Genomic DNA, 69,093 nt, shown 5'->3' on the forward strand with positions numbered 1-69,093 from the left:
TATTTATGAATATTTATTCAAATATAGTTATTTATGTTAATTGTAATAATGGATCAGAATGTTACTGTTTTTACTGTATTTTTGATCAAATAAGAGACTTGTTTGGAAACCATAAACCATGGTCATTTGGTTATTTTAGTTGTAAGTCACTAAAACAAAAAGTCAAAATCTAAAAATATGACATTTTCCCCCACATTGCATTAGACCAGAGCAGACATAGAAACGATGGACACTGATTGCACATTTGTGAGTCACAGTCTCCTTCTGAGAGGCCAGAAGAGGATGGGACAATCCCAAAGCACTGGTATTACACGCATGAACAGCTGATCTTGTTTCTTCAGAGTAATGTCTTAAGCAACTCTAGACACCATCTACACATTGATCAACAGGAATCGGGCAGAAGGCAAATGACAGTCTTGCTGACATCTTCGATAAGACAGGATATGGAGAATATGAGTCGTGTCCACAGGAAGAGAGTTTTGATCCGAAACGAGACGGTACATATGAGGAGGAGAGAGAGGAAGATGATGACGAGGAAGAACAAGTGGCAGCAGGTAATGTTTTCTTTTCTGTTTCATCATTTCCAATTTTTTGGGGAAAGTCTTCCAGTATGTTTTTTTTCTATTTTGTCCTTTATCTTTTAAACCTTTTTAACAAACATACTGTGATTGTTCAGATGAATTCCGCCGGCCTGCAGACCCCAAACGAGTGACGTCCAACAATGATAGGTCCAGCAGGTGAGTAATATATGATGCTTTCATTGGTCATAAATGTTCTTGTTGAGCTGCTTTGGAAAGACTTGTATTGTGAAAATCTCTATACAGATACATTTAAATCATTAAGATAATATTATAGCTTTTTTTTTTTCTTTGTTTGAATGATTTTTTTTATTTTGCATTTTTAGTAAGTTTTAGAAAACATTTTTTAATGAATTTTAACTATTAGTTATTTTGTAAATAAGTGTTTGTTTTTATTTAATATAACTAATAATTAATATAAATTTTAAATCATTAATTCAGGTTTTATTTGTTATACATCAAGTTAGACTAAATAAAAATTAGAAATTAGGGAACACGTTAGATAAAAAATGTTAGCCTAAATGCACTGTAAATTGCTTTTAATAAAAACGTTTGCTAAATGCATTAATTTAATTTAATTTAATATTATTTCAGGTAGCACATTTTTTTATGGGTTTAGTTTTATTAAAGTTTTAATTTGGTTTAAAGTATTTTTTTTTTTTAATTATATGCAAAGATCATCAGATTGCATAGCTTCAAATGCACATGGTGCTAAAAAATTGTCTTAAACTCCACAAAACAACTGAATAAAAATGCTTCAAATCAAAAAATAAATAAAAATGATTCATCAAAGATTTGCTTTCTGTTCCAGGGATAAGTCTTTTGCTTGTGTGGATGTTGTGCGTAAGAAAGACGAAAGGAGAAAACTGAAAGGCCACTATTGTAAAGAGTGTGAAAATGTGAGGCAGTTTATACACTATATGACCAAATATATCTCCTCCTTTTAAATAATATAATAACATTGAGCATTAACAATGTTGTAATTAAGAGCATTGTGTTGTTTCAGTACTATGCAGACCTTCCAGAGGAAGAAAGACAGAAAAAACTGTCTTCCTGTTCACGTCATCGCTACCGCTACATCCCACCCTCCACTCCAGAGAACTTCTGGGAAGTGGGTTTCCCATCAACACAGACCTGTGTGGAAAGAGGTACAGTGTTAGCTTTTTGACAAATTGCAGAAGTGTACTATATAACACTAATAATGCTACATTACATGTGTACAAAGGCATTGTTTCCCAGCACCCAGACTATCAGACTTTCAATCTATAGACTTCCTGTGAAAGGAAGAATGACATGTTTATTTTATCAATTTATCTTGGTCACTGAAGCATTAAGATATCATTCTTTGCTCTCAACAGGCTACATCAAAGAGGACGACCAGCCAGACGTGCGGATACGCAGGAGACGGCCGTACCTCGCCATGTTCTCACCGAAAGCCAAGTCACAAAAACATCAGCACTGAGTGCATCCGTTTTAATTCAGATATGATTTTAAAATCACACTGAAACTAAATGGATGAATATGTCATTCTGACTCCTCATGTCCTGGATTATAGCTGCTTATTTTATTTACTTGTCTCATTTTTGAGTATTTCAATGTATTTAGATTTTATGAAATTACCTTGAGTAATAAACAAACCTTGTTTTGTCTGTAAGAGATGAACTACGTAAATTGTTTGACATTTTATACACTTGATTTTGACTAATTTGTAAAAAAAAAATAAAAAGTAATTCTGTAATAAAATAATAATACAATTGTTTTTGAAGTGCATTTGTTTTCATTACATCCAAGCATATGATTGTTCTAAGTTATAGTAGCAAAATTATTTATCAAACAAAATAATTATTTTGTTGACAATAAAAATCAGCTTTTTGTCTTTTATACATATATATAAAAATACTAATATCTAGAAGCAGTCTAATATTATGCATTGTTTTTTTAACTGCGACGTTCTCAGTCTGAAAACAGAGATCCGTAAACTAGTCCAGGAGGATTGTGGGTATGAAGAACCAACGATTGCAATGGCTTCTGTCTATTTTGAAAAGCTCGCCCTGCACGGTAAACTGGACAAGCAGAATCATAAACTTTGTGCCGGAGCTTGTATCCTCCTCGCTGCCATAATAAGCAATGACCTCAAGAGGCCATAGGTCAAACACCTCAGATGTACGTAAAGATCAGTGATATCAATATCTGCTCTCTGATTCGAGAATTCGAGAAATGATTCATTTGTTTCTCACTGGATGTCCATTAGAGACCATTAGAGTGCTGGTGGCGCGAGTTTAAACTGCATCTGCCTCAGCGTGGATCTTACCACACTACAGACGCCTCTGTCAGACCACCTGAAAACAGACCAGACCAGATCCTCAGAACAGAGATTAAAAACACACTTTCATGTGACCAAATTTTAAATATGTCTCTGTGGTTTAAGATTGAAACTCTCAATTCTAAATCCCAGAACAAATAAACACACACACACCAACACAGAACAGATGGATGGATGCCCATGTGTAACCACTGAGACCAAGAGAGATCAGACATTAAGAACCGTAGAGAGATTATGAAATGGAGATTTTAACTGTTACAGGAAACTCAGAGAAAATCATGATATGAATTTACTTGTGGATTGTATATCATAAGGCTTGTGGCAGATCCCAGCAACATACACACACTAATAAGAATATAATTTAATTAAGATCATCTATACATCTGTCCTTTCTTTTTTGTTTTTAATACAATACAATTTCTGAAAAAAAAAATGTATAAAAAAGAAATGCATTTATTTCTTAAAACAAGGAAAATATCTACCAGTGGGGTATGAAAAATAATCTTATTTCTCACCCTTTTGGCAGATTTTTTTTTCTTGTTTTAAACGTAAAGTAATTGAATTTTTGAAAAAAATAAGTATTGTTATCTTGTGTAATTTTGCTTCTCAAGTACATGGATCTCTGGCTGTTTTCGGAAATCCCAGTCACTATTATAAAATAAATCACAAATACTTTTATTTGTTATTCGTTTAACTTTTATTTTGAAAATCCGAGTCGTGACGTCATAGGGGTTGTCCCACCAACCATTGTAGGTTTTATCTCACATCTATTTTTATCTGACATAGTGTCGGTATCGAACCAACTTGTCGTTTTAAACCACGTTTTAGCGGTCTTGTTTAAAAATAGTCATAAGTACTGTTACATAGAAAATCAAAGTCGATATTAACGAATCTTACACGGGTTTTACTCTAATAATCTACGCGATAAAGTGTTAGAAGCGTCTCGTTCTTAGTCTCTTTGAATCTAACGTAAACCTTCTGTCAGCTAACATGGACCAACTTGAAGTAACTACAAAAGAAACCAAGGTGAGATTTCTGAACAGTTTGATATCACATTCTCTGACTGTCGAATTATGTGGACGTAAATGAGTTGGTTTTGTACAAGGCCTATCTCTCAAGCATTATACAACAGAAGGGTGAGTAATACGGTAAGACTGGTCTAAACCTGCTTGACACGTGATGACTCAACTCTGACAGCTGAATAGAGTTAACACTGGTGAACTTTACCCAGTTAAAACGTGTTTGAATAGAATAGAATAGAATGATAAGGTAGTCGTATCATGTGCAAATGTTTATGGGTTAGGTTAACATAAGCATGTGGACTTTGAGACTTTTGATCTGGGCTTAAGTCATCATTTTATAGGGTTAAGTAGGCCAAACAAATATTGCAATACTTAAAAACAAGTTATTTTAGCATTACTTATCTCTATATATACCTATATATTATTAAAGTATTAATTAAGAGTTTGAGTTTTAACATTTTCAGTGTTAATATTTCTATTATTATTTTTAAACATTTATTTAAGTTTTAGTAATTTGAATGCTTAAATTTATCTATTTAACTTAGGCAACATTTCTACACATTTTCATTTAAGTTTGTTAATGTAGTATCTCTGTTTTAATTGATTACAGCTTTATTTCAGTTACTAAAATAATCTACAAAAAGATTTCGTTTTTACATATAGTTCATATTTCTGTTAATGTAAAATATTAACAAAATCTAGATTTCAAATCTTTCTATTTGACTGATTAAATGTGAGACAGTGCTTATTGATGAGGTTATTAAAGGGATAGTCCATCCAAAAATGCTAATTTAGAATATTTACCAATATTCTTCAAAATATCTTCTCTTACATTCAACAGAAGAAATAAAATCAAAGTTTGGAAAAGGGTTGCAAAGAGGTGGAAAATTTCCAAAAAGTGGCAACAAAAATAATAATAAAAATTAAGTTTTCTAATTTTACTGGAATTTTTCAAAATTTTTGCAACCCTAGTTTAGAATGACATGAGGGTTAGTAAATTTGGACACATGTGACAGAACTTTAATTTTGCTTGTCAACTGTAGATGGTGGTAATTGTTGAAATGTGAGCCCTCCCTCTGCCGAAAGTGTATTAGTCGTGTGTGTCTGTTTTGTGTTATTCTTCCAGAGCCCATGGGGTGCTCCTGTCCTGGCACCAGTGCCCTGCTCTCTGGCTGATGTGATGAGTGAGCAACTGGCCCGACAGCTGCATGAGGAGGGCAGCTCTTTCCCAGAAATCCCTGAGTCAGTCTCAAACAGTATCAAATTATTAGCACTGTTACAAGTCTAGAAGTGGAGTACTTCTATATATAGAAACAATAGTAATATATGATATAGTCACTTTGGAAATGGCATTTTTAGCACTTATTGTACATTGACGTTATTTATTTTTTATCGTTTAAAGCAAATATGTCATGAATTCTGAAGGCAAAAACATCTTTTGTATCCATTTACTTGTATTATTTTCAGTTCTGATCTGGACCTGACCTGCGGTCCTGAAGCAGACACGTCCAGCGACCTGATTCTGGCCCAGATGCTTCAGATGGAGTTCGATCGCGAGTTTGATACGCAGCTGCGCAGGGAGGAGAGGAAGTTTAACGGAGACAGCAAAGGTAAAACAAAAACATTCAAATAATGTGTGTTTTCATCTGTTGGACTTTCAATCTGTGTGTGTGTGTGTGTGTGTATAAGTTTGGTTTAACTTGACTACATTGTGACAAAAACCTTAGTTATGTTTGCAGAAAAATTAAAGGAATTGTCATATTTGTATTTTATTTTTTTAAGATTGATTGTTAATCTATTATTCATTAATATCTTTAGCAGCATTTTTGCTTATACATTTTTTTATCAATATTTAATTAAATTAAATTAAACATTTCATTTGGCTCTGTCATTATAATTTTTTTTATAAATTATTAAAATGTACATTTTATTATACATGCTATAAAAATAAAGCTGATTTTAATAGGACCATATAAGTTAAATTTTTATGTAATTTAATCATGAAAAAATGCAATCCGGAGGAATTAAGTGGGGTGGGGTGGGGGCTGAATCTAGAAAAATTCAAAAGCATACATACGTAATATAACATGCATACATAAACAAACAAACATGCATACATAAACATTTATTTTTTTATGCATGCATGCATGTACAAAAAAAACTTAACAACTGATTAAATTTCCAGTCTCCATATCGTTTGAGAACTACCGGATGGTTCATCCGTATGAGGACAGTGACAGCTCTGAAGATGAGGTTGATTGGCAGGACACTCGTCATGACCCCTACAGAGCTGGTGAGCTTGTTTGTGCTACACAGAAAATAATTTTTTTATGTGCACTTAGCAGTTAATATTTTGTTACCTGACTACATTTGATTTACTTACTCAGCCAAACCAACAACGACCCCTAAAAAGGGATTTGTTGGAAAGGGCAAGAACATCACCACCAAACATGATGAGGAAGTCTGTGGACGGAAGAACACGGCACGCATGGACAATGTTAGGCTTGTTCACACATTATCCTAAATGACATGTTAAACTGTTGTTTCAGTTGTAATCGTTTCACTCTCTGAATGATTCTATGCAGTTTGCTCCGGAGGTGCAGGTGGGAGATGGGATCGGCATGGACCTGAAGCTCTCCAACCAAGTGTACAACGCTCTGAAACGCCACTGTGACAGCGAGCAGCGCCGCAGCGCTCGACTTCATGAGAAGAAGGAGCACTCTACTGCTGTGAGTCCGTTTCCCTTTTAGGAGCCCAACCAATTCTCCATGAATCATTTTTTTTATTGTTATTTTATTTTATTCCATACAATTCTAAGGGTTTTTTAGACTTCTTAAACTGTAGAAGAAAGATAAAGTAAAGAGCCCATCCATATTTTATTTTATTGTTGAGCTTATTATTTTAGTTTAATGTAGGGATTTTCAGACTTATCCAACTGTATGTATCCAATATATGTATGTGTATTGTGTATAATTACTAGGTATATATAAATACATGCACACACAGTAGATATTCAGAAAAATGTGCATGTATATACATTTATATGTTTATATTCTTATAGCTTTTAAGTTTGATATGATTAATCATGATTAACAGTTTGACAGCACTAATTTAATTTAATTTTTGTTTTATTTTAGTTTATTTTCTTTTTTATTTTAGGGGGTTTTAGACAATGCAAAGAACCCAACTCAGTTGTTATTTATAGATTTATAAATACATTTATTTTATTTACATTTTATTTTAGTTTATTTTGATTAATTTTATTTGAGGGGTTTTCAGACTTCAGACAGAAATATAATGTCAAAAACCCATTCATTATTTTATCTTGTTTTATTTTATTTGTTTCATTTGATTTATATTTTAATGAATTTAATTATATTCAAACAGTAGAAGAAATGCAATGTAAAGAGCCCAACTCATAATTTCTTTTTAGTTTAGTTTTTTTTTTGTTTCTTGTATTTTATGGGTTTTCAGACTCAACCAACTGTAGAATAAATGTAATGTAAAGCATTTAAAAATAATAATAATAATAATAATAATTTTTGAGTTTGAGACTCAACAAACTGTCAAAGAAATGTAATGCATCCACTTGTATATGCTGACTGTACATTTCATGTCCTCTTTTGCTCAGGAACAAGCTGTGGACCCCAGGACCAGACTGCTCATGTACAAAATGGTGAATGCTGGGATACTGGAGAACATCAATGGCTGCATCAGCACAGGAAAAGAGTCGGTGGTTTTCCACGCTAATGGAGGGAGGTGTGTGCAACTCGCTTAAGTCTTGCAATTAATGCTAAAGTGTGCATTAATTATGCAGTGTTACTCTCAATGTGTCTCATGCAGCTTTGAAGAGAAGATTGTTCCAGAAGAGTGTGTCCTCAAAGTTTTCAAGACCACCCTGAATGAGTTTAAGAACCGGGACAAATATATCAAGGACGACTACCGCTTCAAAGACCGCTTCAGCAAGCTGAATCCTCGCAAAATTATCCACCTGTGGGCTGAGAAGGAGATGCACAACCTCACCAGGTGATAAACCGATCATTTAACTGTATAAGACAAGTATTTGACATTTAATATGACTGATTTAATAAATGCCATATGGAAATTAAGATGACACTACAACATATTCTGGTTTCATCTACTTTTTCATGCCATTCCACCCCTCTTGCACACACAAATGTATGTGTGTAGGATAAAGAAAGCAGGGATCCCGTGTCCCGAGGTGGTGATTCTGAAGAAGCATATCCTTGTGATGTCATTCATTGGAAAAGACCATGTTCCTGCACCTAAACTGAAGGACGCTATTCTGAGTTCTGAGGATATGAAGAAAGCATACTACCAAGTGCTAAACGTGAGTGTCCTGGAATACTCCCAACAATCTTTGCTATTGTTAAATGGAAATTGGATAAAAAATAAGAAATTATATTTTGTGTCCATACAGGATTTGTGTTACTTTATTACAGTGCTTACTTGTCATAAAATAATATAAGTAATAATAATAAGTCTTATTTCTGTTTTAATTTTAGGGTGTAATTTAACTTTGATATTTGCTCTTGATATTCTCACCTCTTGTTCTCTGACTCACAGATGATGCAGCGTCTGTATCAAGACTGTAATCTGGTGCATGCTGATTTGAGTGAATACAACATGCTCTGGCATGAGGGACAGGTTTGTATTAAGCCAGTTAAAACAATCTTTGTAGCACTTATTTTTCAATTCTGCAGAAAAAGCAAGGCTAGTCATGTGTTCATCAACTACACTACCGTTAAAAACTTAAAGCCTCTCCTGCTCACCAAGTCTGCATTTATTTGTTCAAACATGCCTTAAAAACAGAAATATTGTGATATATTATTACGATTTAAAACAACTATGTATTTTTTTTTTTAAATCTTTATATTCCAGTGACACCTTAAATTTATTTGTATAATTTTTTTTCCTTATGAAGGTGTGGTTCATTGACGTGAGTCAGTCCATAGAGCCCACTCACCCTCACGGTCTGGAGTTCTTGTTCAGAGACTGCAGGAATGTGGCCACAGTAAGTGTCCGAACTATCTTGTGGTGTAATAAAGAGCTCTGCAAGGTTGCGATCACTAATGAATGTTTTCTTCTCTCCAGTTTTTCCAGAAAGCTGGTGTGGCTGAAGCTCTCGATGTATTCGAGCTGTTCAACACCGTGTCTGGACTGCAGATCAACAGTGATAATGAGGCTGATTTCTTAGCCCGGGTCTGGATTTCAAACATTTTTTTAAGATCCAACTGATATTTAAAACTCGGATGTTAAAAATCAATCTTGTCGTATGTTTTTACAGATTGAAGCCCTGGAGAAAAGAAATGAAGATCATGTGCAGAAATCCAGCAAGAAAATCTTCATGGACACCAGTGAAGGCAGCCCACCCCAATTAAACACTGATGATGATGATGATGATGATGATGATTAACACAAGCACAATAGTTATTTGACAAATAAAGGAGAGAAAATCCCTCCATTCACAAATAAGTTGTGGAATGGGACGAACGCCATGTCCATGTGACAAACTCGCGCCGTCCTTCTGCTGTTGACGCGTTTGCTCGGTGTTGAAAGTGACACATGATCATTCAAGACATCGAGCATAACCTGTCATTTTTTAACAGACCATTTTGGAAGATGGTCAAAAACAGAAAAAAATATTACTATAACTATAAAGACACATGTAGAATTTAGTTAGAATTGTGTAGTTTTAAAAATGTGTCTCCTTCCACAATGAGAGCAAGCAGAGAATGAAGATCTGAGGATCTCTGAATGCTCTGAATTTGTGTGTGGATTTCATCTTTGATGATGAGCAGAACTCAGGACATTGATCCAATCTGTTCATCATTAAAAAAAACGAAAGCCTGGGTTTTAAACATGAAATCATTTTACTTCTAAGATGACTATTGTGGATTTGTGGTTTTGTAAAATCAGGTCAAGAATCAAATAAAACTCTTTAAATGGCATGCTTTGAGTGCTTTCTTTAGCTGGGGATTATTGGCAATAAATACAGTTTAAAGGAATAGTCCACTCGAAATGAGAAGTCATCCAAGATATACTGTAGATGGGTTTGTTTCTTCATCAGAACAGATTTGGAGAAATGTAGCATCATTTGCTCACCAGTGGATCCTCTGCGATGAATAGGTGCCGTCAGAAATTGCCGTCCAAACAGCTGATAAAAACTAATTCACAAAATATTCATTTTGGGTGAACTTTTCTTTGAATCGAGGATATGTGGTTTTGTATATTTTTGCTACTTTGAAGCCCCCTACAGTTAAGTGAGCGGAATTCGCCATCGTAACTACAGTGAATATCTGTGCACGTGCAAAGCAGTGTGCCCTTTTCGTGGAATTTCGTACACGCTCTCACTCACTGATCTTACATTGTCTCAGAAAAGAACGTTTCGCGTGAGCGCGGGAAACTGGACCTCTGTGTATCATCACAATGATTTTGAAACTTTGATATTTCAAATGACTTGCAGCTGTTTTAAAAGCCTGACTTGTGAGATGTCATACTATAAATACCTAGAAGAAACCAGAGCACATTTTAATTCTCGTAATATTTAGTAACATACGTACTCTTGCTGTATGTGTACAGAATATGTTTTATCTATATGAATTGAACAGATTATTTATTAGCGTATGACTTCTAATGGCGGGAATTTGGAGCAGCTGTATGCAGTGAAATGTTATTTGACTGTTGTATAAGTTATTTGGGCAATAAGTATCATAGTTGCTTGACATTTTATCCATAAAAAGGTCACTCAAACGAAAACCATAAAAAGTAACTTAAAATAATTCTTAAAATTGAACTAAAATAATAATAAAAAAAACCTTATACTTAATTAATCCTAGCTAGTTACCAAGGCTACATTTCTTTTATTTTCACATGATGTAGGCTACTAAAATAACTTGTACAAAAAACTGGAAAAAAAAACTAGACATAATTTTTTTTTTTTTTTTAAATAAAAATGACTAAAATATAACAGTATCCATGTGACGAAGAGGCTGAGGCGGTCGGATCCATCTGCAGTATTTTAATAACACAGGTAAGCCAGCAGAGATAGACAGTCATAGAACTCAAGAACACTATGCAAGGCCAGTATAAATAACTCAAAGCAGCACACAGGTAAGGGCAATCCAAGAATCGTAAGTCAAACAGGCCTGGGTAAGGGGCTGGCAGCTGAGGCTCAAAAACAAGATCAATGTCCAAGTCAAAATCACAAGAGCAAACACGAGTGATAAGCTAGAGACAGATTTTTTGGGTAAATCAAGACTTCACAAAAGAACAATGAGCAGAACAGTCCAGATAAAGGAGAGCTGAGGGTACACAGGTTATAATAATGCAATGATGAGATTAATCAGGAGATAATGAGCAGAGGCGGATAATGGGAAAAACAGTCCTGATACACAGGAGAGATGGATCTGGTGAAACCAGGAGGAGGCGTTGTCGAATGTTCAGTGACAATCCACATAACACTGGTCAGTTGTAATTCACATCTAAAATTATTTCTGTACTTCATTCTGAAATTATGATTTGCAATTTTATACTTATTCCAGTTTCTATAATTAATAATAATTTATATCATAATAAATTGTGGTTGTGATTTTGTTTTCTGTATCTCCTGAGAGAGAATCTGTCATTCCCAGCTCTGCAACTGGAGAGCATATAAACAAAAACAGAGCAGAATGTCAATAGATAATTTTTTTTTTTTTTTTTTTTTTTGCTGATTTGTCTGGTACTCTTACTTCTGTCGACATGAACTATAACATCCTTCATGTCAGAAGTTTTAGAAACAATAGATAGAAAAGTAGGTGTGATGCATCTGCATTTAACCTTTAACCTTGTTCTTTACTATTACTGTAGTTAGATCAACATAAAACTACAGCATAAAGTGTTTTCTTGAATTTATGAGATATTGTTGATGTATTTGCATATAAACTGTTATGCCCCAAAGACTATTTCCATAAAAAAAACTTCTAAAACATTGTTTTAGGGCTTGTAGGGACAAGTTGTGTGCGTAAGTGCAACTGCAATTTCTGCTTTCTCCCCATTCCTCTAAAATGCATGCATGCCTGAGAACGTGTACAGTCAATTTTGTAACTGCAGATGTGTGATATTTTCCCATGACAAAAATTACTAGTAGCAGGACAGTGTGTTTGTGTGTAATCAGATTACAACTAGTCTCATCTTCACACTATAAAACTGCATATTTCAGCTATTATCACCTTTAATTACTCTGTTTATGTTGTTATGTGCTTCTTAGAAATACTTAGAATTTTACATTGCCTCACTCAAATAACACAAATAATTTTTTGCTCCCATAGACAAACCAGATGTCCACATTCGTTTTACAGCTCTATATACTCTTACTGTATGGTTTCATATGTATTATCATACACCCAAAGACATTTTAGAATAAATATTTAATATAAATTGGTATTTAGATTAAACATAATAGACTCTAGAGTTATAATATCTGTGCAATAATTAAAAAGTTAATTTAACCTACAAAATATCCAGCTGTGAACTATATTGAACTTAAATTAATGACAAATTTTACAACTTCACACATTTTATACAACACAAAGATACTTAAAGACATTTACATTTTGAATAAAGCATTATATATGCATACGCTGCTTCTTCCTGATCAATGGTAATGAAATGCAAACTACATATACAATGTATAGATTAAATATGCTCAGAAAAAATATGAGGTTCAAATCAGGCTAAAGTAACCAAGAAAACCCCAAGCAGCTCGACAGGTTCATCCAGATTTGTAATGTCACATATATATGTCACACCCACAAGCCGAGAAAAGAGTTGTAGTTGTCAGTTGAAATGTTTCAGTCTACAGCATTTTCTCTCTGTGAGACCAATGCATTTATGCACATTTCAGGGAAACTGTGTTTACGATTTCTTTGTTGTTGTGGATTTTGACAGCGATTGAATGGAAGCCCCGCCCACTTCATCTATGCAAGATTAGCTCATACCTTTCCCCCCTCGAACCATTTAAATGATCGACCTGATAACTCTGTTGTTTCCTGTGGCATGAAGTAGAACGAGAATGCTGCCAAACTGAGCAGTGAGAGAAATAATGGACAGAGACATGCAAACCTGAAAGAGGTTGAGAAGAGGAAGAGACAAACAGTTTGGAACTTGTCACAGTATAATAATGGCCTTTATTGAAAAGGGTCAAAAGAAGACCTACATTTCAACATTCAGGTTTGACCTGAAGCCTTCAGCAGCGCTGAATGTGCCGAGGAGATCAGAGAATGGAACCAAGCCGGGGAACAGAGAGGAAAGCTGTCTGAAATCAGAGAAATCAGGTCAGATGTTTCTACCTTCACACATTACACTGTGATAATTCCCACAGATGAATCATCTTTAAACTTTTTAAAGAGCTTTTTAGGAAATTCTTCCTTGTCAAGATTTTTCTCAAGTCTCTCCTGGTCACCAAGGCTGATTTAGAAAAAATCTAAACTACAGTAAATATTGTGAAATATTATTAGAATTTAAAAGAAGTTGAATTTATGTCAAAATTTAACGTATTTCTGTGGTCAAAGCTGAATTTTCAGCATCATTCCTCCAGTCTTCAGTGTCACATGATCTTCAGAAATCATCGATATGCCGATTTGCTGCTCAAGTAACATTTCTGATTATTATCAGTGTGGAAATTTTAAAAGAACAGAATTTATTTTAAATGGGAACAATATAAATGTATTTACCATTTCTAATGATTAGTGTGATTGTGCATTCACAGAAAGTGAATCCATAACTATATTTTACCAGTTGTGTTGCAATATCTGTGCAATCAAAATAACACAATATTAAACATTTTTAAACAGAATTGGCTGACACAAGAAAAAAATCTCCTAGAAACATAAAAGAGGAAACAGAAAAGAGGAGACCAGGTATCTATCTTACAAACTACTGACACACATACACTAGCATTGATAGACTAATTATGAAACACTTTACTATGTATTGCTTAACAACTGTACTATTTTAAAGGCTGAGCTGTGTTTATATCACATTTAAATGTCTGTGAAGGGCAGAATGTGGGATTGGAAACAGATTTCTATAAATTCAATTCATACATCTCATTATGCCCGTAGCCAATCACACAAGCATACTTTGTCTACTAGCCAATTATATGCCACACTTAATTGAACATTGCAGAAACCTGACTCCTTCAGTCTGTGTGTCAGTAAGTAGACTCTCTCTGTTCTCCAGGTGCTGTAGCTGAGTTTTTGGATCCCCAGCAGCAGGTTGTGGTTGGTGTTGGAGGAACCGCTCGACTGCACTGTCGTTTCAGAAGCTCTGGGCCTGTGGCTTCCTGCTGGATTCATGATACGGAAAAGGTCTGAGCAGTCTGTGAAGCCTTAGTGGAACGTGTCTTTAGTTAGTTTGATAAGACATAAACCGGTGGATTCATTGTGCAAAAATTAAGTGAATTGGGGAGGGAAAACTAATTTTTAGTGTGTATATTTTGTCATTAGGTTGTGGAGGAAGGACCGCGAGTGTATGTGAGGAACACCAGCAGCAGCAGCACCCTGTTTCTCTCTGATGTTCTCCCTGTAGATGAAGGAAGTTATTCCCTGTTCGTTCAGAACCGAGGAGGCACAGCTCACCAGACCATAAGCCTCCGTGTCATTGGTAAGATCTGAAATTAATCTGTATCTTTGGTGATGGCATGACCAGTATTCAAATAGCCTTTTTTAATCTCACATGTTGGTTTAATGTTATTTATGTGCGGTTTAATATTTTGAATTGTTTTCATGTTTTTTTTTTTTAGGGAGAAATAACGTGTGTGTGTGTGTGTGTGTGTGTGTGTGTGTGTGTGTGTGTGTGTATTTTTTACATTTTCAGATTTATATATGTACTTAATTTTTTTTTTTAGCTTTTTTTTGTTCGCCTTGCAATTAGCATGCCATTTTGTATTGTTTCTATTTAGCTTTTCATTTTTAAGAAGCTTTTGTGCACTTTCAGTTTTTAAACTTCAAAAATTGTGCTTCTATTTTCTTTAAAAAATGGCTTTATATTTTTGTATTTTAAAAATAGAAATGTAAAGTTCTTGTAGCATTTTAGAAGTGTTACTTTTAGAAGTGTTTTTTTTTTTTAATTCGTTTTTGTAATTTAGTATTTAAACTTATTTTTTATCAATTTTGTGTGTGTGTGCGTGTGTGTGTGTGTGTGTGTGTGTGTCTATTTCTCTTCCCAATAACCTTGCTTCACACTCACTTTCTGCATCTCCCCAGATCGTCCAGACCCTCCATCCTCGAGTCCGTTCGTGTCTCAGCTGACCCGCTCATCTCTGGTTCTGTCCTGGTCTGGACCGTGTTTTGACGGAGGTTCAGCAATCACAGGCTACGTGGTGGAGTTTCAGAGGCTGGACCAAACCGAGCCCGGCGACTGGGCTGAACTCACTAACCAGTGTCTGAACACCTCGTATCGGGTCTGCTCCGGTCTCGACCCGCAGGGACAGTATCGCTTCAGAGTAAGAGCCTGTAACACAGCGGGAGTCAGTGATCCCAGTGAGGAGTCGGACTGCATCGAGATGAACACTGCAGGTAGACCGATGCCCAACTTCTAAAGAGAGAGTTCACCTCATTTACTCACACTTATGTCATTCCAAACCTCCAAAAAGTTGCTTATGTTGGACATAAAGATATTTTGGTAATCAAACAGTTGGTGGCTTCCATTAACTTCCATAGTAGGAATGGAATCCTATGGAAGTCAATGGGACCACCATCTGTTTGATTACCAGAAATCTTCAAAATGTCATCTTTTATGTTCAACATAAAGCAACTCATACAGGTTTGGAACGACATGAAGTTCAATTTTGGGTGAACTATCACTTTAAACCACTAATTTACCATGCTAGTTTCTGTAGTGTACTGTATGCAAATTATGTATGCATGCAATATGAGAGCAAATTTGTTAAACATGTAAATAGTTTAAATGTATAATGAACTCCTCAATCTTAAATTTTTACATAAAAAAAAAAAAGTAAATGTAGTAATTGGAAACCATTTAAATTAAAAATGCTAATCTTTTAAATGTATAAACATTTTGTACTAATTTAGAATTGAATGTAAACGTTATAATTTAAGTGTAAATGTATATTCAAATGAAAAAAAAAACATGCATTCTATAAGAAAATGATAAAATTTCACATTTTTTGAATGCATGTAGTAGATTTATATTGGTTTAAAATAAATAAATATTACTTTATTTTTTAGAATGTGTGAATTTTATGTGCTGGTGTTTCTTTTTGAAGTCCGTGATGATCAAGCAAGAGACTAAAGCAAGATTAACCTTTCAGGTGAGACCCAACAGGAAGTGACCTCGTATGTGGAGGTTGTGCCTGACACCACACACAAAGTCCGGGATCATTATCATGTCCATGAAAAACTGGGAGTGTGAGTATCAGCCATCTCAGAAATCAGGTCTTAAACTATGTATCTTGACGGTCATCTTAATCTCCACAGGGGGAAGTTTGGGGAGGTGTACAGGATGACCCATAAGCACACGGGTCAGGTGTATGCTGGGAAATTCTACCGGGCCCGTGTCTCCAGAGATAAAAAGGCAGCGCGTCAAGAAATCAAACTGATGAATGAACTACGACACCCGAAGCTGGTGCAGTGTCTCGCAGCCTACGACACTTCGTCTGAGATCGTCATGATTCTGGAATAGTGAGTAGAGATTTAATCCAATTCATCTTTAAAAGTGATGCATGAAATGGCTTTCTAATAGATGCACACAAACTACATTAACTATTTGAAGGCGTTCTATGGAGTTGTTGCACATGCATTTTTCTTATCCATTAACATTCATTTTAACTATCTTTTAAAGGTTATATCAGACTTGAATTTTTTTTTTTTTTCTTATTCAATATTTAAAAAGTGCCTTTAATGCTCAAATTCGTGCATTTTTAGTTTTGGAATTTAAAATTTGTTTTAAAAGGTGGTCTAACGAGAAGGTTTTTTTTTTTTTTTTTTGAAACTTTAAGATTTGAAATCGAACCTTTTGTATACAAATGAAACCGACATGCATTTCTAACCCGTAATTGTATCACTGTAGTATTGCAGGTGGTGAGTTGTTTGAACGGATAGTAGATGAGAATTTCGAGCACACAGAACCCAACGTTGTGAACTACATGCGTCAGATCCTGGAAGGAATCCAGTATATCCAAAGCAAAAACATCCTCCACCTCGACCTGAAGCCGGAGAACATCGTCTGTGTGAACAGCGCTGGATCGCTCATCAAGATCATCGACTTTGGATTAGCCTGCAAACTGGGTGAGTGATCCATTTTAAGGTTGTTGGGGTTGTTTTTTTTTTTTTTTTTTTTTTTCCTCTGTGGCAGTCAAACATTGAGTCAAAGCACACACAAAAAAAAAATCCTAAATTTTTGTAATTCCAAAGTAGAAGCTTTTATTTCTTTTATATTCACGTTTTAATAAATATAGATACACAATCGAATAAATATAGATGCACATTCATCCCCGTCTGGTTTCGGTGTGTGTTATGTTGGGTTGTGGTTGGGAAAGAGCCACATGAGATGTCCCTTTGAGCATTCCCACTGAATCCGAATCAGACTCCCGGATGTTAATGTTTTAAATTTCAGAACCGGTTCTCCACACTGATGGCAAGTTCTGAACAGTCCTGTCAAACTGGATTTGTTGACCGCCCATTTTCTGTCCTTCTGATCTACTATTCCTCTTGTCATTGAAATGCAATCAGATGCAGCATCAGACAAAGATCTCATGGTGATTAAACGTTCCTCCAATCGCAGGGCAGTCTCTGTGAGTTCATCCTACAAGGCAGAAAATAACCAGTGAGCAGTTTAGACTCTTTTGACTGAATGGCTGGTCCCGGTTGCATTAAGCACCTTAATTGTTATTTTCCCATGAGATCGCCCTTTAGTTTCCTTAACACTTAAGGGCATTGCATAAAATATTCCACAAATGTTACTTAAGAGTTTCTTTAGTTGAAACGTTCTCTTAAAACCCATTAAGTGTTGCATGAAGCCCCTTAAATGTCATTTTTCCTTAGGATGACAAGGGTTGGAAAATGCCATCTTAAGGGTTACACACAAGTCTACTACAAGTCATGATCGGCCGCTTTGTTAAACATCTCTTAATTTATGCATTTATTCACATATAAACATTGATCAAATTACATGCACCACATTATTGGATCAAAAAAGGAGTGCCACACTCGAGGAAGTTTATATTCCATAATACTGTAATTCCTGTATTTTTCTTTATTACCTGGAGATGACTTAAAACAGCCATATGTTGCAAATCTTGAGTTTGTTAACATTTCTCCTTTTTATTCAGTTTATAAAAGGCTACTTCTATGAATCCGGTTTGGACTTTCAGTGTGGCGTTGAGGATGAATAAAACGCACCTTGCATGAGTTTAGCGCTTTAATGTTTACATCGTTTTGGATACGAATAAAACGTCATGCATACTCCCTTGTCTCTTTGCACCGAGATATTTATTCACACTAGTACCTGAAAACACCTACATGGACAGAAATAATGAAAGGTCAGAGGAGTTTGAGTTTGAGGATGTAATGAGGGCGAGTAATTGATTTTCCAGAATTTCCAGTCTTGAATGAATTATCGATTCGAGTTTCCCTCTCGTCTGGTCTTTTCATTTTTTTTTTAACACCCTGAAGTCATTCCCTTCGGTAAGGGGAAATCACGCCTTAAGTCTCCTCCTTAAGAGAAAGCCACTGGTGTGTCCACTTGCCATTACATGTTTTAAATTAGATTCAGACTCCGATATTAAGTATTCTTGACAAACTGCATATCATTGGAAAGCTTAAAGAACGTAGTTGTGATATTTGGTGATGGATTGTTTACAGCGCAACTGTAATCTTATTAATATGCAAGAAGAGTACTGAGTCACAGTGTGTTCTGACCATTACTTTGAAATAGTGATGAATAGATAGTCATGAAATATCTGTAAAAATATTTCATTTTCATGGATCATGTTCAAAAGATAACATCCATTGTATCTTTTTCAGGGGAAAAAAGGCCAACCTCAAATTTGGAACATGACTTGTTTAGAATTTTGGTCTTTATTTTCTAGTTGGAGTATAAAAATATTTTGTAACTTATATATTTCACAAGTTATATTGTCAGAAACCAACTTCCGTAATTTTTTTTGGTTCTATAACTGCTAAGTGTCTGCTTTAAAAAGAGACCAACCTTAAGTCTGTGGATGTTTTAAGTTGGAAATGACACTTTCACTTTTATGCTCAAAAAGTGGAACCTACTGTTAACCGGTTCAGGTGCTTTATGCAACTGGGCACTGTTCTTAAAAAAACATTTGATCTAAAGGCTTGTTAAATTAGTAGTTTTCATTAATTACCCCGGATGATTTGGAGTGAATATTGAATGAAAGGTGGCTGACAAGTGTCCAGCTCACATTAATTCCAATGGGTCAGATCTGTACTCAACTGTCCATTTTGACCAACCTTTCTTTCCTCGTAGTGCTCTGCGCTGTCTTCCTCTGTAGTGCTTGAAGATGAACTATGCCCCATCGTACGGTTTTGTTCCTCTGTGTAACCCATCCTGACATCTGGGTCATATCCATCCTCTATTAGTTGTTCAGGCTGTACTTGTTTCTCCTACAAGGGAGAAAATGGTGACGCATGAAGTTATAATGCAGAATACAGTTGTGCATAGTGTTGTTACTCAACATCAATTTTCGATGATGAGCAGTCAAAGGTGTAGCATGTTCATTTTTTTTTTTTTTTTTTCACTTGTATGTGGTTCATCTAATTGGCCTGTTAATTTCAGTTTTGAATCAATGTTTGCAATTCAAATGAATTCCTAATTAAAGTCAAATGAGATAAATTGGCTTTAATTTAATTAACAAGATTTTACCAAAATGACCGTATTGTTAAGTCTTTTAGTTGAATTTCTGGCAAAAATAATAAAAATAAACTTACAATGAGTTTATGGACTCTAAAATGGCACATGTATGGCTGAAAATAACTACAGAAATTCTGAAGAGTTACAATTGGAGTTTAATTATTTGCAGAATCATTTGTGAGGAGAAAACTGATTTTAAAAAAAGTACTGCACTGGAAAGCACTGTAATGGTGGAGAAACTTGCATGATATGTGAGCACTTACTGGTTGATATGGCCAAAGGGGAGGGAGGTCATAGCAGATCCCAAGGACCTCAATGTTTGTGGACTGGGGGTCTGGACTAGGCATGGATTCAGTGTCTGACTGGGTGTCCCAACTGGGCGGAGGTGAATCCCTCAGAATCCTCTATGAAAAATGTATGTTTGAGATTAGTACGTTGAATCCGATGCAGTGTAAACCAAATGCATTTAAGATCTAACAGGTTGACTAGAGTTACTGTAAAAAAACAAAAAAAAAACATGCAAGTAATCTTTGGCATATGTTGGCTAACCCAACAAATCAATTGTGCTAGTGTAGTATTAGTTTCTGCAGCTTATTTCAGGATAATTGGGACCCTTTCCATTTCTTAATGGTAAAAAGTGTCCCAACTTAACTGAATGTACGTACCTCAGTCCGTGGCACAGATACATATGTTGATTTCTGGGGTCTTGCTCTCTTTCTCAAAGACCCACTGGATTTGTCTTGCAAAAGATGCCCGCCACACACCCTAAATAAACAAAGGTGTAAACAAAAGTTGCAATCATGCAAATTAGGCTAAACTTATTTATACACAATCTACTTATGAAGTTTATCTACTTATGAAGACGCGCAGCTGAGCGATTTTTGCCAGATGATATTAATGTTTGAAAGCACTAAAACAAATGCCCATAACGCTACCCAACAGTTCCTCGACTTTTCTGATCTGCTTTACTCCGTCAGCCGGATGTTATCCTTCAAGTCATCCCTTCCATCCCAAAAACACGACACTCCAAGTAACTAATATATTCTAACTACTATATTGTACCTATGACTAGACTAGGAAATTATAGCGCTCAATAAAAGGGGGTTATCAAATGAAACGACGTGCTGATGAAGCGTGGAAGCCAATGTGTCTTTATAGCTGAAACAAACAATTAGATTGCAAATGAACAAACATTGGTCAGGTGACAAGCATATTCAAGCAGTGAATGGGAGAGTACCACAAATTTATATAGGATTTTTTTATTTTATTTTTTTTGCATTCCTACTTGCTAAATAAACTCCATGATAGTGTTTTTCATGACTTTCAATAAAGAAAGATGACACATTTGGGACGGTTAGAGTGACATCGTTCTCTCTTGATTCCTGACTGCAGTTCTCAGTCTCTCTGGATATTTTTTTTATTATTTTTTTTTTTTTATTATTATTGAATGTCATTGATTTATTGTAAACCGCTGCGGAGTAGCACAGTGTCTCCGTGATTAGTCACAGACATCAACGAGAGAAGTAGCTCCGGCTACAATGTACTTCCGCGAGACGCACGTAGTGCTAGAAAACGTGCATACAACTCTTTACCTGTCCAGCAGGTAACAAGCAACCTCCGCGTCGTTCTTCATGCCTTTCTCCACTTTCAGCGCTTTCCATCTGGAATAGGCCACGCCGATGTTTACTCTGTTCTTCTGTCTCAGTCTGTCTCTTTCTCTTTTCTTAACGTCGGACTTCTTTCGCTTCATTGGCAGAGTTTGTAGTGTGTCTGCGGTTAATGCATAACAGTGATCCATTTCCTCCGACTCTTCTGAATAGAAGTCTTGGCTGATCAGTGACGTATCACTCACAGTCTCCTAAAACAACCCATCTGTTATAAATTACACTATTTCGTAATGCAATATACATAGTTATTGTTAATCTAATTTGAAAACTAAAATTACTTCCCGGATCCAAAGCTAAATGTAAAAAGGAACGCAAGAAACTTGCATAAAGCATGCCTGTTCATCTGCTGTAAACAACCAGCGCAGCACTTCCAGAATCCGCTCTCGTGTGAAGTTAGTGGCATCTAAAACATTTTAAGGTGCGTTTCCGCCATCTACTGTACTGGAGTGAGGGCGAGCGCTTTTTGTAAATCACTTCAAATGTTTTATACGGTCTATATACCTCAAATGCTATTTTTGATTTGCGTTTAAGGCTAGTTGCAGCGTCAGCCAATGAGCAAGACGCGTTTGATCGTGTGACGTCATGGACTCTGTAGAATAAATAGGCTGTGTAAAGCAATATTAAACGTGTTTATCAAAAACAGTTTATCAATGGTTTATCAATCAAGAAAAAAAAACGTATTCTTTCTAACACTAGATATTTCACATTTTTAAAGACCAGCAGACATGCCACTAAAGTTTGTGACCTTGATACAAGCTGTTCTTTTTATGGTGACCCTAATGAAACCGCATTATCTTCTGGATTGTCCTCGCATGCACACCATTTTGAATTAATTTCTAATGTTCTTAATCACAACGTCCTCCAGAGGTTCTTGGGTTTTTAAAGGGTGTACTGTTTGGCTTCAATATACAAAATGAATTTACAAAAGTTAATCCAAGTTGCTCCAAGACAAAAACACATTTGGGTTAGGTTTTGATCCCCTTCAAATGTTGACTTGTTTGTTTAACCTTCCAAGTATCTTAATGCTTTTAAAAGTTAATTTATTTACTTTTGTAATCTATTTGTAAAAAAAAAAAAAAATTGCATAAATGGCACTTTGCATGTAATGTCACCCCTTTGTATGCAATGATATTTTCTGTGTTTTGTTTGGTACCTTGGCGTTAAATTTACACACCAGTCTGTCCCTAAACAAATTCTCTGAACTGCCTTTACATGGATTCATACAGAAATGTTGATCAAACTCTGGTAGTAAGTGCATATTTGCATATGTATTATCTGGTCAAAAACCTGCTACAATTGTGCATATTTAGTTGTGCATTGGTTTAACTTTAGAAAAATTAACACTGAAACGGTCCAGTTTCAAATATAAAACTCTCTTTTTATATGGGTGACTTAATGCACAGCACGTGTGTGTGTGTGTGTGTGTGTGTGTATGTATGTATGTATGTATACGTGTATATGTCAGACCTCCCCTTTTTTTTTTTTTTTAAGAGCCTGGTAAACGTCTGATGGTCTTACATGGGACTCCAGAGTTTGTGGCCCCGGAGGTTGTCAATTATGAGCCGGTAGATCTGGCCACCGACATGTGGAGCATCGGCATCATCTGCTATATCCTGTAAGAGCTCTGAGTGAAGCGGTTTATAGATGCCATCTCAACGTGTGTGTGTGTGTGTGTTTGCTCAATGTATTTTTTTTCACTGTTTCCCAGGCTGAGTGGTGAGTCTCCATTCCAGGGAAACAGCGATGCAGAAACATTAGCTCTGGTTACTGCAGCGCACTGGGAGTTTAATCCTGAGAGTTTTGAGGATATCACTGATGAGGCCAAAGATTTCATCAGCGGCCTACTGAGGAAGGATAAGAGGTGAATGAAGGAATGGTACTCCATTAGCATGGTCAGATCATGCATGTTCTACTATATTCTGCTAATGATCCGTAACTTATCTTGGTATAATTCACATAGCAGGCTTTGTCTCACGCTGCCCATGTAAATCTCGTGGCAAATTGGAAACTCCTGCTTTTGATATGATGCATTCTCTGCTTTTAAATTGTAAAAATACACTAAAACATACTGGTTTGGTGCACTTAATGTGACGTAAATGGTAAAATGTAGTGCTTCAGTTAAAGACAGAGCCGTTGAGAGAAATAATTGCGACAAACTTTCCGGCGTAGCCATGTGATCACGTGGTCAAAGATTTCATTGGTGGTTTCAAATGACATTTAATCGAAAGCTTAGTGAACAGTTTTGGAGAATTTAATGTTTCCCCATTCAAAGAGAGAGGAGCTGCACTTACATGCCAAGAGGCAATTCAAAGATGGCTACCGAGTGACATGACTTGCCTTAAAGGGACTTTGACGTGGTTCATGGAGCTCTCCAAACAAACCATCGTTGACAATACATCTGAATGGGTTTAAGTAGCACTCACTTTACAGGAATTTGCAGCAATTTTTTGTAAACGTTACAGCATGTTATGCACTGTCAATGACACTTACAGTATCCTTTTATTCTGGAGCGTGATGGAGAGACAACATTAATGTGGTTTTTCTTGCATTTAACCCTCCGGTATTGCTTATAATGGACCATACAGCTTAACTCCTTATTAAACGTCCTATATTTTATTTCAGTAATGGTTAATATTTTAAGGAGATATATTTTGGTACTAAATACTTTGTGCAATAACTATGGTCAATTAATGACTTAAAATATTTTTTATAGTATTTTTATTACAACTAGTGTAGTATTTAAGGTTAAAATAGAGAAATGGTTTTAAATTCAAGGCAAATTAAAATCATTTTGTGCTCAGGGAAAGAAATAATTTGGAAATTGTATCTATTATATTGCAGGTCATGCCTAGGTACCTTAGGTGTGTGTGTTTATATTTAGACGTGATTAAACTTTTTTTAGCAAGTTAATATTTTATTTAATGATGCTTGTATAAGTATACATAATGCAAACAAATATTTAATTAAACCCAGTTTAAATGTTACTAAAAGGCATTCAAAAAAAATATTTTTTATCCCCCTTTATGTACAGTAAACACGTTGATATTGAAAATACCATTCCACCCCAAAAAAAAAATTCACTCCGAGTTTAACTTAAAAATTGGCAACCCTGGTTTAAGCCAAATAGTCGCGCAAACCTCGCCTTCAGTGATTGCATTTCACAGGAAGCTAACGACAACAGGTTTTTTTTTTCTCTCCAATCTGGTCGTTCAAGCCAACTAAAAATACTAATGTTAAACTTACAGTCATGGGTGATGCTGCATGTCCTGTCTGTCCTCTGAAGATGGTTGGGATGGCCGTGTCCTTCAGACGCCGCACCGTGCCACGGTTAAAAACGTCAGTGTGTTCCAAATAGTCTTCTGGTCCAAAATGCTCTGAGCAAACACGCCATTTCTTGATCGATTCTACCGGTGTTTTGAGATCTATGCTCAGAACAGACAGCCATCTGTTCTTTCGTTCCTTTTTTTTCGTTGGAATTCTATGAAACATGATTGTAGAGTACACCTTAGACTTACTATCACAGCTCTTTACAACGCACATAACCATGTCTAGTCACACACACGGCTAAATCCAGCCACCAAATAATCTGCAGGTTTTCTGCAACTACATATAAACTAGTGGAAGGTCTTCTCTTGGTAAACGACAGATTGAAATCAACTTGGGTGCATACCGACACCTACTGTACAGGAGTGTGCAACATTGTCATTTTCATATTCTGTTCGTCAACCTTCCGTAAATTATGCCTCCTCCTCCACTACAGAAGAGTCGAGTTTTAAATAAGAAAACTATAGAAACTCTCTGGTCCTATTTGAGCGAGATGCTAATGGTCTAATCGTATTCAATAATCTGATAAACTAAACTAAGTGTGCTATTGAATTTCCGTTTTAGATGACCTTTCAAGAAGCTGAAACTTAATTCAATATCAACTAACTTTTGTTTTTCGAATAGTTAGCTGTAATAATTTTTTATTTGTAATCTGTAAATTGGAGTCTTGTTTTGAATTGACCATTTTCATTCCACAGTCATGCGAAATGGAAGTAGCCTGCAAGTTATTAAAGCAGCATATTCTATATGTAGAATTTTCTTTTTTTATTTATACTCCCCTAGAACAAGATTATCCTGTGAGAAAGCATTAGCTCATCCCTGGATAGCCTTATTTGATGATGCAAATGCCATATTAACCAAATCCCTAAATAAACAGAAGATGAGAAGATACCTGGCCCGACAGAAATGGAAGGTATGGAAATTAGTAATAAGTTTAGTATAAAAATGCTTGACTGCTTTCACAGATGAACGTCTTTGGTAAACTGCAAATCACGTACATGTCTGTTCTATCGTGCAGAAAACCGGTAAAGCCCTGCTTGCACTCACAAGGATGTCTCACTGCAGCAAATCTGATGGACCTCTGTGTCCCATTTCTGTAGATGGTAAGATGCACAACAAATGAAGTGTTCAAAACCATTATATATTACTTTTGCATTTATATTTGGCTTGTGGCACAAAAGTGAATTTTCCCTACAACTTCCTTAGGATTATTCCTTATTATTATATCTGTAACTCTATTTTCAGTAAATGCTCTGGGGAATGAAGCCAAACAAGCTGTGGCATCACTGGAAAAACAGTTGTGGAGTGAACCACGTTTCCATCAAGCCCTGCATGACCTCACGGAGAGCTGTGGAGCCACTGTGTACCTGACTTGTACAATACAAGGTACCTGTGTCAGTCTGACGGGCGAGAATGGGTTTGGTGGATGCCGGGAATTAAACTACCGCATCCAAACATGAGCATGTTTTCAAGAAGTTCACGATTGGACCTTAATTCACTGAAATGACTTCTGCTTGCAGGATATCCTGACCCTGAAGTGCTTTGGCTGTTTGAGGAAGCGCCGCTGGAGAAACACGGACGAGTTCAGATGAATTATGATCAGAACGGTGCTTGCACACTCACCCTTGCTCAAGTACAACCAGGGGATTCTGGGATCTACAAATGCTGTGCGTCCAACAGTTTGGGACAGGCGCTGTGCTCTGCCAGACTCACCGTGAAACTCTAGAACACCAAATATACAATCTTAAGCTTAAAGAAAACCGGATTTTAACTTTAGGAACCATTTGTAAAAATGATGCTGAATCCCTTTCGAACCATCCACATAGTAATTTTGTTGTAACTCACAATTTCTGAATCGTTCTATTATTTAAATCAGTCATATTAGTTTCAAGTTCAATTTCTATAATCTTGCATGATGTAAAGTTTTAGCCATCATTTACTAAGCGAGAATGTGAACTTTGCGTTTTTCTACAGAACCTGGGCATGGTTTGATTCTGCTTCATTTATGACAGTTTAATTTGTTGAACGTGTGTGTGTGTGTATATATATAAAGATTAAGTTTATTAAAGTTTTATGAAATGAACATTGTTTTTAAATTGGTAATTTCAAACAATTGATCACAATTACATCAAAAGTCATTTTTAAATTTGCATTCGATAACTGACCAGTTTGTCTATTATTGGGTCAATCTGACATTCATTGTAGTCTTTGGTCTTCAGGAGGCACAGTATAGATTAATAACATCTCTCTACACTACGATCAAGATTAAAGCCTTTTCTACTGAAAGTGGTTTACAAAAGTACATAAATGTCACTAAATTCTGGAAACACTGAGGTCCGGTTGTATTCATAATGAAGATCTGGTTGTTTCTTGTCTCTTCTGAATCCGCTGCTGTAATAGAGTCCAGGCTTTCAACACCTGAGGAAAAACACAAATACATCAAGGATTAGCCACATGTTTTGAGATTAATAAAGCCCATTCCTGATCTGGTGTGTGTACCTGTCTCTGAGTAACGTCAGGTTCCCACAGTGTGCACAGCACTACGTTAGCATGATCTATCAGCTTTGCATTCAGCCACTGGCTCTTCAGTCTCCTCAAGGCATCTTCCTCCTTCACACCGTCACGCTGGACTATACGCTTCACTGCCTGAGAGAGAGAGGAGAGAGAGGAAGTCTTTGACTACTATTCAAATTGTTCACTTAAATGCATGAATAGAAAGTAAATCTATATATTTAAATACATTAATACTTATTTAGTAAACACGCCTTAAATTGCTCAAAAGTGACAATGTTTTAAATACATGAGCTTCATTTAAAACAATATACATCACTTTTTTTTAACAAAAATAATTGTCAACACTGATATGAAGTGTTTATTGAGCAGCAAATCGGGATCTAAGAAGGATCTGATTCCCTGTGTGTCTGTATTAAAAGTTTAGTACCTCTTCTTCTGGGATGGTGGCCACCCAAACCTCATGCACCAGATATGTCCATCCCGCCTCGAGCAACACGGCCGCGTCCACCACACAGACACGCTTACCTGAAAACAGTAAGTGAGAATGAATCACAGCCAAAACTGAAAAAGCTCAGCGAGAAGTGATTAATGCTTCACCCTGTTCTTTTGCTTGATCTATTCTCTTCTTCACCAGCAGAGCAATCTCCGGCCACACGATATCTGTCAGAGCTTTCAGACGCTCCTGGAAAACAAAAACACACAAATACAATACGAACAGGATTGAATCAAGTGTTCCCAATTCAATTATAGTCACCTGCTGATTTAAGTTACCTGGTTTCCGAACACTTTCCCACCCAGCACTCGTCTGTTAATGCTCTTGTCCTCTTTAAGAATATCTGACGGCAAGAGATCAGAAGACAAAAGCACTTTTAACAAACAGTTTAGGGAAACTACAGAATTCCGTTCAGTGTCCTCTCCATACCTTGGCCGAACTCCTGGATGATCTTATGATAAGCGGATGTTCCCGGCAGGTAAACCTCGTGACCGAGCTGATCGCAGTCAATCCTCACAGCGCCGAGAGCTTCCAGTCTGTGTGCTATAGAGCTCTTCCCAGACCCGCTGCCGCCCGTCAGACCAATCACATACGGGTCCAGAGGAAGATGCAGCTGCGGCTGCAAACACAAGAACAGCAGATTAAACCAATACTGACAGCTTTACCTTGATGTGGACGAAATCAAAGTAATAATCAGTAACTTGATTCTTCGGTGAAACTACATCAAGTTAGAATTTAGAACATCACATATGATAAATAATTAGCATTATTTATAAGATTTTAAAGTTTGGGGTCTGTAAGATTTCCATAAATATATGAGAACAACACACAATATTTCTCGAGCAGCAAATCAGCATATTAGAATGATTTCTGAAGGATCATGTGACACTGAAGACTGGAGTAATGATGATGAAAATTACGCTTAATATCACAGGAATAAATTATATTTTAACATATATTCAAATAGGAAACGGTTATATTAAATCATAATAATATTTCACAACATTACTGTTGTTATTGTATTTTGATCGAACAAACACAGCCTTGGTGAGCAGAAAATACTTCTTTAAAACATTTAAAAGATAATACGATGAATGGTACTTTATATGAATAAATATATAACGTCAATAGAGAACGCAACAGCAGCTGAGCTTATTCATGCATCACATGATCAACATGCACATGACTAAATGGCCTTCATTAAATTACACAGCAGTCACAATGCCACGGCTCTTTAATTTAACGTCTGGAGACTCGGATACGGAGGAGACAGAGTAACGTCTTTCAGTCTTTTTGTTTAACAAAAGGTTTTTGTACAAAATCCAGCAGATTCATTCTGAAAAAAAAAACCCCACTATTCCCCACATCCAATAATACTTAGTAAAATAGTCCAGTAATGTTATTAAATGCATAAATATAACAGTTATGTACTAATGCATGCTATACTGATCAATGTGATTGTGGAACTGTGCTAATGAATATGGACATGTGAGCAGGATTTTCGTACGGATGGAGGTTTGAGCAGCGTTCCCAGCAATCTTGTTCTCAGGCTGGAGGAACTGATCTTCTCCTCCTCGATGTCAGCACGATGGGCATCTTTCAACAGCTGGATCTCATACAGAACCAGTTCAGCCAATCCCTGCACAGAAAATGTCAGGAAAAAAAATGTTCAGAAGAACAGCATTTATTTGAAATGTTCAGTTTGTGGTTCTCTGGTCTAACGATAAACATTTATAGGCACTGGATCACAACCAATAACATTCTCACATTTTCCACACGCTTCCTGTTGACAGCTTCACCCCCTTTCCTCGTCTCCTCGCTGACCACAATGCACTGCAGCTCAGGGTCGCTTATGGAGGGGCCGAAGGGGTCAGAGAGAGGAACGATTTCGTACTTGAGTGATGGTTTTACATCGTTCAGAAAGTCCTGGAGCTTCTGCACACGCTGATCATACGGCTCTATCAACTCCTTCAAGACCTTATCTTTACAACAAGCAGGACACATTTAAGAAATCACTACAAAATTAGTGTATTTTCAAACGGTATTTTCACATTTTTAAGTGGGTTATCTCTTGATAACAATGGTGGCAAAACATCTCAGAACTTTACCTCGTTCAGATACCAAATAACCAAGTAGAAAAAAAAGCCTTATTAGAGTTTCTTTGAACAGATTTGGGGAAGTGTAGCATTTCATCACTTTCTCACCAATGGATCCTCTGCAGTGAATGGGTGCCGTCAGAATGAGAGTCCAAACAGCTGATAAAAACATCACAATAATCCACAAGTAATCCACTCCACTCCAGTCCATCAGTTAACATCTCGAGAATGAAAAGCTGCAGGCTTGTAAGAATCAAATCTATCATCAAGACGTTTTTAACTTCTGGCTAAAATACGAGTTCATAATCCATAATACTGCTTTCTCCAGGAAAAGCAAAATGTCTTAATGATGGATTGTTTCTTACAAACATGCATCTTTCCTTTTCTCAAGATGCACTGGAGTGGCGTGGATTATTTTGATGTTTTTATCAGCTGTTTGGGCTCTTATTCTGACGGCACCCATTCACTAAAGAGCATCCATTGGTGAGCAAGTCATGTAATGCAACATCTCCAAATCTGTTTCAGTAAATAAACAAAAGCATCTACATCTTGGATGGCCAAATTGACATTTGTTTGCCAAACTGCTCCTTTAAAGATTTCTAGAGGGTCTCCACTTACTTTTTAATAGTTCCTGGTCACACACACCAATGACAAAGCGTCTGTTGGCCATCAGACAGGAAATATTCAGCAGGGTCTTGTGTGCACCATGCAGACGGTCAAAGGTGCCGCCAACCACCACATCACTGAACGTCTCTAAAGGTTTTAACTGTGCATCTCTTCTATCTTCCTCAAACTCAGCTATTCGTGGGTTCAAGAGCACAGATGAGAGACTCGGCTTGCAGACGTAGCAGTGACCAGCGTATTTCTGCAAGCACTGGGTGACCAGCGAGGACTGGCCTGAATCCTGGACGGGGAAGTCTGTGAGCACTACTTCTGGCGAGTGGGACAATGTCTGTGGGGTGGCAAAAGGACCGTTGTTTCCGTTCAATGCCGCAGATTGGGTGCGGACGTTACTGAGCAGCACTCTGACGTCAAGGTGCCCACAAATGTCAGCGGCATTGCTGTAAAGACGGGAGATTAGAGCGCAGAGATCCACCACAGGCGGGATGTAGGCGGGCCGCACCTGCCCACCTGTGCCCAGGTTGAGGCCGGGGTGGAGATGGATGTAAAGTGTGCGCTCGACCACCTGGGCTGCAGACGTGAGGACAGGAGCGATGCGGAGAGGGAGGACGTGTAACGGAGACGTAAGCACCAGGATACCGGTGCTAAACATGGACATGATGGACAGCTGATGGTGACTTTATGATCTGAGCCTGAGGTGCTGAAAGATATAATACAGATTAGTGCTGTCAAGCGATTAATGGTGATTAATCACATCCAAAATAAAAAGTTTCGGTTTAGAAAATATAAGTGTGTGTGTGTGTGTATATATATATATATATATATATATATATATATATATATATATATATATATATATATATATATATATATATATATATATAAACATAACATTTTCCTTAGATATATATACATGCATGTGGGTATTAATATATACATAATACATATACACATTACACACACATACATACATTACGTATCTCGAATGCGATTAATCGTTTGACAGCAAATCTAAAAATGACACATCATTTATGCAGCTCCATACATATAAAACATGTTTACAGAAATGACGAATCTGCGTCGGATCGTGCCACAGCTGGAATTAAGCGCAAGAAGTCACAGAAACCGTGACGCCAGACTACTTTAGCCAAACCTACCTGAGGATATTCTGACGATTAAGGTGATTAGAAATGCTAAATGTGGAATAATATTGCAGAAGACCACCGTTTGGTATCAAGCCTCGTCATAATAACCATATAATAGGCTAATGTTTTGCTTAGCAGCGCGAACTCGTGTCCAGTTGACCTAGACGGCCATGTGCTGGAATACTGACTGATGATTGGCTGATAGCTTGAGTTCCTGCCTTAAGGAATCATGGGAAATGTAGTTTATAGCTGCTTTCAATTCCTCCGTCCCTGTTAACTTATGTCGCCAAACACGAACATTGTAAACTTATCATTGTAAATGATTTATGTTATTTAATAATTGAGTATCTTTGCGATGATGAGCACATTTTTACACATTTTACATTAGTGTCTCTTGTATTGTGCCTACAGTTAAAAAACTCCGTTTTTAATCCTGAAATAAACCCACTTTTCAGGTTAAATTCTAATTGGGATAATTAAACAAGTATGAAAAGCACAGCTTTTATCTGACAAAAATACAAAAAAATACCTTTTTAATTTCAGCAACCTTTGTTTTACAAGGTCTTAGTGACTATCATTTTTGTTTGTGCTGGTTAACTAAACAAGAAACTGTAGACTGAAAATCTGACTAAAAGTCCATACGCTCAAAAAAACAAGTTAAACTACTCAATCTTAGTACAGTAATTCACAGGATCATTTCAAAGATATTTTTGCATTCAGTTTGTAAATGAAAAAAACACAAAAAAGACAACGTTCTGAAATCTCAGCTGCAGTGTTTTGTCCAACAGATCTAGACTGGGACAATGGTAAAACAATGTCTTTGTGCTGCATCAACATTTTTACATTTCACACACTTTAGGGGTGGAAAAATAGATTAAGTATATACAGTATATCTGACATACATAAAAACCTGGAACATCAGCAGAAACATGATAAAATGCATAAAGAACTTGGAAAACTCATTACAAGATCATTAATACCAAGGGGGCGATATAATTGCATTTTCTCAGCAAGATTTTCCTGAAGTGTTTTCCTGCCATTGCTAATGGTTGCCATCACAATCCTTACTGAGAATGTAAAGTGTCCTTACATTTTTAAAACTTGCTAGATCTCATACATGCATTTATTTTACTTGCACTTAAGTTGTTTTAGGCTTCAATTCTTAAAACACTTTGCATTTCACAAAAACACATTCGTAATGCAGTAAACCTTAGTACCTGACATATAAACCATTTAGAGGTTTCTGTAAGTAGTCTCTTGTGATAGTTTGGCCATTATTTTAAAAGAAAAGTGAGAAGATAAAATGAAAACTGTTTTTTGACCATTGTCGACCACCGTGTTAAACAATTTATGCAAGATGGATGAAACAAGTTCCCTTCATTTTAGCCTTTTCAGAGCATATGGGTAGTATTTGAGGAAGATCCGTAGTGCAATCTCATATGTGTCCCCTAGTGGTTTGGAGGGATATTTCCTCTGGTTGTAGACAAACCCTTTCTCAACCTGGAACACGGCCTGGTTGAAGATGTCTTGTTTGAAGGGTCTTCCTCTGTCGAGACACTCCACTAGTGTGTTAACAAACAAGCCCCAGCGCTGTAAATAATAGTCTTCCACTAGACCGCCCCACTCCTTGCTGGCATAGTCCAAGATTTCGCCATCGGGTCCCCAAAGGGTGATCTGATTTCGTGCATTTATATCATACAGCTGTGCCTCGTGCTCATCCACACCCTGAGCCTGAGCCTGTTCAAGCCAGACTCCCAAAAGGAAGTGTTCGTTGCTGGAAAGGAGGTGGTCCAGTTCAGGTAAGAGATCATAGACAAGCACGCCACCAGCGGTTAGGAGGTCAGGAAGCTTTTGAGCCTGGGAATCATACAAATAAATTAATATTTCAAAGCTGTAATTTTGTAAACAATAAAAGGTGTAGTCACCTTTTATTAATGGGTGAAATCCTATCATTGTAATAGGAATCAATAATTTGGGGAATTTTGCATCAGGGCAAAAGATTTCCCCAAGCAAATTTCGCAATGGGTTCAAGTTGGTCATGAGAATTTGGTGTTTTAACTCAGTGGTTCCCAACCCTGGTCCTAGAGGCACCCCAAAACTGCAATTTTCGCATGTCTCCTTTTTCTGACACACAAATTTCAGGTCTTGGACTCTGTACTAATGAGCTGATGGGCTGAATCAGGTGTGTTTGATTAAGGAGACATGCAAAACATGCAGCGTTGGGGTGCCCCCAGGACAAAGGTCGGGAACAACTGTGTTAACTAACAAAAAGCTGTTTTGGTACACTATTGACAATGGACATTTATTTTCCCATAAAACAAAATGTCATTAAGGCAGGGGCTTTCACACCAGTGATTTAGTTCGAAACAGAGCACAGTTCGCTTGGAAATTTGATAATACAATGTACCACGGTACCAAATCCAAGACTAGCTGTAGGAACTGGTTTTGAGTTTGGTTGCAATGGGACTGTTATGGAGCCAGAAGAGTCTCAATAAAGATAAATGCACACACTACAGTCACATATGCACACATAGGATTCATACATGCACACACATAATTCATAAATACACACACAGGATACACAAATGCACACAAAATTCACAAATGCACACACAAAATTTAAAAAGCATAGAAGATTCACAAATGCATACAAAATTCAGAAATGCACACAAAATTCAGAAATACACACACAATTCAGAAATGCAAACAACATTTACAAATGCACTCAAGATTCACAAATGCACAGGACAAGATTCAGAAATGTATTTCTGATGCACACACACATATATCTTGATTTACAAATTGCTTGCGGTCTGTGAACTTCACTGCATTTGTGTGTGAATTTTGAGACTCCTCTGACTTGGCTCAACACACAAATGCCTTTTTTTAAACAGGGAATGATCTGCAACCAATCAGATATCTCCCTTGTTTTAGCCAATCACAAGAATGCACCCCACGTGGGGGATTGTTTACTTATAAGCCAATCAGCGAACGACTCACTTTCCTCACGCAGCGAACGACTCACTTTCCTCAGCGAACGACTCACTTTCCTCAGCGAACGACTCACTTACCTCACACAGCCGGCGACTCACTTTGCGCAGCCAGCGACCCACTTTGCCCAGCGAACGACTCACTTTCCTCACGAGTCACGCAGCGAACGACTCACTTTCCTCACCCAGCGAGCAACTCACTTTCCTCACAAGTCACGCAGCGAACGACTCACTTTCCTCACCCAGCGAGCGACTCACTTTCCTCAGCGAACGATTCACTTTCCTCAGGAGTCACGCAGCGAACGACTCACTTTCCTCAGCGAACGATTCACTTTCCTCAGGAGTCACGCAGCGAACGACTCACTTTCCTCACCCAGCGAGCGACTCACTTTCCTCAGCGAACGACAGCCGGAGACCCACTTTTCGCAGCCAGAGAGCCACTTTCCTCTCGCAGCGGACCACTGACTCTCTCTTCATGTAGGGACTTAATATTATAATTAAAGTGACTTTTATATTGCATCCAAAAGAATATTTAGATATATTTAAATATTCAAAAAGGTTTAAACTTTTTTTTTTTTTACTTTCATTAAAATATTTCAATAAAATGAAATAATTGCCTATCGCAAATTTATGAATCCATGGTTAACTTTTTTTCTGCAGTCACTGGGCTATATGTATTGAGACATTTTTAAATTTATATTTTGTAAAAAATAATAAAAAATAAACCTGAATTGTAATCTAAACATCTGTATTTTCATACAATTTAATACAATTGCTGTGTGAACATGTTCCTGTGATTGGCTTATAAGTACTCACTCCCACATGGGATGCATTCTTGTGATTGGCTAAAAGAAGGGAGATATCTGATTGGTTGCTGATCATTCCCTGTTTAAAAAAAAAGCATTTGTGTGTGGAGCCAAGTCAGGGGAGTCTCAAAATTCACACACAAATGCAGTGAAGTTCTAAGACCGTAAGCAGTTTGTGAATCAAGATATATGTGTGTGTGCATCAGAAATACATTTGTGAATCTTGTTCTGTGCATTTGTGAATCTTGAGTGCATTTGTAAATGTTGTTTGCATTTCTGAATTGTGTGTGTATTTCTGATTTTTGTGTGCATTTCTGAATTTTGTATGCATTTGTGAATCTTCTGTGCTTTTTAAATTTTGTGTGTGCATTTGTGAATTTTGTGCGCATTTGTGCATCTTGTGTGTGTATTTATGAATCATGTGTGTGCATCTATGAATCCTGTGTGTGCATATGTGAATGTAGTGTGTGCATTTATCTTTATTGAGACTCTTCTGGCTCCATAGACTGTGGTGTGATTCGCATGAATTTGAAAGCTGCTTGAACCTGGATATAAACAACTGTGAGTAAGTAGTGTAATCATACATTTAAAGCTGCAATTAAATTACTTGCAATTAAAAGAGTCTTCCTGTGATGCACATACAAACAAGTGTCGAACAATATTACCAAATTAATAAGAAAATTATCAACATTTAACAGTATATTGGTAAAATGCAGAGTTAGTTTTCTATCATGCACACTGTGCATGTTTGTGACCCAGGATGAACACAAATGCACAGGGGTGGGTGTCCTGACATTTTATCCTACCAGGGTTTACTGCAGATGCACACATCTATATTGCATATTTTTTTCTCACGAGTTATAAAAATGTAGAAATTTCATATCATAAAGACCTTATTTGAAGCAAAAATAACAATATCATTATATGCATCGCTAACGGTGCAATAAAATTAGGCTACTCATGTTATGATAAAAGATTTTGGTCTTATTGCCCACCCCTAGCCTGGTTCACTAGATCACTGACATAACCGTTAAGTTTGGATTTACCTGGAAAGCATTCCGTATATCCTTGTAGAACTCAGTTGTAAGAAGCTGAAGCGCTTGACGCGTCACGTCCACAAGATCGTACCTGAAGGTTTCCAGAGTCACTAACGCTGGCGCGGCTTGGAACAGAAGCTTCCACGCCTTGTAGAAGTCAGCTGGTTCATACCAAATGTCCGTTTGCATGTGCAGGGACGGCCGATGTACCAATGGACTACGGTTGTGGTTCTTGTATTGCGGAAGAGTGCAGTTGTACACACTATGAAACAAGAGCTGCCAGGCCACCGTCAGATTCTCATTCATACTTCCATAGCGCCGCAAGGCGTACAGCGAAACCCACTTGGAAAGGTTGACGGGTTCTTTGCGCCAGGCCAGTTCACTCATAAGTTCGTAAATGACTGGATTCTGTTCGATGCCTTCGGGGGTCAAACCCAATCCCACTAGGGTTGAATTCGGAAAGCGGATGGCATCAAAGGGGCCGGAATTTATGCTCTCCACTGTTCCAAACAGTCCACTGTTCCCTCCAAAGTTGTGCAGCATGCACCAGATAAATGGCTGGCCGTAGAAGGAGTTTGTTGAAGAGTAGACAGGCAAGGATTCAGCAAAGAGATCCAGGACAATCATGCGCCCCAGGGGGACGCCGTGTAACAGGGCCTTGACCTGGTCTGGTTTCCAGAATGAAGGGTCGCTGATAAATAACCAGCCTTGCATCAGCCAAATTGCTTGAGGGTCCACTGCCAGAGAGAGAGTAAAGGGAGAGAATATGAGACCACAACGCATCTGTGTGAGCAGTTGTGAGGACACCATGCTTCATCCCACCCCCAACTGTGCCCCAGAAAATAAGCGGGTCAATTGTGGGTTTTAAAACTAAACCAAATGCAATCCCAGAAGAAACATGAGCAACTTCAACATCTAGGACAATATCATAGTTACTTCCCGGACCAAATAAAAAGGGGTAACAAAGTCATAGTTACCTGAAGTCATAGTATTAAAAACAGCACGGCTGATAGACGCCAGGTAAGTGGGATCCGAAGATGCTGGGGCCATTTCATTAAAGGTGTCTGTGTTGTAAATGTGGTCTGTTCCGAACTCCTTAATGACTTGGGTCAAAAAGAGGGATCCTATTCGCTGGAAGAGTGGGTCGCGTGGGTCAAGCACATAGGCGCAGGAGTAGGTGCAGTTAAAATGGCTCCAGGGGTTCAGCTTTGTCACATTTGCTTGGGGGAACAACCTAAAAAGGCATTGTTAAATGGGATTATTCCTGTCTTCACTCTCAAATAAATAATACAAATAGAAATTGTGTGTTATTTGCAAATTTTCATTGCACTGGCCTTAAAGGGTTACTCCACCCCAAAATTCTAATGTTGTCATTAATCACTTACCCCCCATGTTGTTCCAATCACATAAAAGCTTGTTTGTCTTTGTGCCAACACAATTTAAGATATTTTAAATGAAACCCGGAAGGATTGTGACTGTCCCATAGACTGCAAAGTAAATACCACTGTCAAGGTCTAGAAAAGTATGAAAGACATCATCAGAATAGTCCACCTGCCTTCAGTGGTTCAACCATAATGTTACGAAGCAACGAAAATACTTTTTGTACTTGAATAAAACAAAAATAATGACTTTATTCAACAATTTGTCTCTATTTCTCTCCACATCACCGTAGCACCGTTTTGGAGAATATCCACTGAATACAAACTGCGTAGGCTATTATGTCAGCAGAAAGGATATGTTTTCTACGTGTATTTACACTTTGATTTGAATTAAACGGTGCATCCGTGCAGTGCAGCTGACACAGAAGATACGCTGCTTGTGTTCAGAGGTTCTCCAAAATGGTGCTACAGTGATGCAGAGAGATGGTGAGGAGACAAACTGTTGAATAAAGTCTTTTTTTTTTTTGTGGACAAAAAATATTCTTGTCACTTCATAACGTTACGGTTGAACCACTGATGGCAGATGGACTATTCTGATGACGTCTTTCATATTTTTCTGGACCTTGAAAGTTTATTTTACTTGGCAGACTATGGGACAGTCACAAGCCTCCCAGGTTTCATTCAAAATATCTTAAACTGTGGTCCGAAGACGAACAAGCTTTTATGTGTTTGGAAAGACCTGGGGGTCAGTGATTAATTAATACATTTTCATTTTGAGGTGGAAGTATCCCTTTAAATAATAAGGAAATTTAACAGCCATAAAAATGTACTTGATAACCAACACTACTTTCATGATTTCACATTTTACATCTATGTTAAATGGAAGACACATTTGAGAAATATTACCTGGTAATACCTTCAGGTACGATTCCTGAAAAAGCAGGCAATACAGGTATCATCCCAAAAGATCTCATGCGGTCCAGGACTTTAAACTGGAGGAATAAATGGCAAAAAAAATTAATAGTTTTTAGCAAGAACATTGTAATGCATGACTATGTACAACTAGATTTTTTTATTTTCTGGTAATAGAATTTCTGCTTTCATAATGCTTGGGTTTTGTGGGTGATTGGAACATGATACTATGCAGTTGTTAAGTTGTTCTGAGCATGACTCTGAGTCATGCAAAAAAATAAGTATTGTGTGATTACTATGCCAAAGTCTCTGTGATGTTCTCTAGATGTGGCTTAGATATTTTAGATTCTCACCTATAATATTCTGACCTTCACATATGACTCATATCTCTCCCTTTGCCAGTTTTAGCACTTGCCAGGTTAAAATCCTCTATGATCACTTTGGGCTAGGAAGTTTTAATATTAGTCCACTTACGATCCATTTTAACATTTGAATATGATAAAAAGAAAGTTATGATAATTAAATTTTAACAACAATTTAAATTCTCCTTTATATATTAATTTTGTATATTGTTTGTCATACAGAACAAATTTATGTGATGTATGTTCAAGATTGTTCCTAGAAATAAAAGGGAAAAAAAGGAAAAAATACCAAATTTCTCCGATTAATTTTTTTCAGGAATTTTCTTTTATCAAAAGACTGTTCAGTACCTGCAGGTAGAGCTGTTTGACATGCCAAGACTGAGGAAGCGGTCCTCCCCACTGAAACAGGTTTCCCATGCGGTTCCACGCTAGGAAAGCCGGACCTGTGAAGAAGTGATCCAGCTCGGTCTGGTTCAGACCGAGAGACAGATAAACCTACAGTACATCAGGAAAAGAAAACAAGCATAAAACACAACATACACTTGCAAATCTTCAATTATATGTGACCAGCCATTTTTAAAGAATTCCTCTCACCTCCTGCCATAGCACCTCCTGTCCAGTGAACGCTAGAGGAAGATTTATGCCATTCAGTGCCATCCAATCAATCTCCCTTTGCCATCTGGGCCAATCCCACCACACGGAGGAGTAGCTCTGAGTACACACGTTCTGATAGTACCTGAACCTAGAGTTACACAAACACCAAATGAAATTAATTTGCTGCAGTAGGTCCTCCACACATTAACCACCACATCTCCAACATGTGACACACTTGGCAATGAATACTATTTTCTGTTTTGGAGCTGTAATGAACATGACCTCATTCATAACCTCATGTTTACATTGTTTGGAATTCACCGTCCACCGGCGTCTCTGACAGTGACATAGTACAGGCCAACTCATGCAGAACTAATAAGACCAACACGCAACAAAACAACAAAAAATGTCCGGCTATAACAAAACATCCACATTAATATTGGTGATTATCAGCAATGCTGCTTTTTTCATTGTCTTTCAAATCACACACAACACGCTCTCATGATTGGAGCTACACAAGAACATGCAGAAAAACCCCAAAACAATGGCTCACAGAATGATGAGTTGCATGCAAAACATAAGAAATATTAAATGAAAGGAAAAGACAGAGACAATCTTGTCTAGACAGCCACTGAAGTGTGCATTTGTCATGTTAAAATGATGATTATAGTTGCTCTCATCTCAACAAAACACATAAAAACAGTTCAACTTAATCACACTGAGAAAACTAGTGATACTAGTTTATAGTATTTTGTTTTATATCTGCGCTAAGAGACATAAAATGCAAGTCTGTTTTGAAATTATTTTACTTAATACACAGTATATTAATTGTGGTTGGCCAGTACAGATTTTTCAGTAACTGATCATTTCTTAAATTAAATTAAAACATTTGAAAAAATATTTTAAATGGAAAAATGTATCTATTTATTTATATAAATGAAAACATTGCACTTAGGCTGCTGTCTATGGAGGGTCAGAGAGCTCTGGGATTTCATCACAAAAATCTCAATTTGTTTTCTGAAGATGAACAAAGGTCTTGTGGTTTTGGAATGACATGAGGGTGGATAGTGGGTTAACTATCCCTTTAAGGGAACATTCTATTTTCATTTTGCAAAAATAATGTAAATAATACTTCTCTGAACATTCTAAAACAAGTTGTATCATTTAAAAATGTAAGATGAACGTAATGAACATACATTTGCATTGCTTTATGCTTGCAATCTATCATGTAATTTACCAATGGGATAGTGACTTATAACATTTAAGTTGCTAAACAAAAATATTTTTATGTTTTATGTTTTGAAACTTTCAAATATTCATAAGAATCTTTCAAGGATTATAAGTCTTTAAGGTTTTACTTACGATTTATTGACTCTAATCACTGAAAATGTCAAACAGTATCAATGAATAAAAGTGTTTTGCTGAATTAAATTGTTATAAGGCTGTTTACCTGTGCGGTGTATTGATGCGCAGGACGCCGGTGAGAGCAGGCAGGGGTCGGGGGATATTTAACTGATCTCCAGACCAGGACACATGACAGTTGCAGAAGTATTTGAGATAGTTGTATATACCGGTGGCCACCGCGACCCCCGTGCTGCCCACCGCCAGGATCTTGTTGTTCTTCGCGGATCGCAGCTCACACACGTCTAGAGTGTCGTTAGACAGAGTCCTGTTGACTGACACGATGAAATCCCGAGATCTGTTTCCCAGCAGTCGCCTGAGCAGATCCACCACAGCTCTGGACTGAGTTTTTTCGCTGGCTTTCGCTCTCAGATGCGCGAGAGTCTGAAAGTCGCTGCAGACCGACTGCAACAGTGTAACAAATAAAAGCGCGAGAAGCGCGCTGCGGATACAATGTATCATTTTGACATCTGTGACGTCAGCGGCATCGGTGCTGCAGATGTAAAGTTAAAAAATATCAACTTTTCTACTATTGATTTTCTTCGCGTGAGCAGGAAGTAATGTGTGTCAATGGAAAAGCAGGTGACCAATCACGAGACAGTCTGAAGGGCCTTTGAGGAGCTTTAGCCAATTAGAGCTCGAGTTTGAAAGACAAGGGGGAAACTTGGTTTTATTCATCACATGATCCCATTCTATTCGATGTGTGATATCTATATAATGATATAAACAACTGCTATCTACAGATTAAACATAACCGCACTGTTTTTCAGGAAGAAAATTTTGAGGAAATGTAAAACTGTCATCAAAGAGAGGACACTTTCCAGTTCAAGTGGGTTGTATGCATTTTTTATTACAATAAATCAAACATCTTTAAAAAAGTAGTAAGAAAGCCATAGGCGACTGTGACAAGTTTACCCACTCTGATTGGCACATATTTAAAATAAATGCAATATGTAATACATAATAAAAAAATCTAATCTTAATGAAAAATTATTATTATTAATATTAATATTTATTATTATGTATAATAACATTTAAATTATTTAATAAACGGTTAATTCAACAACAAAATTACAATAATTTAATTTTACATTAACATTCATGCATTACTATTTATGACTTTTTTTTATTGTTTGTTTATTTTAAATAATGGAGAATAATAATCAGCACTTCGAGTCATTGTAAATATGTTAGGACTTTTATTTTGAAGGGTGGCCTCACGGAAGCCAATACATTGTGTTGCGTTTAAAAGTTACTGTTCAGAATTGATCATTTCGCAAATCCTCATATATTGGAAGTTAAGGAGTCAACTGGAGATTCATTGGACTATGATTTAACTTTGTATGAGTTAAAGAGAGCAATTGCTGGGACAAAACAAACGTCTCCAGGTAGGGATGAGATATGCTATGAAATGATTAAGCATTTATCAGATCCTTCATTAAATGTCATTTTAAATCTTTATAATAAGGTATGGATTTCAGGAAAGCTTCCAATGGAATGGAAACATGGAGTTATTATCCCAGTAGCAAAACCAGGAAAAGATCTTACGCAACCTATTAATTATAGGCCTATAGCTCTAACCTCAAATATTTGTAAGATTATGGAGCGTATGGTAATGAGCAGGCTGGTTTATGTTCTAGAGAGGAGGGATATATTATCCCCTTTCCAAAGTGGCTTCAGAAAAGGGAGAAACACTATGGATTCTGTGCTGTGTTTGGAAGCTGACATAAGAAAGGCTCAGATTAATAAAGAAGTTTTGGTAGGTGTCTTTCTGGATGTTGAAAAGGCATATGATATGTTGTGGAGGGAGGGACTTTTAATTAAGCTGGATATGATTGGAATAAAAGGAAAAATGTATAATTGGGTTATGAACTTTCTGTTAAATAGAACTATTCAAGTAAGAGTGGGATGTGAGTATTCTCAGATTTATTCAATCGACAATGGAACTCCTCAAGGGAGTGTCAGCAGTCCTATTTTGTTTAATTTAATGATCAATGACATCTTTTCTCAGATAGAACCTGGGATAGGGAAATCCTTATATGCTGATGATGCTGCAATATGGAAAAGAGGTAGGAATGTTAAGTTTGTACAGGAAAAGGTTCAAAATGCTGTCAACTTGATAGAAAACTGGGCTAATAAATGGGGCTTTAGGATATCTATGGCAAAAACACAAGTAATTTGTTTTTCAAAAAAGAAGAAGAATCCTATTATAAATATTAAAATGTATAGAGAAACATTGGAGCAGACACTAGTTGTAAGGTTTTTAGGAGTATGGATGGACTCAAAATTAAATTTCAGAGTACATATACAGAAAATAATAGATAAATGTAAAAAAGTGATAAATATAATGAGATGTCTAGCTGGAGCTGAATGGGGAGCATATCGGAAATCGCTCAAAAATATTTATGTGGCACTAATTGGAGCAACTATAGATTACGGTAGCATGGTGTATAGTTCTGCCTCAAAAACCCAACTTGATAAGATTGAGAAAATTCAAAATCAAGCGTTAAGGATATGTTGTGGAGCAATGAGATCATCACCAGTTTCATCACTTAATGTTGAGACGGGAGTAATGCCACTAGGAATGAGAAGGATTAAGTTAAGAATGAGATACTGGGCAAACATAAAAGGTCAATCGGAAAATCATCCAGTTAAGAATGTTTTAAGTGACTGTTGGGAATATAACTATAAAAAATTAACAAGTTTTGGGTGGTTTATTAATGAGGAGGCAAGAGAAATGATTAAGGATGTTAATATTGCCAGCTGTGTGGTTCTGCCAGCAATTCCTCCTTGGTTTTTTCCAATGCCATTTATTGATATCCAGTTACATAAAGACAAACATAATAAGGAGAATGTCCTGGATAGCGTAAAAATACAAGATTATATAGATCATATGTATTTTGGTGCCATCCAGATATATACGGATGGCTCAAAAGATCCGGATTCTGGTATAACATCTGCAGCTGTATTTATACCTCAATTTAAAGTTAACATTTTGAAAAGAACATCAGATCACATTTCAGTATTTACATCAGAATTAATAGCAATTATATTAGCATTACAGTGGGTCGAAGAAGTTCAACCAATCAGTTCAGTTATATGCACAGATTCTCTATCTGCAATTGAAAGTCTAGCAAGTGGTATATCTACAGCTAGACAGGACTTAATTTATGAAATATTGCAAAGTCTTTTTAGAACCAGACAATTGGGAATCATTATTAATTTTCTTTGGATACCGGCTCATATGGGGGTGGCAGGTAATGAGGAGGTGGATAGATTAGTCAAACAGGCCATTAAATTTCAAGAAGTTGATATCAAGATTGCGTTGAGTAAGACTGAGATTAAAAGTATAATAGCTAAGGGAGTTAGAAAGAAATGGCAGAATGAGTGGGACAGTGGAAATAAGGGTCGACATTTATACAACATAAAAGGAACAGTTGGTTTTGAAAGAAGAAACATTGGAAATAGGAGGATGGATGTTATAATTTCAAAAATGCGCATAGGCCATTGTCTACTAAATCAAAGTTTGGTCAGGATTGGGAAACACCAGACTGGGTATTGTGAAAAATGTAGTTCGGAAAATATGGAGACAGTAGAACATGTATTATTAAAATGTGAGGCTTATGCAAGAGAAAGATTTAAATTATTTCAAGCATTAAGAGAAATGGAAATGGAAGATTTTTCTATCAAAGCATTATTAGGTAATGGCCCAAAGCAACTCAAAATATATGAAGTAGTATTTAATTTCTTAAAAGACACTCATTTAAGTAACAGGATTTAGGTCACTACTACCATAACGTTATCCACACTCCAATCCAGTAGGTGGCGGGAATGCACCATTTAAGTTTGGTTTGCCAACCGCCATTAAACTTGAAAAGAAGAAGAAGAAGAATGATCATTTCGCATTTTAATGCAGCTTCGGGAAGGATGTGAGTATAGTTAAATTAAAATATGTTTGTAGTTTTATAAGCTATGTTTTATTAAATGATTAAGAAGCACAGAAAGCTGATAGGAAGTAAACACGTGCTAATTTGCACACTAAACACCTCTAGTCTACAGGAGAACTATGGAGCTATTATTATGACAAAATGATTTGTATTGCACAAATCTCTGTTTAGAGTTAAAGTGTGCAAGAACTGCATTCATTCATACACACACACACACACACACACACGTACACACGTATATGTTTATAATGCGAAGCTGTTATATGGCCCTCTCTGTTATTTGTTTCACAGATCTGTGTTTGTTATAGCCATGTCAGAAGAAGTTCTGCTGGCTCGTGTGAAAGCTCTGGAAGAGGAGGTGGAGAGACTGAAAGCTCAGCTGAAAGTGGAGAGAGAGAGAGCTAAGAGAGAGGAGAGGACTGAAACATCAACCAGTCACCAGACAGAGAGCTTGAAACATCAGGAAGGTGAGGAGAACAGATCCAAACAGAAGAAACGAGGAGCAGAGAGGCCCTTTGACTTCTCTGTCCATCCTCGCAGACATGTGGCACTGCGGCTGGCATACCTCGGCTGGGAATATCAGGGTTTCGCTGTCCAGGAAAACACAGACAACACTGTCGAAGCCCGGCTTTTTGAGGCACTGCTGAAGACTAAACTGATCCAGGACCGACAGACCTCCAACTATCACCGCTGCGGCCGCACAGATAAAGGAGTCAGTGCTTTCTCTCAGGTACTGTCATCTACATTTACCGAATTTTGTGACTTATGACATTTCCAAGCGTTCCCACAATAATGGAAGATAGAAAAGTACTCAATAACATTTTACAGCATTAGAATTTACTTTTGCATCTTACAACTAACATTTAGAACCAATTTTCAATCATTTAATTTGATACATTCATAAATATTTTATTCAGAATTTATTCAGAATTCTAAATATTTTAATAAAAAATATAATAATATTTAATAAGTTGTAATACTAAGCTTTTTTGTGATTTGAACAGTCATACATGTTTTCATAATTTGTAAAGTCATCGATTTTTGATATTCACAAATATATAAACACATTTTCAGTTATTTGACACAATAATAAAGGATAATTAGATTATAACTAAAAGTATGAGATGAATTGTGTATATGCTACTAATAATGATAAGAATTAGCCTGTATTTTGGCATTACATTTGTGCTGTTTTTTGTGATCTGAATAGTCATACATTTGCATTCCTGATATTTACTCTCTTCTCCAGGTCATATCCATTGATCTGCGTTCAACACAGTATGGAGGAGGTTTAGGTGTGACTGTCCCAGCTGGAGTGGAGGTCAAAGCCAAGGCGTCTGCAGAAGAATTACCTTACGTGAAGATATTAAATAGAGTCCTGCCCCAGGACATTAGGATCCTGCAGTGGGCTCCTGTAGAAACTGGCTTCAGTGCACGCTTCGACTGCCAGTCCAGAACATACAGATACTACTTCCCTCGTGGAGACTTAGACGTGGATCTCATGGCAGAGGCTGCTAAACGGTCAGTAGATCACAACATCAACACATACTGTCTGCTTAAAGAATAATGTACAACATTTCATTCTAAGTTGAGTGGATACTTCTGTTCCTCTGGGTTTGCAGGTACGAGGGAACACATGATTTCAGGAACATCTGTAAGATGGATGTAGGTAATGGAGTCTTGCAGTTTCAAAGGACCATCTTGTCTGCATCCATCCAGCCGGCCCAACTTAACCCCACCTGCCCTAATGACCCACACCAACTCTATTTCTTCCAGGTCAAAGGTCTTGCTTTCCTCTATCACCAGGTGAGGAGCTCGTCTCAAACTGGAGGCGTTCGGAGGGCTTATTATATCAAATTAGACAAAACAAGCTTTAGAATGAGCCAAAACTACTAGAAATTTAAGATTTAAGAAGTAAATGAAACCTACCGGTTTTGTTTCTTAATAAGTTAAGCCTTGTATTGGTTACCCTTTTAATTATATATTTCAGTTTTTTTATATACATTAAGCAAAACTAAATAAAAATGAGAAATATCTGCTTAGCAACTCGCTGACATAAAATAAGTATTTTATTTTATTTCAGTTTACATATAATTTAACCGAAATGCTTTGTCCTGGTTGTAGTTATAGTTAGCTATAATAAAAATTCCTTGGAAGAGTCAAGTAAATTAATAAAACCTTAAAGCCTGAACATAAAACTATTTAATAAATGTAATTATTTTGATTCTAATAGTTATTTTTTAACAGAACGCAGGCGTGACCATAGAATAAAATAATTTTTCAAATATTATTAGGTACAGTCAAAACAGTTGATATTTATTAATCAGTTGAAATTATGTCTTCAGTAGTAGTCAATAATCTTGTCGAAACTGTCTCTGCAAGTTAAGGACCATCATTTATATTTTGTTGAAGTTAGCAAGGTGAACTTGCCATTTAAAACAAATCAAGTGTTTAGCAGTAGTAGCTAGTACTGCATTCTAAACGTAACCACTAACTTTGCTGTTCCAGGTTCGCTGCATGATGGCTTTGCTGCTACTCATCGGACAGAAACTCGAAGCTCCGGAAATCATTGAGCAGCTGCTGGATGTGGAGAAAAACCCAAGGAAACCTCAATACAGGTGAGTTTTATTTCAGTTTTTCCTTCTCTAATCCTGGATTCCACTTGAAGCTGCTAAGTGCTCCGTTAGGCTTCAGAATTATAGGAACTTTCATTTTCTTGACTAAAATAGTCACTGTTAATCCTAGCTGTCTGTGTTTTATAGTATGGCGGTGGATTATCCTTTGGTGTTGTATGACTGTCACTTCGAGTGTGTGGATTGGAGGAATGAACTGGAGGAGGAGAACCACGTCCTGAACTCTCTGCACCAGCACTGGGTTCAGAACGCAGTGAAAACCCAGGTTCTGCTCAGCATGATCCAAGGCCTTCAGAAAACAACCACAGGTGTGTGTTCATACTGAAACTACTTATAAATTGTCTGGAATGAGATGCTAACACACTGCCTGATGTTTATCTAAAAAGTAGCACGTAGAAACTACTGTAAAACTGTCTGTTTGTTTTCTTAGAGATGACATCTCTGCAGTGCTGGCTCATGGAGGGCTCCAGGCAGAAGAAGTACCAGCCTCTTCTGGACCGGCCGCGCTGCCAGAGTTTGGAGTCCAGGATCCAGCACTTCGTGAAGAGAGGAAGACTGGAGCAAGAAGAAGGAGAGAACGGGGAGGAGACGACTGTTTTCAGGGGGAAAAGATCAAAGCATTCCCATCTGACAAGAACAAACCAAATCCTGGAGCAAAACCATGGAGAAAAAACCAAGGATTGCCCTTTACAAAACCTGTAAATGTACGGTTACGAACTGTTACGTTTTCTGCTTTGACTTTTAATTTGTGTACAAAAAGTTTTCCTTTAACTTTGTGCATTGCAGCTCAATTGTCAAATTTTCTGTTGTGCCGAAGAAAGACTTTTATTAAAGGATTACACTGTGTATTCTGATCACGCGTGAATTTGAAATCATCATTATCAATTTTGAAATAATCAAAACACACCAAAAATGTTATCTGCTATTATTATTCATAACATATAATTTTTACACGTGATCTGCAGGCTAATACATAAATACAGTTTGTTTATGTTGTTTTTGGGCATGTCTTGACAGTTTTTGTGAGATTCACTTATATAAGAACAATATTTATGGAATAATGTTAGTTTTCAGTGGTTACTTTTCTGAACCAGCCAACATCAGACATCCTGGGTTTATTAAAATTAATAGAAAAGATAAACATACATTAAATAAAATAGTATGGCTCCAAACCATTTTTTATATAAATGATTTTAAACTGTAGTGCAGTTCTGTGTATACATGTAAAAACTGACATCAGGTTAGAGCATAATATTGTTATTAATTTTATCATTAGTTATATATTCAGGTTAGAAATATATTTTACGTTTTAATTTTTTCTTCATATTTATTGTTTCATAACTATTTGTCATTTTAGACTTAATTTACATCTCTGTTGGCGTTCAAGTTAATATGTTTAATAATAATAATAATAATAAAAAGGAAAACAAACAAGCCTGATTCATTGAGTGTCACATGACTCGCTCAGGTCACGTGATAAAATGCAAGACAAATAAAAGTCGAAGCAGAGGGCAGTGTTATATATCCACTTCACCGGTTCCAGTTTTACTCTGATATCTTCACTGGTATCGTGAAAACACGGTAAGTTCTTTCTCTTTATACTAATGTCATCCTGTTTGTAATAAAACAGGTCTTTGTTTAGGGTTTCGGTCACACGCTTCCGTCGGAAACGTTACATGACAGAAATCTGATTAACAAGAAGCGGTTTCAATCATCGATAAAAAGAAAACAGACTTCTTGCCTATATTAACTGTTTATTTAACACAAAACGAAGCTTTGCACGATTACAAGACATTCGTGGATATACACTTGTCAGGTTTTATAAATTAAGAATAAATGTGATCAACTAGGTTTTTTTTTTACGTTGATCGATGCCACAAAGTGATATAGTCCACAAATAATTGTATTTATTCAATGTTAATTTTTTTTCATTATTTATGTATTTATTAATTAATTTACTTATTTTATTGTGTGCGTGTATGTTTTGTGTTACAGCTCAAGAAAGTCTTTCATGGGTTTGCAGCTGGAAATTTAAAGCGTTAGTTTTGTGGATCAACAATCACACACAGAATGGTGAGTAGTTTGCTGATTATTTCTTCACTTGTGATACAAGCCTGCACTGCAAACAATATATGAAATCAAACAGTGCTTTTACCATGTTAACCCCGTTCTTCAAGTCAAAATTCTGCTGAAGCAGTTGTTCATCAAACAGGCTTGAGTTCAATATATCATGAGATTGTCAGCAGTGTTTATTTTTGAATTGCTCAATAAATTGACATGTTCAGAAATGTGCATCTTTTGAAGAAACTATTTGTTCAAATGCTGCAATCCATTTATGTCTGCAGGTCAACAGACTAAGACACACAGAAGTAGACAATGTTTTAAAAAAAGCAAGGGAAATTCCATTTTCATCCAGTTCTACCAGACATTCCTCCGTGATCTCCATGTATCATAACTTAAACAGATTTATATTATATATATATTTAAAGTGTTTGCAAACCGTTGTAGCTTGGGCTTCTGAAGTTCTTTGCTACTATACGGCTGTATCTTTTGATCACAGCAAATGAAAACCGTCAAACAACCAGTTCAGTTCACACCCATTACTTGTTTTTCAGGTGCTTGCGGTTGTCCTCGTGTTTTTATGTGGGTGTCTGAATGTGTGTGGCGCTCTGATTTGTCCTGATGGAGGGATGTGTGAAGATGGAAACACCTGTTGTCAAATGCCATCAGGAGGATACGGCTGCTGCCCACTACCCAACGTAAGAGAGATTGTGCAACAAGGCTGCATTTCTTTAATTAAATATACGATTAAAAACGGTAATATTGTGAATTATTTTTACAATGAAAAAATTATTTATTAATTATTTTTTTACTGAACTGTTCCTCTAAGCTCTTTAAACGCCGTGCTTGTTCATTTCTAATGACTCGTGTTTGTATGTGTGTTTGCAGGCAGAGTGCTGCTCCGATCACTTGCATTGCTGTTATCAGGGCACTCTGTGCGACTTGGTACACTCCAAGTGTGTGAACAAGACACACGTTTTAGACTGGGTGGAAAAAGTCACCACAAAGCAGGTAACACGCATACCTGCACAGCCACAAATCCAGATAAGCCTAGATCAAATATTCAGCATTGCAACAATCTTGCCCCTTTTTTTTTTTTTTTTTAGCAAGCAGTAATTTGTCCAGATCAGTTCTCTGAGTGTCCTGATGACACCACCTGCTGCCAGATGCCTGATGGGAGCTGGGGCTGCTGTCCTTTGAAGGATGTACTGTATCTAACCTGTTTGAACACAAACGTTGTTACATGTGCATGGTAGTGTTTACACTCGTCTTTTCTTTCTTCGTGTGTTTAGGCTGTGTGCTGTGAAGATAAGCAACACTGCTGTCCTCAGGGAACTACATGTGACCTCATCCATTCAAAGTGTGTGTCTGCAACATACGGACCCTCCCCACTCTGGAGGAAGTTCGCTGCCCGTCGCAGGACACCAGAGAGGAAAGCAGGTAAGACCGTTTCACAGTTTGCATTATGCTTTATCATGCACATTGTCTTCCATATGGGAACTTTTAAAAGTTTGTTGTTGGTAATGTATGTTGTTGTATTTATGTAATTGCAGTATCTCCACCTAAAGACTCCAGTCATATTAGAGATTGTAAGTTTTGATCCATGAGCCCTACTTTATGTATTATTGACTTCTATTCATTATTCATCAAGTTTCTTTGTTGAAACTGACACCTGTGGGTTCTGTGTGTTTATGTGAGCAGTGATCTGTCCAGATGAGATTTCCACATGTCCGGATGATACCACATGCTGTAAACTAGATACCGGAAGTTACGGATGCTGCCCGATGCCAAAGGTGCTTCATACATGTATATTTTTAATCATTTTTCTTTAGGTTTGTATCTTATGGTTACCCTGTGGTTTGCATGCACTTTGCTCACTGTAAGAGTGAATTGAAAACCTTTTTTTTTTTTTATTACTTTAGGCTGTGTGTTGTTCTGATCATGTGCACTGCTGCCCAGAGGCCACAACTTGTGACCTTGCTCATAGTAAGTGTGTGTCAGCCAATGGCGCCATGGTAAAAATGGCCACTAAGATCCCAGCCAGTTCCCTGAAGCAGAAAGGTAAACAACACCCATTTGTTTTTATCTTTGTGCAATTAAAGCGCCAACCATTCTGTAATATGGCATCCATCATCTGTGTTGAAATGTAAAGTTTTGCCCGCTTGGTTCAATACATAGAATATGCATTACTCCCCTCTTTTTATTGCTCTTTCTGTCTGCAGAAACGGTAGTTCCCTGTAATGAAACGGTAGCGTGCGCCAGTGATACCACCTGCTGTAAAAGACAAGATGGCACCTGGGCTTGCTGCCCTTTACCAAAGGTATTCAAGCTGTCAGCTTTATTTTAAAACCGTTTCGGGTTGATTGTGGCCCAGTGTCATTAATGCATGTGAAGACCCAGCCCCCAACAAACATTCTTGAGCTCAAATCTTCCATTTATTATAGGAGGGAAACCTTAAAATAGTGTTTGGAGTAATGTTGTCCTCCTCTCCAGGCGGTGTGTTGTGAGGACCATACCCACTGCTGCCCAGAAGATACGGTGTGTAACCTCGCAGCGGGCACCTGTGATGACCCTGCTGACCTTTCAGAGTCTGTACCCTGGATGGCAAAGGTGTCCAGCTTTCCAATAGCTTCATCCATTCAGAAATGTGATGAGACGTCTTCATGCCCTGATGGTTCCACCTGCTGCAGACTCTCATCTGGAAAATGGGGCTGCTGCCCTCTGCCACAAGTAAATACTTTTTTCATTGTCATTTTAACAAACATGCTTATTGGTAAAACTGGATTTTTTTTTTTTATGGTTTTTTTTTATTTTTTATAGTGTGTATTTTAATCAGATGATAACTGCTGAATAAAACATGTAACAATGTAGCACATTCCCATTTTTGGTGCCTAATGAGTATTGTTTTACATGCAAAGCAGTAGTAGGGAGTTTATAGTGCTCCATTATGAATGCAGTTCTCACGCTCTGTCCTATCCTCTCTTTGAAGGCGGTGTGTTGTAAGGATGGAGATCACTGCTGTCCTAAAGGCTACACATGCAATGAGAAGAAAACGTCTTGCTCTAAAGTTTACCATGAGATCCCTTGGTTCACAAAACAAGAGGCCAGGGTCCTGAAGGGGTCCGAGGTGACGTTTGGAGCTGAAGATGTGAAGTGCGACTCGACGACCAGCTGTGCATCTGGTTCTACCTGTTGTAAATTACCCACAGGGCAGTGGGGCTGTTGCCCTCTTGTCAAGGTGAGTCTTTTTTTATTTTTATTTAATGCAGTTACGGGTCTCGCTCTGTTCTTGTGGATGGTTTTTCTGAATTTGTTTTGAGTCGCTCGGGGTGTGTTTTCTGTCTGCAGGCGGTGTGTTGTGAGGATCACGAGCACTGCTGTCCACAGGGCTATACCTGCGACCTCGAATTTGGGACCTGTGTAAAAGCGTCCGGTTTGCACAGTGTTCCTCAGACACACACTGACACGCGTTCAGAAGAGGAGGTGCTGTGTGATGCATCCACACGCTGCTCAAAGACACAGAGCTGCTGTAGACTACCAGACTCCACATGGGCCTGCTGCCCATATAAAGAGGTAACCGAAATCAGGGCTGCCACTTAGAGATATTTGGGTCATTTTATTTTTCTCTTTCTAATGTCTGCATTATTATTAGTGGTGCCTGCTAAAGGAAGTATCACTTTCACTGGGAAAAAAAAAAAATATATATAATTTTTTTTATTTTTTCCTTGTGTTTACTGATTGTTTCTGTGTATTCATTGACTTGTTTGCATAAATTTAACATAACCTGTTTTTTTTTTTTTTTTTTTTGGCTTTTTCCACTTTTTTTGGAATTTTCCACTATTTATTTGTGTTTACAGAATACTGCATACAATTATATGTAAAATCATTACTACTGATACGTTTTGACTAAAACATGCAAACACTAAACCGATTGTTGCTCTCTTTTTATTCGTAGGCAGTCTGCTGTGAAAACATGAAGCACTGTTGCCCTGTGGGATACAAATGTGACCCAAAAGTCCAAGGCTGCACTAAAGCCTCCACATCCATGTGGTGGGAAAATGCTCTTTAAATGAAGAATCACAAACTGACACTGAGCTACATTCCCATAATACAAATCTACATACATAAACGCACACACTCTAGCGCTCCGACTCGCTACATGTTGCATAAAGCATTGTTTCTAAGAGTCAATCTCTAGACAGGGGACTATGAATCTAGCTTGTTTTTTTTTGTTTAGTGTTTTTACTGGAATAAAAATGTGCTGAATCTTATATTTAGGCAGGATACACTGAGAGACTTTAGAAGTGATTTGCCCAAAACGTAAGTGATAATTGGAGGCTAAATGACACATTATAATATCATAAATGTTAGTAAGATGTTTATTTGCTATTTTAAATTGCATTACAGTGATTATAATGACACAAACAACCCATAAGTGAGAAATGCTACTGGGATTCAAAACCGAATGTATCTCCATTGAACTAAACCTACAGCTGAACCACAAAATAAATGTGACCCTTTATTTTCAGTGTTTGTTCATACTCTAAACCTGATTGGAACAATGAATTAATGGATCTCGCCAACCCTCTACGTCTATAATTTACTTGGAGGCTGTTGCATGAAGGGTTCATTCAACTTTGTTTGTTTGCTTTTTCCATTGCTTCTAAGCCTTCATATTAAAGTGTCATCCTCAATTGCTGTTGGTGCTTTTTGTTTATTTTAATATTTACTGAAGGGTGAAACGAATCTTGTTGATTTACCTGTGACCAGTTTTGTTTTTTTGAAGTGGATTTGTTTATTGTTGGTTAATTAAACACTGACATTAAATACTTTTGAAATAAATGGCACATTGACTCATTCATGTCTCATTAGACAGTTTTGATTAAACTCTTGTCTGGTTTCCATGGTGCAGATCCATCTCAATGCCATTGAATTTTAAATGGTAAACCAAATAAAAATGAGAAAAGATTCTTAAAAAGATAAATGTTTTTAAGTAATCCTGTAAATGCATGGAGCAATGCGAGAGGCTGACGCAGATATTCCAGATGGCTGCTGCGTGATGGAGTCATGTTTCACAGCTTGTCTTCTGCATGTGTTTGAGTCTCACTCAGACCGGCTGAAACACTGTTTCCATTCAGCTGAAACCACACAGGAGCTTAAAATATCAACATCAGCCGAGTGTGTTCGACTCCAGGAAGAAAACAAGATTGCTTTAGAGAAAGTTTGCAGATTTCCAGAAGCCCGTCTTGGGTGTTTCTTGTGGTATGTTGACATTTTGTGTCACAACTTTCACAACACCTGACCAGAACAGCTTTAGTGCACTGGTGTAAGGTGAACTAAAATGAGTAGGTTTGTAAAAATAGATAGAAACTAAATAATATATACTACCATTCAACATTTTCAGGTTGATAAGTTCCTCATGCTCACCTACATGCTGTGTTTATATGAATAAAAAAAACAAATACAGAAAAAGCTGTCAATATTTTATTTCACAATATTATTTAAAATGTCTGTTTCTGTTTGAATATCTTTTAAAATGTCATTAATTCCTGCGATGGAAAGCTGAATTTCCAGCATCATTACTCAAGTCTTCAGTGTCACATGATCTTTCAGAAAGCATTCATATTTTAGTGGGAAAGGATTCTTTATGATCAATATAAAGTTTAAAAAAATATTTGAAACGGAAATCTTTTGTAGCATTAGAAATGTCTTTACTGTCACTTTTGATACATTTAATGCATGAATAAAAGTATTCATTGAAATAAAAAATGGTATTCGTTTTCAGTGTTATTTAATATTACTAATATAATATATTTATAATTTTGAATTCATTAATTGTTTATATATATATATATATATATATATATATATATATATATATATATACATACACACATTTCTATATATTATATTCATATAAAATTATTTATTATTTTGAGTTAGTTTTTTTTTTTTATAAATTCAGCATGTCATTTTAGAAAGTTTTAGTAAATATGTGCTGTTTTATTTTTTAGTACCTATTTAGCTTATGAATACATTTTTCATTCCTAGCCATTTTTATTTTTAATTCACATTTGAACAGCGTAAATCATTCTTACTGAATGAATATATATATATATATATATATATATATATATATATATATGAATATATAAACTAAATTCAATGAATAAGATAGTAAACTTAAACTAAAATAAAATCTTACCAATCCCAAACCTTTGTGTCAATAGTTGTGTTGTGTTGAGTGAGTGTGAATGATGTGTGTAATGAAGGCAGTCTGAGCATCTGTGGTTATATTGAGGTCACTTCCTGAAAGTTTAACCACCGCAAACACTCAGTGGAAATCAAAATGCTCTGACAAACGATCCGCTGTGAGAAAGTGTGAAAGGGAGAGAGCGGGACAGCTGAAGGGAAGCGGGAGACAACCAGCTTCAAACGAGCCAAAATGTCACTGCTATTAATACACCTCAGCAACTGCTCTCCAGTCAACACACACCATCTCACAGTGTGTGTGTAAATGAGGTTTCTCTCACCTCAAAAGCTTGAGATCTGCCCCAGTTCTCTTACTGAGCGGCATTTCTGTTGATGTTTTCAGCTGAGGGACAGAGGAATGGCCATACCGACCATGACTGACTCCAGCAGGCTTACTGCGGTGTCCACACTGACTGACCTGAACGATCGGACCTCAGCGTCAGACACAGAGTGTGGAGAGGAGCCTGATCTCCAGCCAAGAGCAGATGCAGAAGACACTGCAATATCATCATCATCAGCTGACATCATCGTGTCGAAGGGTGAGAGAGGACAGCTCCTTGAGAGGTTAACGAGTTCAAGAGAGCGAGGGATCTGCAGCTCTTCAGTGGTTCTTGCAGGAACTTTCTAACAAGAATCATTTAGCTGGCTATGGGTGTTTATGGAGATTAAAATTTCTTGATGTTACAGGTTCATCAGGTCAGCATTTCATAACAAGGGTATTTCGTGGGATTGGGATTCAATTTTTTTTAAATGTTCCATTTTAATTATAATTTTTTGGTGCTCAGTTTTCACTTTAATTTCAGTTAAAATTTGAGTAATTTTTTAATGCGCTTTTATCATTTTTATTAGATGTTATTTATATTTCTATTATTAATATTAATATGTATTATTTCTGTTTTTTATATTTTTATATATATATATATATAATATATTTTTATTTATTTTTTTTTATTATCCAAAAACGTGAATTTATTTATTTTAAAAAGATTTTCAATTTGAGTAATTTTGTTACATGCCTTTATCATTTTGCACTTTTTTCAGTTTAACTTTTAGTTGTAATTTTAGTACTTTAAAAATGTATTTATTCACTTTAAAACAACAGTTTGAACTTATAAGTTTGTTTTATTATGATAATTTTTATATTTTTAGTTTAATTTAATTTTCAAGTTTGAATATTTTTTATGTGATTTTGCCATTTTTATTATTATTTTATTTTAAAATTTTCTAAAACTTTAAGTTTATAATCTTATACATTTTTTAAAAAACAACTTATTTTATTTCACTTAGTTGCCAGGGTAGCATATTTAATAATTACTTTAATTTGGTTAATCTTAACTTTATTTATTTTAACTTTTTTTTTTCAGTTAATGACATTTTTTTTATGAGAGAATGTGCATTGTTTAAAGGAAGATATAGATAGAGAAGACATTGCAGCTCGTAGATTTGATAATCAAACATCTGGCTTTACAAGTAAAGAAGACAGCAACATCCAGTCGTGCATCAGCAGCAGGTTTGCACATCGTGATTCTTTCCATTTACTTATTTACATAAAGGTTTATGAATTAATTGATCTATTAAACTGCTTTGTTTACTATGGTAATTCATAGGTCAGATGCAGAAAGAGAGAAGAAATCTACTGCTTGCCGCTTCAGAAAACATCACAGGAAACAGCGAACAGAGATTACAGACACGAGGAAAACAAAGAAGACGTGTAGAAAAGACAGAGCAGGAATAAGAAGAAATTCTCCAGTGGTTTCAGACCAGAAGACAAACGGCTCCTCAAGATGCTCCAAAGATCAAGCCGTGTTCTCATCCCGACCTCAGCAGATCTTCATCTGTGGAAATGTCCTCAAGATGCTGGTGTTTCCTGTATCTGCCTTCACAAGCTGGAGGTCACTACTCCAGGAGACTGTAATACCCACAATCCCTTTGTCAAAACTGAACGAGACCCTGAATCTGTCTGCAACAGCTTTGAGGAAGTATCTGAAGACTCAGATTTGGAGTAATACATGTCTGCACACTCTACAGCGGCGACTGCAGGGTCCAGATTGAACGCTTTAGACGACTTTGAATTTGACTTGACTTGTATTTTACAGACTGGGAAAGGAGAGCGAACGGAGCAGAAACCGAGCAGGGTTACAGTCCAGCCGAAGCGGAGTGGGGCTCTGAGGGATCATGGGACTCTCACTGTACCACAGACAGAAGAACCAGCGGCTGGGATTCAGACGGCTGTCGTTCAGAGGCTCTCGGTGATAATAAATGCCCAGACGGATGGCCTGAAGTGTTTGTGCCAGGATTTGAGGGCAGCTTTGACTGCTGGGATGTAGTTTGCAGAGACACTGTGCGCGATTCCAGCTCTTTTTGCTCCAGACGGGATACAGGTGAACTGTGGGGTGTCGTGACTCAAATGGACCGCCGACATTTCTCTGAGCTTTTCTGTGAGATGGTTAAAGAAGTGATGCAAGAGAAAGACACAGAGGAAATTAACGTAAACGAGGGGTTTCTGTTCCACCCTAAACAGGTGTGTGACTAAAGTCATTAATGCAGGTTGACAATTGACAAGATATACATATATATGTATATAAATTGGGCCAAATAATAATGTATTGCCTGATATTGTATATTTAATTGTTCATGCTCATTTACCATATTTTTACATTTAGGTAACCTTTATATGATACTTACTTAATTTTTAAGATAATCTTAATTTTATAGTTTTATTTAATGTATAAATGTACTGAACTTATCAATTGTAGCATTTTAGCTGATCGATTTTAGTTTTTAATTTTGTATTTTTAATTTAGACCAAACATATAGTATATTTAACATATGTTTGAAATAAAAAATTTTACGATTTTACGATTCTTGCTCCTCATTATTTTCCTCCTCGCTTCAGTATCTGTCCATCCTGCTGATCATCTTATCTCTTCTTAGTCTGTTCATATCAGCATCATCATCCCACTCGCTCTTTACGAAAAATGGTTCGTCTATGGCATCACTGCAAACCCTGTCTTCCTGATATGCATCCAAATGAAACATTGAAAAAAAAAAAGTTAGGGCGGGATTTGGTTTATGCATTCGTTTTTGATTGGTTACAAGATGGGGGCGTGGCAGTAAAAATGAATTCAAGCAAATGAAATGATTGGAGAAATCCATCATACATTACCAGTGATATGTAAATAATGTTATCTTGGACCATGATTTTGTCATGTCAGATATATTCATGGATCAACATCCTTGATCAAAAACACTTAAAAATACAAGTTCTATGAGTTCATAAACATCCATAGAACATTTTCATTCCACAAAAGTTCTTTATTTTGTAAAAAGATTCTTAGTTTTTAAAAAAAAAAAGTTCTTCACACTAAGGAAAAGAACTGTTCAATGAAAGTTTCTTTTTGGAAGCTAAAATGGTTCTTCATTGGCAATGCTGTGAAAACTCCCTTTTGAAACCTTTATTTCGACTGACATTTCCATTTACCAATCTGATTCTGTACGTTTAGGGTTAGGTACTTAACAGGTTCTTAACTTCACAAGATTTTGCTCGAGATTTAAATACTTCTTTGCAGCATACAGTGTCTCAAACTATTTAGGAAATGCATCAAACAGCAAATGTAGTAGCTCAAATGTTCTGATACAGAGTTTTGTGAATGAAGCACTTTTTATGCATTTTTTTTTCTCTCTCCACAGATCAAAAAGGAAAAAGTTTACCTGATTCTCATGGACTGCAACCTTTCACTTGCACCATCCGCTGTGACTCTGAGCAAGGTCTTAGTGCTGAGGTAAACCTGCAGACAGAATCATGACTTTTATGAAGGTTATTGTGCCAGAACATCAAATTATAACCCAATGTTCTTGTTACAGAAGCTCGAGGGTCTTTTCCTCCTGTAGTACCTCAGATGGTCAAAGTTTCAATGTGGATTGGTCAGTGGACACTGATCAGAAGCCGTCTTGCTACTTTGAAGGTAAGTTTCATCATTTCAGGTGCTTATGTATGTGTTTGTGAGTATTTATTTGTGTATGTGTGCAGGACTTGGCGTGGATATATGAGTTGAAGATGTAAGCGGAGAGAGTTTAAAAATCAGAGAGAGGCCACAGGTGAAAATTGGACATGTATTTAAGTAAGATTCCGGTAAGCAAGGATTAAACAGTGCATTACTACTTTATCACAGATATCTTTGAAGACCTTCAGTTTGGCCACCCTAGACGGGCGTCTGGTGTCTCCGGAAACAGAAGTGTTCGAGTCGGGCATGTGGTTGCAGTGTGTTCCTGCTCCTGACAGCAGTCCCAGCTGGGATTGGAGGATCAGAGACGGAAAACTGGATCTGCAAGAATATGATGAACATACAGATACCTGCTCAACTGTGGCGCTCTAGCAAAAGTGACCATTGCAAAACAAAAAGAACTGAGCTTTATGCATCCCATTCCATTATTTTCATTCGTGTAGTAACTTGTTTTTGATTGAATTTAAACATTTTCAAAATTCTCTCAGTTTTTTTAAGCTTTATCATAATGTTTAAAATTCTACGGTTTACTTTGTACACTGTTGATAGTTTTGTTAAGAAGACAACACTGTTTAGCCTCAGTGCTATACATAATATACACTATATAAATACTTTTATATAAAATACATGATTATAATTTGTGCATGAAAACAAAAGCTATTTCAATACTTTTTTTTTTTTTACTTTTTTTTTTTATTATTGCATGAATAACAATTACAGAAAATGAACACACACACACAAAAAAGAATAAAAATAGAAAATAAAAATAGAAAATAAAATAAAATGCCAGGGTTAAAGATACACAAATGTAAAATACAAAAATTGTATAGAAATAAAACTAAATAGACCAAACAGAGAATTTAAGGCTTTGACATTTCACAAAATCTTAAAATTATTCAACAAATACATGGTTTTAACAGCTTTTTTGTTTGTACTGTCCTTAATGGAAACCATATAATTTTCTAAATCTTTCAATACCACAGAAAAAAAAAAGGTTTCTGATTAGTAAATTTGCACCTGTGAATATGAAACTTAACTAAAATAATCAAAAGATTTATAACATACGCTTCCTTTTCCATACTCTTTTCATATTGTAAAAAAACAAATATGACATGTTCGTATAACAAAAGAAAATTACAATCTAATTTGTTATTTATAAATTTAGAAACTTCCCACCACAGCCTTTCGGTATATTGACAGTGCCAGAAAATATGAGGTACAGTTTCTGGCTGCAAAAAACAAAATGAACAATTTACATCAATGTCTTTGTTAAATTTGGATAGAAAATGTTTAGCAGGGTAAAATTTATGCAGTATCTTGAATGAAATGTCCTTGACCTTATTTGTAAGAATATATTTATTAGGTAACAACCAGACCTTATTCCAATTAATAGTTCCAATAAACCTTGACCAATAGGAAATGACATGTGGTTTACTGACAAGTTCTTTTTGAAAAAGGGAACGTATAGCCTTATTATTTTTGCTTGTCAAAAAACAAACTTTACCACAAATCGTATCAGTTAGATGCAATAAAGACACACGTTTAGAGTATGAAACACCTTTACATAGAGAGACAACACCCAAAGAGATAGCATCAATTACAGAGGCAAATTCTTTAGGGGAAACAGGGAGGTTGAAGTATGAAAGAAACTCATCATAAGTCACTAAATACCCCTGATAATTCAACAACTGACCAACCACAAGAATGCCCTCATCAAACCAAGTTTTCAAAAATATACTCTTATGTTTGTATAAAATATTACAATTATTCCAGATGTAATAATGATGTGGAGAAAAATTATGCTTGTAAATTAACTTCCAAGCCAAAAGTGCTTGCCTGTGAAAAGCTGACAGCTTACCTGGAAGTTTCTCGATTCTGTAATCACACATAAGCAAAAATGAAAGTCCACCAAGTTTGTCAAAGACCGATTTAGATATCATATTCCACACAGAATCAATGTTTTTTAGAAAATATTTCAACCAGTTAATTGTTATTTAAAATAGAAAATAGAAAAATCTAAATAATCAAGCCCTCCATTTTTATATGAATTAACAATAACAGATTTTCTAATATAGTGTATACGGTTTTTCCACAAAAAAATCCAGCATAATTTGATCAATTGTCTTATTTGTTATATTATCTGAGTGTATTGAGGAAGCTATATAAGTAAGCCTAGAAATACCTTCCGCTTTAGCCAGCAGAACACGACCTTTGAGAGACAAGTACCTCTGCAACCAAATATTAAATCTGTTCTTTACTTTTTTAATCACTGGGTCGAAATTTTGTGACATTCTCTCCTGCTCATTTTTAGTAATAACCATACCCAAATAAGTTGGAGAATCCTTTACAGGGATATTACATATATTTCTGTAATGGCAACTTTTTAAAGCAAATAGTTCACATTTTTGTAAATTAAGACAAAGCCCTGAGGCACTGGAAAAAACTTAAATGATCTTGACCCGCTGACTAAATTTGATCAACATTTTTCAGGAAAAGAGCCGTGTCATCAGCCAACTGACTTATCAGGACAGTTCTCTCTTCAACTTGAATTCCTTTTAAATTGGATGATTTAATAAAGTGACAAAACACCTGAGCAACAATGAGAAATAGGTAAACAGAGGCTGGGCAGCCTTGCTTAACTCCTCTTTCCAAATTAAATCTTTGAGTAGCGCCATTCTTTAATTTCAAAGAACAATTTCCCCCCGCATAAAGAGTTTTCATAGCACTACAGAAATAAGCCCCAAACCCAAAGTGTTCTAAACAGTAGAAAATAAAAGGATGCTCAACAGAATCAAAGGCTTTGAAAAAAATAAAATAAAAAGTATAAAGCTATCATCATTTATAAGGTCAGAATAATCAATAAGATTAAAAATAAGTCTAATGTTGTTACATATATGACGGTTTCTCATAAACCCAGATTGATTTTCATCGATAATGGAATCTAATACTAATTTGAATATTTGGGCAAATACCTGAGCAAATATTTTATAATCATTATTTAACAAACTAATGGGTCTCCAATTATCAATAAGCAATAAATCTTTCTTGGGCTTAGGAATCAAACTAATTATACCTTGCGTCATAGTTGTAGGAAGCTGTGAGTACTGTAAACTTTCAGAGTATACTTCAAAAAGAAACGGGGCGCTATTTCAATGCTGTGCAACGTTTACTAAGGCGTGTACAGTCACTGCAATAAATCGGAAGTCGTTACTTCCTCATTTCCCAAATCCAGCCGGATCTGTCGATCATTCTGATTGGACCTCACTCAGTGAAGGCGGGATTATGTATTGTTCTCCTAATCCGATTGGGCCGTTGTTTGTGATGGGCGGGTCTTGTCAAGCCGGTGCGTTGAGTTGCAATATACGCCATTTTGCATTGACAGCGGTGCGCTAAAGCAGTGGAATCAGAAAGCTCGAGAATTCCCTGTTTAGAGGTAATTTTATTTCCTTCGCCTTTATAATAAACATTCTCACGCGTCGCCGATTGCGTCAAGATACTTAGTCATTAATTAAACCTTCTTCAAATGGAAAAATCCGTCATTTTAAGTGCCAGCTGGCTGCTCTTAGCTTGTGTGTAGCTAACTTTAGTCGGCTAACGTAATTTGCTAAAGATGATTGGTTCATAAAATGAATTTCTTTGGGAAAAACAGAGCCTTACACTTACACTCTTCAAATAATATGTATTAGTACTTAAAAATGGCTGGAAAGCATAATTTCGTCCGTGGTAGACAAAGCTAGCTATCCTGCTAGTATTATGACAGAAGTGACGTTATATAGTTACCCATTCAAATTTATCTTGAAAATGATTAAATTAACGTTAATCTTACTTTTATGTGGTTTAGTAATTTAATTAAACTTTGGATTAAATGTGAGTGCCCTGCCAGTCTGGTAGTACTTGTCTATTTTTATTAGACCTTTATTTACAAACACTAGTTTACATGACATTACATTTATTTTTAAGTGTATATCCTAGTATCCAACCCCGATCATGACGGCGTTTGTCCTTTATTAAATAAAATAAAAAGTTATATCGTTCATGTACAATCAGACCATTTTATTCTTCCTGTGAAATTTCATGAAAATGTATGACTTTGGATATTTAAAGAGATTGCATTGTCATTACTGCATTTCGTTGCCTTGTGCCTTACATGTGCTGCAAAGACAAAAAAGCTGAATCAATTACAGTGTCTTGTTTTCTAACCCAGCATTAAATGGGACTTTTGAATTAATGTGAATGCACTGACATGAATGTAGTTTCTGTGCTGTATAACCTCCTTTTTAATTGCTAATATATGTTGAAATCTTATTTTTGCAGTGTAAAGCATGGGGAATGTCTTTGCGAACCTGTTTAAGGGTTTATTTGGGAAGAAGGAGATGAGAATTCTCATGGTCGGTCTTGATGCCGCCGGTAAAACCACCATCCTGTACAAACTCAAGCTGGGAGAAATAGTCACCACCATTCCCACTATCGGTACGGCTGAAGACCTCATCTGTTATTTGTTTTTGTCAGTGATATGCTATCTTGAACACACATTTTATGTCATCTTGTGGTTTGACCTTGACAGTGCACAAAAGTCTTTTGTTCAGACTATCTACTGTGCTTTGTTGTATAGGTGTTGGATTTGTGTCTTTAATGCCCAGGCTTTAAAGTTGTTTTCCCCTGTTGTATCCTTTGTGTGCTGCAGGTTTTAATGTAGAGACGGTAGAGTATAAGAATATCAGTTTCACAGTTTGGGATGTTGGTGGCCAAGACAAAATCAGACCACTTTGGAGGCACTACTTCCAGAACACTCAAGGTATGAGAGCCAAAAACTATCAGGATGTATGATTTGTTGTGCAAATGGAATGATTAATGATTTTCCTGTTATTCCTGGTGCCAGGTCTGATCTTTGTAGTGGATAGTAATGACAGGGAACGAGTTAATGAAGCCAGAGAGGAGCTGACGAGAATGTTAGCCGAAGACGAGTTGCGTGATGCTGTCCTTCTCGTCTTTGCAAATAAACAGGTGAGCATCACTTATCTTTCTAATTTTAAATGTAAATTATAGAAGAAACTGAGATAAATTGATTTATTAGCTTTAAAATGGAGAAGAAAATGTTTCCCACGCCCACTGGTGGTAAACAGTATTTTAGCACAAATTGAATTGGTTTTAGACAGATGCCAACATTGATAGGTTGAATGACTTTCTCATCTTAAGAAAAAAAGCATGAAGGTTATATGACCCAGACCACATTAGACACAGGTTAACCCTCAGAGATCCAGATCTGCTGAACTGCATTAATAAAGCAATAAATTAATACCTGACTTTTTCCACTAGAAATGGGTAAAACAGTAGCTGACACTCTGAAGTTTTGGTGGGAAAAATGCGCTTTATCATGCTGAAGTCAGTCAGCTGACACTATTCCTAACATTTTTGGAACAAGTTTACCTATTTATAAAGTAAATTTAGATAGATTTTTCTAGATGTGGGAAAAGGCTTAAAGCCAGGTAATTTTAAACATGCAAAAGTGTCTAGGCTGTGCATTAATAATCTGTGTATAATTCGTTCACTCGTTTGTTTTTATTTAATATTGAAAGTAGCAAAAATTTGAAAACCGCTCCTTTTCTGTTCTAACCAAACCACCCCCACCTCCCCAAGAAATGAAAAACAAGAATTTAGCTTAATTTTTTATTTTTCGTTCAGGAGTCGAAAAATTTATACACAGCTTGAATATTCCTTTTCACACGTGGGCGGGAATTAAAAGGCCCTTTCTTCTGTTTGGTCAGCTGAAAATGAAAACGTGCCGTCATGAGTTCTTTTGCATTTCCGTGCGTTTATCGCAGCTACATTCAATGTGTTCTCAATGTGCCAGAGAGTACATGCTGTGATTTATTCCAAAGTGACTTACATGATGCATTTAACGTCAAATAATCTAAATGTAGACTTCTAAAAGTAGATGCGTCAAGTATTCGCTGTGTGTACTTGTGCATACTGTGCTCAATGAGACCAAGACACACTAAAGTAGCACTTTTATTGTTTTAAAGGCATGACATTTTGCTGTCATCTTTAACTTAATTTTTTCTTTTTTGTATTGGTGTTTAAAATGTTTTCTTTAAAATGAATTAATTAAACAAACAAACTTACTGGGCGAGCAGGGCTGGCTATGACAGCCTTCATATAATACATGCTCAGCTGATGCAAGTCATAGTACTTATATCTACACAGAAGAAAGCCCTGTCAAGACTCTTTGTTGAGCTATTCATTAATCTGGTTGTTTGATGAGAAAAAGATGAAATGTATTTGCAATAAACGCATTAAGAATCTGTACAACTGCAGGAGTGGAGGACTAATATTTAGCCGTGTGGAACCATGAAAGAACTGATGATGGCACGGTTTGATCTTCAGCTGACCAATCAGCAGAGATATATATATATATATATATATATATATATATATATATATATATATATATAATTTAAAATAATATATCATTTTTCTCTCACACAATTCAAGTGATGTTAAAATATATTTCATTTACAAATGCGTTGATATGATTATTACAATGTTTTCATTTCAACAATAAGTTTTCATTGCTGTATCACTGGTTGAAATATGTATTTTCTAAAATACATTTGTTTACTGAATTGTTTTGTGATAACTGATGATTCATAACTGTCACTTACTATATCAAAAAATATTGGTGGATTTTTGCAAACCTAAGCAACCTAATATATATATTAATTTTTAAGGGTGGGAAAAAACATTGTACTATTAATGCTTGAGGTTAAAAGTAATTTAATGTAAAATCTGAGTGTGCGTTACACAGAAGAGTTTAACTTCTTTTTTTACTTCTATCATGTTTCACTTGAAGATGTCATGTTACACAAGTAAAATAGATTGTGAATGACGTTTCACAATGATTTTACGTGATTGTCTCTTGTTCATCACAGGACCTTCCCAATGCCATGAACGCAGCTGAGCTCACAGACAAACTGGGCCTTCACGCCCTCCGTCATCGTAACTGGTACATCCAGGCCACCTGCGCCACCAGCGGAGACGGGCTCTACGAGGGGCTGGACTGGCTCTCCAATCAGCTAAAAAATCAGAAATGAGCTCGTCTACCACCTCCAAATCTGTGTGTGTGTGTTGACGTATGAATGTGTAGGTGTGTGTGTGACGTGTGTCTGAGAGAGCGAGACACACACAGCTACAGTACTGACCCAGACTTTGACTGAACTCAGTAACCCATGTTCCCCTCTTTCATTTAGGTTTGGGCATTGCTGATTCAGACTGTGTTTGTGTGTGCATGTGTGCATAGTTTATCTTTATTATGCACGTTAGCAAGAATGTATCGTTTCTGTGTGTCCATGTGTGTATGAAGGCTTCTGTCTGTTTGCTTGGTTTGGGAATGACCCTGGCGTGCCTTTTATACACATACATCTCCTCTTATCATTCCACATCACAAACCGTACGTTTTTTTTTTGTTTTTTTTTGCTCCATACTGCACCACGCATAGTTTTCAAATGGCGAAGAAAGAACCATGGTTGTCATAATAAACCTGCAATAACATAGTATCCCAGTTTTACAGGCCTGCTGATTATACAACCCGTACACTTTCCATACAGCATTTTAAATTGAGTCTAAAAACCTGCCCTGTATCTTTAGGAAAAACTGTGTTGTAACCTGTATCAGGTCAGGATGGATTCGCTCAGATTCCCCCCCGATGCACCACTATCCTTGATTGTTCTTTTGAGTCATTTGAAAATCAGGCTGTTTTATTTTCAGCTCTTCAGCTCCATGTTTTAATTTGTTTTCCGGGTAGTGAAGTCGTGGGCAGATCTCTGGTTTCCTGCTGTACACTACCTGTTTCCAGCCGCCACACACACCCCAAGCACAATCACAGACTGCTGAACATTCCCCCTACCACCAAATTGTTGGATTTGATTTGAATTAAAAACATCATATATTACCTTTTTCTTTATGTTCATTTCTTGTGTCCTGGAGAATCCTTCAGAAATCATTATAACATGCTATTTTGCTTATCAAGTAATATTTCTTATTATAAATGTAAAAAATGAAAAATGTGCCATTGTTTCACCAAAATACTTAAACCTGCATGTGTTAATGCAATTAGTAAAGCTGTAATCGTTATTATCCACAGATAGCTAAAGTGACTTAAAAATATTTTGCTGGGAAATATATGATGGTAAATGTTTATAAAGGAACGGAATAACAGAAGAGTTCCTCCTTAATCTGGTAAACCCACCATACCTGTGATGGAGAGAGGCAGAGGAAGGGATTCATTTTGCAAATTTCAAAATAAATTTTCTTTATAAATTTGATTTAGAAACATTAGTTAGAGACAAAAAAATTAGTTGATTACAAATCATCTATGAAATTTTTTTTCCCCTGAAAACTTCCAACTGTGGGGTAAAGTGTCAGATTCTAAAGGTAAGTGAAGGTATTCTTGAAAACTGTTTTGCAACATTTCACATATTGTGAAAAGTTGTCTAAAGTTGACAACAGGCATGCTGAAATATAATTAGTAGCCTATTAATTTGACTTAATTTCTTCTTGTCTACTAGACAACTTAAAAGGGATAGTTTCCCCAAATAATTTTGTCATAATTTAAAACCCTTGAAGTCGTTCATATTTGAAAGAATATTTGTTTTCGTCCATGCAAATGTCAATGGAGTCCAAAACAACATTGGAACGACCTGAGAGTGAGGCAGTGCTTTAAGTGGGCCAAAAGAGGTGCCAATACTCTATTATAGCCACACAAAAAAAAAATCTTTTCTGTTTTTTTTTTTTTTGATGATTACCCTCATCCCCTGAGGTAACAACTATATTGAAGGGCTTTTATATACAGCAGTCAACAGGCAACCTTAATAATAAATCATTTTATTAATTTGTGGATTTGCTTGAGCTAGAAAGAACTATTGAATATAAATAAAATGTGCAAAAAGGATTTTGAAAAAAAAAACCCTTAGAAAGAGCTACTGCAGTACTGCATTCAAAACTGACTCAAATGATTTGCGAACCAGCTCCGA

At 36.5% G+C, this 69,093-nt stretch overlaps 9 protein-coding genes and 1 long non-coding RNA gene across 16 annotated transcripts in view; 7 read left to right on the forward strand and 3 right to left on the reverse strand.

Moving 5' to 3' along the window:
• Positions 1-2,337, forward strand: part of LOC113084857 (DNA endonuclease RBBP8) — a 6,806-nt gene extending 4,469 nt beyond the window's left edge. Inside the window, exons 13-18 of the mRNA XM_026254988.1 lie at positions 205-304; positions 390-554; positions 677-737; positions 1,390-1,477; positions 1,585-1,726; positions 1,937-2,337. Of these exons, the coding sequence (XP_026110773.1) occupies positions 205-304; positions 390-554; positions 677-737; positions 1,390-1,477; positions 1,585-1,726; positions 1,937-2,040 (660 nt within the window). The 3' untranslated portion in view covers positions 2,041-2,337. The remainder of the gene's footprint in view (positions 1-204; positions 305-389; positions 555-676; positions 738-1,389; positions 1,478-1,584; positions 1,727-1,936) is intronic.
• Positions 2,338-3,635: 1,298 nt separating this feature from the next.
• On the forward strand, positions 3,636-9,787 carry LOC113084859 (serine/threonine-protein kinase RIO3-like). The gene is made up of 13 exons (XM_026254990.1): positions 3,636-3,927; positions 5,050-5,165; positions 5,391-5,533; positions 6,109-6,216; positions 6,311-6,420; positions 6,509-6,652; positions 7,555-7,682; positions 7,767-7,949; positions 8,115-8,274; positions 8,511-8,591; positions 8,869-8,958; positions 9,039-9,146; positions 9,232-9,787. The coding sequence occupies exons 1-13, from the start codon at positions 3,892-3,894 to the stop codon at positions 9,358-9,360; spliced, it is 1,536 nt and encodes a 511-aa protein (XP_026110775.1). The 5' UTR covers positions 3,636-3,891; the 3' UTR covers positions 9,361-9,787.
• Positions 9,788-13,668: 3,881 nt separating this feature from the next.
• On the forward strand, positions 13,669-26,897 carry LOC113084862 (myosin light chain kinase, smooth muscle). Its single transcript, XM_026254998.1, has 14 exons — positions 13,669-13,675; positions 13,781-13,846; positions 14,169-14,296; positions 14,435-14,591; positions 15,194-15,505; positions 16,261-16,357; positions 16,427-16,630; positions 17,019-17,236; positions 22,985-23,108; positions 23,202-23,354; positions 25,601-25,730; positions 25,836-25,920; positions 26,063-26,203; positions 26,338-26,897. Exons 1-14 carry the CDS (start codon positions 13,669-13,671, stop codon positions 26,541-26,543), a joined length of 2,028 nt encoding a protein of 675 aa, XP_026110783.1. The 3' UTR covers positions 26,544-26,897.
• LOC113084854 (uncharacterized) lies at positions 17,357-21,942 on the reverse strand. Of its 2 annotated transcripts, none has more exons than XM_026254985.1 (6): positions 21,829-21,942; positions 21,419-21,684; positions 20,492-20,591; positions 20,090-20,230; positions 19,427-19,579; positions 17,357-17,753 (listed from the first exon to the last, which is right to left on the reverse strand). In XM_026254985.1, exons 2-6 carry the CDS (start codon positions 21,622-21,624, stop codon positions 17,463-17,465), a joined length of 891 nt encoding a protein of 296 aa, XP_026110770.1. In that variant the 5' UTR covers positions 21,625-21,684; positions 21,829-21,942; the 3' UTR covers positions 17,357-17,462. The 2 variants fall into 2 exon arrangements, with proteins under 2 accessions (XP_026110770.1, XP_026110769.1); XM_026254984.1 differs by having other exon boundaries at positions 21,818-21,897.
• LOC113084853 (bifunctional coenzyme A synthase-like) lies at positions 26,852-31,858 on the reverse strand. The gene is made up of 10 exons (XM_026254982.1): positions 31,699-31,858; positions 30,539-31,241; positions 29,592-29,806; positions 29,332-29,463; positions 28,254-28,443; positions 28,103-28,167; positions 27,929-28,013; positions 27,759-27,856; positions 27,317-27,463; positions 26,852-27,235 (listed from the first exon to the last, which is right to left on the reverse strand). Exons 2-10 carry the CDS (start codon positions 31,197-31,199, stop codon positions 27,164-27,166), a joined length of 1,665 nt encoding a protein of 554 aa, XP_026110767.1. The 5' UTR covers positions 31,200-31,241; positions 31,699-31,858; the 3' UTR covers positions 26,852-27,163.
• Positions 31,859-32,379: 521 nt separating this feature from the next.
• Positions 32,380-41,744, reverse strand: LOC113084861 (alpha-N-acetylglucosaminidase). The gene is made up of 7 exons (XM_026254997.1): positions 41,217-41,744; positions 39,767-39,914; positions 39,521-39,667; positions 38,805-38,890; positions 37,497-37,753; positions 36,529-37,256; positions 32,380-33,543 (listed from the first exon to the last, which is right to left on the reverse strand). Exons 1-7 carry the CDS (start codon positions 41,627-41,629, stop codon positions 33,064-33,066), a joined length of 2,259 nt encoding a protein of 752 aa, XP_026110782.1. The 5' UTR covers positions 41,630-41,744; the 3' UTR covers positions 32,380-33,063.
• A 237-nt stretch (positions 41,745-41,981) lies between these two features.
• LOC113084860 (tRNA pseudouridine(38/39) synthase-like) lies at positions 41,982-48,601 on the forward strand. Of its 6 annotated transcripts, none has more exons than XM_026254996.1 (7): positions 41,982-41,996; positions 45,406-45,844; positions 46,364-46,635; positions 46,737-46,920; positions 47,623-47,732; positions 47,877-48,055; positions 48,178-48,449. In XM_026254996.1, the coding sequence occupies exons 2-7, from the start codon at positions 45,425-45,427 to the stop codon at positions 48,447-48,449; spliced, it is 1,437 nt and encodes a 478-aa protein (XP_026110781.1). In that variant the 5' UTR covers positions 41,982-41,996; positions 45,406-45,424. The 6 variants fall into 6 exon arrangements, 5 of the variants coding, with proteins under 5 accessions (XP_026110781.1, XP_026110778.1, XP_026110780.1 ...); XM_026254993.1 differs by lacking the exon at positions 41,982-41,996 and adding an exon at positions 42,399-43,236; XM_026254995.1 differs by lacking the exon at positions 41,982-41,996 and adding an exon at positions 42,399-42,555.
• Positions 48,602-49,206: 605 nt separating this feature from the next.
• Positions 49,207-54,655, forward strand: LOC113084855 (granulins). The gene is made up of 14 exons (XM_026254986.1): positions 49,207-49,328; positions 49,743-49,820; positions 50,363-50,506; positions 50,697-50,819; positions 50,915-51,013; positions 51,101-51,248; positions 51,362-51,397; positions 51,510-51,601; positions 51,731-51,869; positions 52,031-52,128; positions 52,302-52,538; positions 52,798-53,046; positions 53,157-53,381; positions 53,764-54,655. The coding sequence occupies exons 2-14, from the start codon at positions 49,818-49,820 to the stop codon at positions 53,875-53,877; spliced, it is 1,707 nt and encodes a 568-aa protein (XP_026110771.1). The 5' UTR covers positions 49,207-49,328; positions 49,743-49,817; the 3' UTR covers positions 53,878-54,655.
• A 5,267-nt stretch (positions 54,656-59,922) lies between these two features.
• Positions 59,923-60,530, forward strand: LOC113084851 (uncharacterized). Its single transcript, XR_003283849.1, has 3 exons — positions 59,923-60,025; positions 60,091-60,158; positions 60,233-60,530. It is a non-coding gene; the product is annotated as an uncharacterized LOC113084851 (long non-coding RNA).
• A 2,839-nt stretch (positions 60,531-63,369) lies between these two features.
• LOC113084852 (ADP-ribosylation factor 1) lies at positions 63,370-68,012 on the forward strand. Its single transcript, XM_026254981.1, has 5 exons — positions 63,370-63,497; positions 64,379-64,534; positions 64,749-64,859; positions 64,944-65,068; positions 66,994-68,012. The coding sequence occupies exons 2-5, from the start codon at positions 64,387-64,389 to the stop codon at positions 67,153-67,155; spliced, it is 546 nt and encodes a 181-aa protein (XP_026110766.1). The 5' UTR covers positions 63,370-63,497; positions 64,379-64,386; the 3' UTR covers positions 67,156-68,012.
• The last annotated feature ends 1,081 nt before the right edge of the window (positions 68,013-69,093 follow it).

The sequence above is a fragment of the Carassius auratus genome, unplaced genomic scaffold (genome assembly GCF_003368295.1).
Source record: "Carassius auratus strain Wakin unplaced genomic scaffold, ASM336829v1 scaf_tig00040743, whole genome shotgun sequence".
NCBI classification, from domain to species: domain Eukaryota; kingdom Metazoa; phylum Chordata; class Actinopteri; order Cypriniformes; family Cyprinidae; genus Carassius; species Carassius auratus.

Bases quoted from the DNA above. Each gene is read 5' to 3' on its own strand.
- LOC113084859 (XM_026254990.1), top strand. From the start codon at position 3,892: ATGGACCAACTTGAAGTAACTACAAAAGAAACCAAG. The intron at 5,534-6,108 runs GTAAAACAAAAA...TTAAATTTCCAG, and splicing joins GTTTAACGGAGACAGCAAAG to TCTCCATATCGTTTGAGAAC. The intron at 7,683-7,766 runs GTGTGTGCAACT...TGTCTCATGCAG, and splicing joins TTCCACGCTAATGGAGGGAG to CTTTGAAGAGAAGATTGTTC.
- LOC113084862 (XM_026254998.1), top strand. The intron at 14,592-15,193 runs GTAAGATCTGAA...GCATCTCCCCAG, and splicing joins CATAAGCCTCCGTGTCATTG to ATCGTCCAGACCCTCCATCC. The intron at 15,506-16,260 runs GTAGACCGATGC...TTAACCTTTCAG, and splicing joins CATCGAGATGAACACTGCAG to GTGAGACCCAACAGGAAGTG.
- LOC113084854 (XM_026254984.1), bottom strand. The intron at 20,592-21,418 runs GTAAAGAGTTGT...TTGTTTATTTAG, and splicing joins GCTTGTTACCTGCTGGACAG to GGTGTGTGGCGGGCATCTTT. The intron at 17,754-19,426 runs GTTGGTCAAAAT...TCTGCCTTGTAG, and splicing joins AGCACTACGAGGAAAGAAAG to GATGAACTCACAGAGACTGC.
- LOC113084853 (XM_026254982.1), bottom strand. From the start codon at position 31,199: ATGTCCATGTTTAGCACCGGTATCCTGGTGCTTACGTCTCCGTTACAC. The intron at 28,444-29,331 runs GTACGAAAATCC...TTGTGTTTGCAG, and splicing joins CGCTGCTCAAACCTCCATCC to CCGCAGCTGCATCTTCCTCT. The intron at 27,236-27,316 runs GTACACACACCA...GTTTTTCCTCAG, and splicing joins CTGACGTTACTCAGAGACAG to GTGTTGAAAGCCTGGACTCT.
- LOC113084861 (XM_026254997.1), bottom strand. From the start codon at position 41,629: ATGATACATTGTATCCGCAGCGCGCTTCTCGCGCTTTTATTTGTTACA. The intron at 39,668-39,766 runs GTGAGAGGAATT...GATGTACTGTAG, and splicing joins AGGAGGTGCTATGGCAGGAG to GTTTATCTGTCTCTCGGTCT. The intron at 37,754-38,804 runs GTAATATTTCTC...ATGCCTTTTTAG, and splicing joins GTACCTGAAGGTATTACCAG to GTTGTTCCCCCAAGCAAATG.
- LOC113084860 (XM_026254992.1), top strand. From the start codon at position 44,999: ATGCACCATTTAAGTTTGGTTTGCCAACCGCCATTAAACTTGAAAAGA. The intron at 46,636-46,736 runs GTCAGTAGATCA...CTGGGTTTGCAG, and splicing joins ATGGCAGAGGCTGCTAAACG to GTACGAGGGAACACATGATT. The intron at 47,733-47,876 runs GTGAGTTTTATT...TGTGTTTTATAG, and splicing joins CCAAGGAAACCTCAATACAG to TATGGCGGTGGATTATCCTT.
- LOC113084855 (XM_026254986.1), top strand. The intron at 50,820-50,914 runs GTAACACGCATA...TTTTTTTTTTAG, and splicing joins AAAAAGTCACCACAAAGCAG to CAAGCAGTAATTTGTCCAGA. The intron at 51,870-52,030 runs GTAAACAACACC...TTCTGTCTGCAG, and splicing joins CAGTTCCCTGAAGCAGAAAG to AAACGGTAGTTCCCTGTAAT.
- LOC113084852 (XM_026254981.1), top strand. From the start codon at position 64,387: ATGGGGAATGTCTTTGCGAACCTGTTTAAGGGTTTATTTGGGAAGAAG. The intron at 64,535-64,748 runs GTACGGCTGAAG...TGTGTGCTGCAG, and splicing joins CACCACCATTCCCACTATCG to GTTTTAATGTAGAGACGGTA. The intron at 64,860-64,943 runs GTATGAGAGCCA...TCCTGGTGCCAG, and splicing joins CTACTTCCAGAACACTCAAG to GTCTGATCTTTGTAGTGGAT.